The sequence below is a fragment of the Ylistrum balloti genome, unplaced genomic scaffold, assembly GCF_031769215.1.
Source record: "Ylistrum balloti isolate Yb309-2 unplaced genomic scaffold, AGI_CSIRO_Ybal_v1 Utg369728, whole genome shotgun sequence".
In the NCBI taxonomy this organism is placed as follows: Eukaryota; Metazoa; Mollusca; class Bivalvia; order Pectinida; family Pectinidae; genus Ylistrum; species Ylistrum balloti.
Genome location: NW_026781944.1, coordinates 167,863 through 239,951, shown reverse-complemented (window position 1 = coordinate 239,951; position 72,089 = coordinate 167,863). Strand labels below are relative to the sequence as shown.

Below are 72,089 nucleotides of genomic sequence, written 5' to 3'. Positions count from 1 at the left end.
TACATTGATAACAGTGTAATATGTCAATATTTAACCTGTACAATACATTGATATCAGTGTCAGACATCAATATTTAATCTGTACAATACATTGATATCAGTGTCAGACATCAATATCTAACCCGTACAATACATTGTTATAAGTGTAATATGTCAATATTTAACCTGTACAATACATTGATATCAGTGTAATATGTCAATATCTAACCAGTACAATACATTGATATCAGTGTAATATGTCAATATTTAACCTGTACAATACATTGATATCAGTGTCAGACATCAATATTTAACCTGTACAATACATTGATATCAGTGTCAGACATCAATATTTAATCTGTACAATACATTGATATCAGTGTAATATGTCAATATTTAATCATTTGATATCAGTGTCAGACATCAATATTTAACCGTGTACAATACATTGATATCAGTGTAATATGTCAATATTTAACCTGTACAATACATTGATATCAGTGTCAGACATCAATATTTAACATGTACAATACATTGATATTAGTGTAATATGTCAATATTTAACCTGTACAATACATTGATATCAGTGTCAATATGTACAATATTTATCAGTGTCAGACATCAATATTTAATCTGTACAATACATTGATATTTAATCTGTACAATACATTGATATCAGTGTAATATGTCATTATTTAACCTGTACAATACATTGATATCAGTTTAATATGTCAATATTTAACCTGTACAATACATTGATATCAGTGTCATTATCTAACCCGTACAACATTGATATCAGTGTACAATACATTGATATCAGTGTCAGACATCAATATTTAATCTGTACAATACATTGATATCAGTGTAATATGTCAATATTTAATCTGTACAATACATTGATATCAGTGTCAGACATCAATATCTAACCCGTACAATACATTGATATCAGTGTAATATGTCAATATTTAACCTGTACAATACATTGATATCAGTGTCAGACATCAATATTTAATCTGTACAATACATTGATATCAGTGTAATATGTCAATATTTAACCTGTACAATACATTGATATCAGTGTCAGACATCAATATTTAATCTATACAATACATTGATATCAGTGTAATATGTCAATATTTAACCTGTACAAGATATTGATATCAGTGTAATATGTCAATATTTAATCTGTACAATACATTGATATCAGTGTCAGACATCAATATTTAACCTGTACAATACATTGATATCAGTGTCAGACATCAATATTTAATCTGTACAATACATTGATATCAGTGTAATATGTCAATATTTAATCTGTACAATACATTGATATCAGTGTCAGACATCAATATCTAACCCGTACAATACATTGATATCAGTGTAATATGTCAATATTTAACCTGTACAATACATTGATATTAGTGTCAGACATCAATATCTAAACCGTACAATACATTGATATCAGTGTAATATGTCAATATTTAACCCGTACAATACATTGATATCAGTGTGATATCTAACCCGTCAATATATTGATATCAGTGTACATCAATATTTCATTTGTACAATACATTGATATCAGTGTAATATGTCAATATTTAACCTGTACAATACATTGATATCAGTGTCAGACATCCATATTTAATCTGTACAATACATTGATATCAGTGTAATATGTCAATATTTAATCTGTACAATACATTGATATCAGTGTCAGACATCAATATCTAACCCGTACAATACATTGATATCAGTGTAATATGTCAATATTTAACCTGTACAACACATTGATATTAGTGTCAGACATCAATATTTAACCCGTACAATACATTGATATCAGTGTCAGACATCAATATTTAATCTGTACAATACATTGATATCAGTGTAATATGTCAATATCTTACCCGTACAATACATTGATATCAGTGTCAGACATCAATATTTAATCTGTACAATACATTGATATCAGTGTAATATGTCAATATTTAACCTGTACAATTCATTGATATCAGTGTAATATGTCAATATTTAATCTGTACAATACATTGATATCAGTATGATATGTCAATATTTAATCTGTACAATACATTGATATCAGTGTCAGACATCCATATCTAACCCGTACAATACATTGATATCAGTGTAATATGTCAATATTTAACCTATACAACACATTGATATTAGTGTCAGACATCAATATTTAACCTGTACAATACATTGATATCAGTGTAATATGTCAATATCAGTGTAATATGTCAATATTTAACCTGTACAATACATTGAAATCACTGTCAGACATCAATATTTAACCTGTACAATACATTGATATCAGTGTAATATGTCAATATTTAACCTATACAACACATTGATATTAGTGTCAGACATCAATATTTAACATGTATAATACATTGATATCAGTGTAATATGTCAATATTTAACCTGTACAATACATTGAAATCACTGTCAGACATCAATATTTAACCTGTACAATACATTGATATCAGTGTAATATGTCAATATTTAACCTATACAACACATTGATATTAGTGTCAGACATCAATATTTAACATGTATAATACATTGATATCAGTGTAATATGTCAATATTTAACCTGTACAATACATTGAAATCACTGTCAGACATCAATATTTAACCTGTACAATACATTGATATCAGTGTAATATGTCAATATTTAACCCGTACAATACATTGATATCAGTGTCAGACATCAATATTTAACATGTATAATACATTGATATCAGTGTCAGACATCAATATTTAACCCGTACAATACATTGATTTCTGTGTAATATGTCAATATTTAACCTGTACAATACATTGATATCAGTGTCAGACATCAATATTTAACCCGTACAATACATTGATATCTGTGTAATATGTCAATATTTAACCTGTACAATACATTGATATCAGTGTAATATGTCAATATTTAACCCGTACAATACATTGATATCAGTGTCAGACAACAATATTTAACTTGTAAAATACATTGATATCAGTGTAATATGTCAATATTTAACCTGTACAATACATTGATATCAGTGTCAGACATCAATATTTAACCTGTACAATACATTGATATCAGTGTAATATGTCAATATTTAACCTGTACAATACATTGATATCAGTGTAACACGTCAATATTTAACCTGTACAATACATTGATATCAGTGTCAGACATCAATATTTAACCATACATTAGATACAGTTATATGCCAAGATCTACTTCCGGTCATAGTTATGTACACATGAATTGATGTTATCGACTAGACTTATTGGTACATAGGTAGTATATATAAATGAATTATTTACATATAACTACATTAAGGAATTAAATGTCCCAGATGAAACTCCTTTTTAGACGTACATGTATATTTTGCATCTAATCTAAACACTATGACAGAGGCTTATCTGAACTACTAATATAGCATGGTGATACTACTCGTCCTGACAATTATCCTGTCAGACAGATTTAGATATTTGTCCCATCAGATATGTCCAGATTTTCGTTCTGAGACGTCCAGACATTGTCCTATCACACATGTCCAGATAATCGTAAATTCCTCTACATACACTGCTCCCTGTCAAGACTGGGACACATCAGAGGGGTCAAGGTAATCGTCTACTTTGGTTCCAGTGATACGCTGAAACAATCGGCAATGTTCATCGTGTGGAAGTCTCAGCTTGTAGAAGTCATGGAAGCTATCATAAGATCTCTTATACGATCGAGCGCCTCCCGTTATGGACGAGCACGTGGAGGACGGGACCTCCTGACACAGGGGAAGCATATAGGATATGTACTGAAGATGACTTTTTGTGTCCTTGGTAATTTTTAAGTATTGTTGAAGAACCAGGTCGTTATCGTTCTTCATCATATCCAAATCATTTCTCATTAATTCTAATTTTTTTTCGTCAGATGAATGACGATCCGTTACACACACATAGTCGGATGCAATCCCTGATATATCTCGTTTAACGACATCGAGTTTATTCTCAAATGTTACGTTCATTTTGTCAGTAGTTCATCCTTTCAAACAGTGTTTACTTCAGACAATTCTCAATGAAAAATCAAAGAATGTCGTAAAGTTGTCAAATATATTGTATTTATCGTGATAGTTTGCACTATTTTATCTCCGGGATATTTCACTGCACACAGTCGTCCATTCCACAAACTTTAAATTCTGAGGATATATAGCCAGCCAATCTAACACGATTGATCTCTGAGAAACATAACCACTTGCTTTGTGTTTATAGACACCTGTTCCATATTTCACGATGTCAGACCACCAATCATTGACAAGCTACGCCCCATACCGATGTCTAGTTATCAATACAAACATTTCAGCGTGTTACAGAAGTGGATTTATCCACTCTCTTAAGTCTGCCTTGTCGTTGTCGGTTGTGTTATATAAAAGGACCTGGTTTAAGGACAGGGTTTACGTTACCAACACTAACATAGCGTTAGATTACAAGAATTTATCGCTCGTGGGTTTTGTAATGTACGATTATGTTTACTTACAACCCTAATTAGTTTATGTATCAATGTTTAGTGAAACAAAGTTTTCAAAGGGGCTCCCCACGGGGGAACTTCAGTATAGAATTTCAAAGAAAGTGAATATTATACCAATTCAATAAAAAGTACACCAATAGAAAGCTTTGTGTTACTGTGAACTATTGCTGAATCAGTCACTGTAGGAAAAGAGATAAAATCATAATGCAGCGTTCATCAGGTCTAAATTTGGTTTGGGATATTTTTCCCGACTTACAAATACGACATGGACTTCAATATGCCTCCTCTGATAAGTGTTTAAATTCATTAAACCAGTTTCAGAGTTCTTGAAGTCTATGTTTAAAGTGTTCAGAATATGGGCGCGGAAAAAAATCGTTCACAATAGGTTAAAATTCTAAAACAAAAAAGCAAAAATAGAAGAAAAAAAAATGTTTAACAAAAAGTAAAAAAGGAATACACAAGATAAAAACCAAAGTGAAACCACAGGGACAGACAAGATATATAACACAGTGAAACCATAGGGACAGACAAGATATATAACACAGTGAAACCATAGGGACAGACAAGATATATAACACAGTGAAACCATAGGGACAGACAAGATATATAACACAGTGAAACCACAGGGACAGACAAGATATATAACACAGATAAACAACAGGGACAGACAAGATATATAACACAGTGAAACCACAGGGACAGACAAGATATATAACACAGTGAACACACAGGGACAGACAAGATATATATAAACCACAGGGACAACAAGATATATAACACAGTGAAACCATAGGGACAGACAAGATATATAACACAGTGAAACCATAGGGACAGACAAGATATATAACACAGTGAAACCACAGGGACAGACAAGATATATAACACAGTGAAACCATAGGGACAGACGAAATATATAACACAGTGAAACCATAGGGACAGACAAGATATATAACACAGTGAAACCACAGGGACAGACAAGATATATAACACAGTGAAACCACAGGGACAGACAAGATATATAACACAGTGAAACCACAGGGACAGACAAGATATATAACACAGTGAAACCACAGGGACAGACAAGATATATAACACAGTGAAACCATAGGGACAGACAAGATATATAACACAGTGATATATATATAACACAGTGAAACCATAGGGACAGACAAGATATATAACACAGTGAAACCATAGGGACAGACAAGATATATAACACAGTGAAACCACAGGGACAGACAAGATATATAACACAGTGAAACCATAGGGACAGACAAGATATGTAATACAGTGAAACCATAGGGACAGACAAAATATTGAAAGGAATGAAACTATAGATACAGACAAAACGTAAAACAGAGTGAAACCACAACAACAAACAAAATATAAGGCAGAGTGTAACCATAGAGACAGAAAAAGTTTAATGCAACATATGAAATAGTGACAGACAAAATATAAAACAGCGTTAAACTATAGGGAAAACCAAATTGTAGAAAAGAGTGAAACCACAGACGATTGTAAAACAGTGTGTAACTACAAGAACAGACAAAACAGTAGATAAAATAGGATAAGAATGACACACAAAATGTTAAATAAATTGTGACAATAACGACAGACAGATTATTAAATAAAATATGACAAGAATGACACACAAAATATTAAATAAAATATGACATTGTTATGAATATGTAAAATATGTTGGTTTTTTTTGTGTTTTTGTGTGTGTGGGTGTGTTTGTGTGTGTTTGTGTGTGTGTGTGTGTGTGTGTGTGTGTGTGTGTGTTTGTGTGTGGGTTTGTGTGTTTTTGTGTGTGGATGTGGGTGGTTTTTTTTTCGTTTTTTTTTGTGTGTGGGTGTGTGTGTTTTTTTGTTTTGGTTTTGTTTGTTCGGTGTACACATGACACTATACCTGCAACGTTTATGGTGATTTTTGTTTGTTACATTACAACAGCTTATCCAGTGATGATGGGATCATTTACCAGTGTACATATACAATGTAGTGTGATCACACTGAAAATGCATGATCAGGGCACGGTAATATGATCCCCGATCGCATTATAATGATCTTACCAATATTTGTGTATGCAGCTAAAGGCTAGGCGACACGAAACACAACTTTCATTACTTTTATATGTCATGACAAAGGGCCAGCACTCACAGCCTCCCTCGTTTGAAGAAACACACAACTCGGATGTAAAAACCGTAATTTGTCAGAGAAAGACGGGGAGGGGGGAGGGAAAGAGAGAGAGAGAGGGGGGGAGGAGAGAGCGGAGGGAGGGAGAGAGAGAGAGAGAAAGAGAGAGAGAGAGCGATGTTTGTCAAATGGTACATTGAGCAGACAGAGAAAGAGAGAGAGAGAGAGAGAGAGAGAGATGTTTGTCAAATGATACATTGAGCAGAGGGAGAGATAGGGGAGGGAGAGGGAGAGAAAGGGGAGGGAGAGAGAGCTGGAGGGGGATGGAGAGAGGGGAGGGGAGAAAGAGAGTCCAAATTTAGTCGCCGCTGACGATAATACAACGTGCTATTCAGTACTACCAATTCATTAGTTATAAAAAATACAACTTAAATATAAACTTTATTTATTTTACAACAATTGCGAAACAAGTTATGTCAACTTATACTAATCACTCTTGTTGGCCCGGATGTAAGCGCGCGAGGGGTCTTATAGTGGGAGGAAACCGGAGAACCCGGGGAAAACCCACGTGGTCGGGCAGGTGACCCCTTACCTTTTCACGTCCGTTCCGGGAATCGTACCCCGGTCGGCTAAGTGAAAGGCGAGTGTGTTACCACTGCGCCACCCTACCACCCATTCATTAGTTATATAAGCCAGGACGAAATATCATTTAATAAAACCACTGTTGGATATGAATACAATAGGGTTACTTAAGTCATTTCTTTGATTAAATCAGGCCTCTTCTCAGTCATTATGCCTAATTCACCTAAGAGGCCCCTGAAACTATTGATCCTATGTAATTCACAGGAGCTTCACTAATCTGCTCCCACCCCCGATTACAACTACAGCTTATCAGCAAATCCCTTTACAGGTATATCCATGGTGTTAGTGTTAAGTAAACTTTGGACAGGAGTCTTAAGGAAAGTGTACCCCTAATCTGGGTGAAATAGCGAGACCGCGGACCGAGGTTATCATATTGGTCACTCTAGAAATCAATCAATCACGAAACCAATATCGATAAGATGACATGTTACATCGATGTATTTCTACACACAGACCACTTGTTGAGATGTGTGATTCATTACTATATGTGGTTTACTTGAATATCTGGGTGAAAGTTTGTCTTATTTATCTCGAGTCTACGGAAGAGCATTAGAACCACGCTGAGAAATATTTCATTTCCTGGGTTTTTGTGAGTGTTTTTTTTTAATATTTTTTAACCTAAACTTCTAATTAAAAAGTCTAAATTCGTCGGTTTTTAAAATTTGTTTTTAGTTTTTTAATCTAAAGTTATGATCTTCGAGTGTCGTATATAGTAAGTAGAAAGACTGAGTTGTTATTTCGAGTTATTAACATGAACAAACGAAATTGTTTTTCTCTGAGTGGCCCTAGTGCTCATCCATACCCAGCCTACGGATCTTCAATATGTGCGATATAATAATTACACTAACAAATGGTAGTAATCATACATCAAAATAAATCCTGTAATTATAGTAGTATAATCATGTGTATACTTCTCATATAAAACATCCGATTCTTTTAATCCAGGATTGTTGATAGAGCCCAATGCAACACGTGTCATATTTCTCAGCGCCTCCGCTAAAAATAGAACACGGAGCCTCTTAACAGCTGTATCTTAATCATGTTTTTTTATAAACGGAAGAGAAACGGAGACCATTACATAAGTCCCCCAAACAGTCCCTGCTATCGCAAAGCAATGCTGATTGTTCACTAAAGAAACAAACTTTCTCAATTCCGGTCCAACATTTCCAAGGTCCAGGGCGTAAGTGAACTCAACACTGTTGTAAAGTTGAAAATTAGATGAACTCTTACATTTTTGTAGGTTAATGTTTGTTATCTACTGTAATTATCGATGGAAATCTCATTTCGTGTTAATTAAACGAGTACGTTTGTAATATTCAGGTTAGTTTCGGTTCAAAACAAAACAAACTCTGTCCAACTTAAATTTTTTATTCTCTTGTAGGAATTGACCCTCTCCAGAGGTTTGTGTAGAAATAAACGCTATTACAGCACAATAATACCTGACCTCCAGTGTACATTCCCTGACCCAGAGAGGCAGTCATGCACGACTCGGGTAAACTACTGGCCAGACAGCAGAACCCCATAGACGACACTGGACGATAGCTGATACACCTACAAAGTGATTAGTTTCATCGGCAAGAGCCTTGCCATACACCATAATCAACATTAAAGTTTCAAACATTAAACATTTTTGGCGATCATGCTTGTTGTTCAATAAAACAAAAATGATCACTCCGTTGTGCTCCTTATATCAGATCACCCTATATGTTAATTGTCATCCAGATTTGATAACATTTAAATTTCACTTCCTGTTGCGTCCATCTTGAACTTTGAAAAAAGTCTGAAACAAATCCTGACATGGTTATCAACATTCACATCAAGTTTCATTTCAATTTGACCAATACTTTTTGAGTTATGGCCTGTTAAATTTTAACCAATCAGAGGCTCTGAACGCCATGTTTGATGTCCGATCGGAAAAAGAATAGCCGAAAGCACAACATAGCTATCTACGCTCTTCGCTTCAATCAGACGTACGGTTTTCGAAAAAAAATGTGTTGGGTAAATCGTGATGGAAGTATAAAAATATGAAATAGAAAAGAAACGGGGTAAAAACCATGATTCCCCACTTCGTTTGAGGGACTTAATAATCCACACTCGAGTCGATAGGGCGGGGTATCACACTTCACTTCCAGGTAATTGCTCGTCTTGGAGTTAATATAGGATAACCACGATACTTAAGGCGAAAGGATATGTGGTTTTTATCAATACCTCCCGAAAATTTAATTTGATTTGATTTGAATGCCGATTGTCACAAAACAGATAGAAATAATTAATAATTTTAACAAAATAAGAAAATTCGAACCATAAACTAAATATCAAAATACTTTAACAGTAAGTATACTACCGATGTTATTGATTTTTTAAATACTTTATGAGAAAACGTCAAATTTTTGGAAACAAATGACATTTTGAATTTCTTCCATATTCAGTCTAGTCTATTCAAAATTATTAAACATATAGATAGCTTTATCCCTAACCCTAAACTTGTCCAAAGATCGACACTTCACCATATGTGCAAAGTGCTGATTTTTGACTTAGATGTGTATCACCCAAATGACTTGTTGAACAATAGTGGACATAGGAGACCACCCTGTTACACTCCAAACCTTTATTTACACATGTGCTTTTCCTAATATATAACAACCCCTAGCACGCATACAAATAATGCCGACATGTCCTTGAATGACCTTATCTGTCAATTACAGTTAGGACGTTAAATATATTATATGACCGATAGTTACTAAACATATCGTTCAACAATATGTTATATACCCCAATATCATCAAATGATCTTTTGACACAACTTTCTACATTTTCCACCAAGACGAAAATTTTAAACACCTTGTACAGTACCGTTCTTACACAGAGAAGTAGATGTGTAGGCATTGATACCATCTGCTGTATAAGACTTCGCCAACACAATTGGTTGTTCGATGTTTTAAAAACAGGTGGCAATAACTTTACTGATGATCAAGAGATTGGTAAGTGTGCTAAATGTTTTAAGAATTATCAGAATAGAAAGCCACAACCTGAAGGTAAAAACGTTGGTGTTTATGATACGTGATGAAACATGCCACAATTATCCGTAGAAGATCTATACTCGAGGGATTTAGAAACACAGGGTAAACTTTGAAGATGATTCTCGGCAAGACGTCGAGTATAATGTTTAATATTTTTTATGTAAGAATGAAGTTTAATCCAAACAGAAAAAAACCTGCAAAACCAACGATTTGTATCTGGTAAGTGATTTAGGAGTAATTGAATCCCAAGCCATAGACACTGGTGATGAGCAGCGGTAAGGAACAGACCTACAGACTAGTGACGTGCCCACAAACCAACTTCCCGCAATCGTTTCCTTACAGTTTTCGCATGGATAGGACGGTTATGAGTACCTATTGTTTGAAGGGCAGTAAGGTGCCGATTGCGCAAATGCGCGAGACGAATAAACCTGTCCTGACGTTGTGACGTCACGCGTGGACGCACAGACCTAGGTCTGTCAGGAATTCGCTTAGTGTCCCTAAGACGTCTAACAACATGTTCTTTAGTGCAAATATGACCACCGAAATGTCTGACAACCTGTATATGCCGTTGACTTTGCATAATCATCGCAATGACCTGAACCCTCTGAATTTCTGTCAGCCATATCATTGTTCAATGCTATTAGAAATTAATCAAAATATCGGAAAATTATGTATCTCTACAAAGACTTAATGGTATGAAAAGCAGTGTAACTCAATGTCACAACACTTTTGTGCACGAGATTTTCATGTTTTGTCCTTTTCCCTGAAGACATCGTCACGTAATAAAATAATTCAGCATTCGATACAGGACCATGTGCACTGTAACCTAGCGAGAGGCTTGACCGATTTTCATTGTTTATAAACAACGCGTTCGCAAATTATTGCAGATAATGTCACCTTACGTTTATTTATCGCTCAGGTATATTTTATGGCCATCCTTCCCACACAAAATGCAATCTACTTATGAAGAGTTTCAATCAAAACTCGACCATATTGCCAAAACGCGCAAAACATCAACTTTTCTTTCATAATAAGCTTGGGTGTCCTTGGTCCTCACATATGTGTTTACATCATCTCTTCTTAACCCTAACTTTGATATCCGCACTGACGAAAGAAAAATGTTGACTTCCCAGCTACTTTCCAGATCACTAAAATGGCAGAGCGCAACTACTGTAACTTATGTAACTTATGTAACTATCGTAACTTGTGTAACTTATGTAACTTGTGTAACTATCGTAACTTCTGTAACTTATGTATCTTGTGTAACTCGTGTAACTAGCGTAACTTCTGTAACGAGGGTAACTTGTGTAACTTATGTAACTAGTATAACTAGCGTAACTTTTGTAACTAGCGTAACTCGTGTAACTAGTGTAACTGTATAGGTCTTGGAGGAGGGATAGGTTGATTATATAAGGAAGGTTTTGGATGAAGAGAATATTTCTGTTGACACCAGTAATCATGAACATGAAGATCTGTGTACAAGTAACAACCCGAGACAGGGTCCTGAGCTTGAAACAACAATTATTGTGTCTGTAATGGTATAAAGAGTGAACAAGTAGACGTTATCCCCCCTTGAGGACTAGGAGGATTAAGGTGTGCCCGATACTGAGTACCGATCCAGTGAGTCGTCGAATTCAGTAGATGTTAACCCCTCAACCCCTCCCCCCCCCTTGAGGACTAGGAGGATTAAGGTGTGCCTGATACCGAGAGTACCGATCCAGTGAGTCTTCGAATTCAGTAGATGTTAACCCCCCACCCCCCTTGAGGACTAGGAGGCTTAAGGTGTGCCCGATACTGAGTACCGATCCAGTGAGTCGTCGAATTCAGTAGATGTTAACCCAAAACTGATGATGATGAGGATGACGAACAACATTTTGACCAGTGCAGGTATTTCATATATATATAATGATTTCGAAATCTGCACTCAAACGGATTTTGTCTGTATGTAGAACATATGAAGGACATTGGCAATATGTGATAAAGATGAACCATGTACGTATGTTTGTATAGCACCAGTGTGTGTTCAGGGTCCTTCAGTCGAATGGAGAAGTGGGACAAATCAACATTCAATGTCAGGGAGTAATGTCCTGGTGTTGGCTGCTGTTTATTCATTGTAGAAAATTGAAAAAAAAAAAACATTTAAATGTTTAACCCTATGAACCAAATATATTTTGCATGGAACTTTCATGAACATTCAGTCTTGGATGGGAGATGAATCAGGCTGAAAAGGTTGAGAAATGGGAATTCCTATTTGAATTAAGAATTACTACAACATATGGCCATTATTTCAGTTATCAGCGACTCGGTATTGTTGTTGTTTCTACTTTATATCATTATTCTGATTCTGGTGATTCTTAAGCTGCTCCTTGTATAATTCCGATTTTGAAACTCGAAAAGTTTGGATATCTATTAATTTACAAAGATTTGGTATAGAAACAATGGAATACACATCCTTCAATCCATTTATTTAAATGACATCTTAAATGGACCGGTACAATCGATGAATCTTTGATTTCTCCAAGTCGTCTCCATCATACGACTGAAACACAGATTTGTGGCTTATGAACAGATGCCACAGTGTTTTGGACACAATGCCTTGGCTGCTTGTGGGTTATCACAGATTCTCAAAGAGTCCAGTTCGGCACAGTTATAGTTTTTCTTATCCTCGCACGGCCCTGTACTCGCTGAAGCAAAAGAGCGAAAAGTTAGGATATTTCACTACCATAGAGATCGGCAATATCAAATCCATGTTTTCTACTGTTATGTTAAATACTTTGCATTTTACATTAAAATTCTAGATTATACAGATACACAAAGAAAATCACAGAGGAAGTTCGTTGCTATGGTGATTACTGTGTAACTTTTGTTACTATAGTTGCAATGACAATCCGAAGGTACATGTATAATAGGGAAACAAAAAGACGTAATTTGGTTCTTTAAAAACTTGAACACTGTCTAAAATTCGCTTTCCATGGGTCAGGATTGTAACACATTAACACTCATTGTGTGTGTGATGTCTGTCAGGATTGTAACACATTAACACTCATTGTGTGTGTGATGTCTGTCAGGATTGTAACACATTAACACTAATTCTGTGTGTGATGTCTGTCAGGATTGTAACACATTAACACTCATTCTGTTGGTGATGTCTGTCAGGATTATAACACATTAACCCTCATTCTGTAGGTGATGTCTGTCAGGATTGTAACACATTAACACTCATTGTGTGTGTGATGTCACTCAGGATTGTAACACATTAACACTCATTGTGTGTGTGATGTCTGTCAGGATTGTAACACATTAACATTCATTCTGTGTGTGATGTCTGTCAGGATTGTAACACATTAACATTCATTCTGTGTGTGATGTCTGTCAGGATTGTAACACACTAACACTCATTCTGTGTGTGATGTCTGTCAGGATTGTAACACATTAACACTCATTGTGTGTGTGATGTCTGTCAGGATTGTAACACATTAACATTCATTCTGTGTGTGATGTCAGGATTGTAACACATTAACACTCATTCTGTGTGTGATGTCTGTCAGGATTGTAACACATTAACACTCATTCTGTGTGTGATGTCACTCAGGATTGTAATACATTAACACTCATTGTGTGTGTGATGTCACTCAGGATTGTAACACATTAACACTCATTGTGTGTGTGATGTCTGTCAGGATTGTAACACATTAACACTCATTGTGTGTGTGATGTCTGTCAGGATTGTAACACATTAACACTCATTCTGTGTGTGATGTCTGTCAGGATTGTAACACACTAACACTCATTCTGTGTGTGATGTCTGTCAGGATTGTAACACATTAACACTCATTCTGTTGGTGATGTCTGTCAGAATTGTAACACATTAACACTCATTCTGTTGGTGATGTCTGTCAGGATTGTAACACATTAACACTCATTCTGTGTGTGATGTCTGTCAGGATTGTAACACATTAACACTCATTGTGTGTGTGATGTCTGTCAGGATTGTAACACATTAACACTCATTCTGTGTGTGATGTCTGTCAGGATTGTAACACATTAACACTCATTGTGTGTGTGATGTCTGTCAGGATTGTAACACATTAACACTAATTCTGTGTGTGATGTCTGTCAGGATTGTAACACATTAACACTCATTCTGTTGGTGATGTCACCCAGGATTATAACACATTAACCCTCATTCTGTAGGTGATGTCTGTCAGGATTGTAACACATTAACCCTTATTCTGTGTGTGATGTCTGTCAGGATTGTAACACATTAACCCTCATTCTGTAGGTGATGTCTGTCAGGATTGTAACACATTAACCCTTATTCTGTGTGTGATGTCTGTCAGGATTGTAACACATTAACACTCATTCTGTTGGTGATGTCTGTCAGGATTATAACACATTAACCCTTATTCTGTGTGTGATGTCTGTCAGGATTGTAACACATTAACCCTCATTCTGTAGGTGATGTCTGTCAGGATTGTAACACATTAACATTCATTCTGTGTGTGATGTCTGTCAGGATTGTAACACACTAACACTCATTCTGTGTGTGATGTCAGGATTGTAACACATTAACACTCATTGTGTGTGTGATGTCTGTCAGGATTGTAACACATTAACACTCATTCTGTGTGTGATGTCTGTCAGGATTGTAACACATTAACACTCATTGTGTGTGTGATGTCTGTCAGGATTGTAACAGATTAACACTCATTCTGTGTGTGATGTCTGTCAGGATTGTAACACATTAACACTCATTCTGTGTGTGATATCTGTCAGGATTGTAGCACATTAACACTCATTCTGTGTGTGATGTCAGGATTGTAACACATTAACACTCATTCTGTGTGTGATGTCTGTCAGGATTGTAACACATTAACACTCATTCTGTTGGTGATGTCACCCAGGATTGTAATACATTAACACTCATTGTGTGTGTGATGTCACTCAGGATTGTAACACATTAACACTCATTGTGTGTGTGATGTCTGTCAGGATTGTAACACATTAACACTCATTCTGTGTGTGATGTCTGTCAGGATTGTAACACATTAACATTCATTCTGTGTGTGATGTCTGTCAGGATTGTAACACATTAACACTCATTCTGTTGGTGATGTCTGTCAGAATTGTAACACATTAACACTCATTCTGTTGGTGATGTCTGTCAGGATTGTAACACATTAACACTCATTCTGTGTGTGATGTCTGTCAGGATTGTAACACATTAACACTCATTGTGTGTGTGATGTCTGTCAGGATTGTAACACATTAACACTCATTCTGTGTGTGATGTCTGTCAGGATTGTAACACATTAACACTCATTGTGTGTGTGATGTCTGTCAGGATTGTAACACATTAACACTAATTCTGTGTGTGATGTCTGTCAGGATTGTAACACATTAACACTCATTCTGTTGGTGATGTCACCCAGGATTATAACACATTAACCCTCATTCTGTGGTGATGTCTGTCAGGATTGTAACACATTAACCCTTATTCTGTGTGTGATGTCTGTCAGGATTGTAACACATTAACCCTCATTCTGTAGGTGATGTCTGTCAGGATTGTAACACATTAACCCTTATTCTGTGTGTGATGTCTGTCAGGATTGTAACACATTAACACTCATTCTGTTGGTGATGTCTGTCAGGATTATAACACATTAACCCTTATTCTGTGTGTGATGTCTGTCAGGATTGTAACACATTAACCCTCATTCTGTAGGTGATGTCTGTCAGGATTGTAACACATTAACATTCATTCTGTGTGTGATGTCTGTCAGGATTGTAACACACTAACACTCATTCTGTGTGTGATGTCAGGATTGTAACACATTAACACTCATTGTGTGTGTGATGTCTGTCAGGATTGTAACACATTAACACTCATTCTGTGTGTGATGTCTGTCAGGATTGTAACACATTAACACTCATTGTGTGTGTGATGTCTGTCAGGATTGTAACAGATTAACACTCATTCTGTGTGTGATGTCTGTCAGGATTGTAACACATTAACACTCATTCTGTGTGTGATATCTGTCAGGATTGTAGCACATTAACACTCATTCTGTGTGTGATGTCAGGATTGTAACACATTAACACTCATTCTGTGTGTGATGTCTGTCAGGATTGTAACACATTAACACTCATTCTGTTGGTGATGTCACCCAGGATTGTAATACATTAACACTCATTGTGTGTGTGATGTCACTCAGGATTGTAACACATTAACACTCATTGTGTGTGTGATGTCTGTCAGGATTGTAACACATTAACACTCATTCTGTGTGTGATGTCTGTCAGGATTGTAACACATTAACATTCATTCTGTGTGTGATGTCTGTCAGGATTGTAACACATTAACACTCATTCTGTGTGTAATGTCTGTCAGGATTGTAACACACTAACACTCATTCTGTGTGTGATGTCTGTCAGGATTGTAACACATTAACACTCATTCTGTTGGTGATGTCTGTCAGAATTGTAACACATTAACACTCATTCTGTTGGTGATGTCTGTCAGGATTGTAACACATTAACACTCATTGTGTGTGTGATGTCTGTCAGGATTGTAACACATTAACACTCATTGTGTGTGTGATGTCTGTCAGGATTGTAACACATTAACACTCATTCTGTGTGTGATGTCTGTCAGGATTGTAACACATTAACACTCATTGTGTGTGTGATGTCTGTCAGGATTGTAACACATTAACACTCATTGTGTGTGTGATGTCTGTCAGGATTGTAACACATTAACACTCATTGTGTGTGTGATGTCTGTGTGTGATGTCAGGATTGTAACACATTAACACTCATTCTGTGTGTGATGTCTGTCAGGATTGTAACACATTAACACTCATTGTGTGTGTGATGTCTGTCAGGATTATAACACATTAACACTCATTGTGTGTGTGATGTCTGTCAGGATTGTAACACATTAACACTCATTCTGTGTGTGATGTCTGTCAGGATTGTAACACATTAACACTCATTGTGTGTGTGATGTCTGTCAGGATTGTAACACATTAACACTCATTCTGTGTGTGATGTCTGTCAGGATTGTAACACATTAACACTCATTCTGTGTGTGATGTCTGTCAGGATTGTAACACATTAACACTCATTCTGTGTGTGATGTCAGTCAGGATTGTAACACATTAACACTCATTCTGTGTGTGATGTCTGTCAGGATTGTAACACATTAACACTCATTCTGTGTGTGATGTCCGTCAGGATTGTAACACATTAACACTCATTGTGTGTGTGATGTCTGTCAGGATTGTAACACATTAACACTCATTCTGTGTGTGATGTCTGTCAGGATTGTAACACATTAACACTCATTGTGTGTGTGATGTCTGTCAGGATTATAACACATTAACACTCATTGTGTGTGTGATGTCTGTCAGGAATGTAACACATTAACACTCATTCTGTGTGTGATGTCTGTCAGGATTGTAACACATTAACACTCATTGTGTGTGTGATGTCTGTCAGGATTGAAACACATTAACACTCATTCTGTGTGTGATGTCTGTCAGGATTGTAACACATTAACACTCATTCTGTGTGTGATGTCTGTCAGGATTGTAACACATTAACACTCATTCTGTGTGTGATGGCTGTCAGGATTGTAACACATTAACACTCATTCTGTGTGTGATGTCCGTCAGGATTGTAACACATTAACACTCATTGTGTGTGTGATGTCTGTCAGGATTGTAACACATTAACACTCATTCTGTTGGAATTTGGAATATTAGAAAGTGTTACCAACGACTCTCTAGAAGTCCAAGATTTGGCGGCAAATTGATATTAGAACGAGCTCTACAAAGTCGTTGTATAAATAGCAGAGGGTTACTTTCTAGATCTGGGACTTATAGAGAAAAGGAGTTTTGGAAGAAGATTACTAGACGTGTTAGGATTGTCGATATAAGATTAGACAGATGTTTTCTTACGAGACATGTAAGGATTGTCGATATAAGGAGGTTAGAATGAGGATTACTTCCTAGACGTGCGAGTATTGTCGATATAAGGAAGTTAGAATGAGGATTACTTCCTAGACGTGTGAGTATTGTCGATATAAGGAGGTTAGAATGAGGATTACTTCCTAGACGTGCTAGTATTGTCGATATAAGGAGGTTAGAAAGAGGATTGCTAGACGTGTGAGGATTATCAATATAAGGAGGTTAGAAAGAGGATTACTTCCTCGAAGTGTGAGTATTGTCAATAGAAGGAGGTTAGAAAGAGGATAACTTCCTAGACGTGTGAGGATTGTCGATATAAGGAGGTCAGAAAAAGGATTGCTAGACGTGAGAGGATTGTCGATATAAGGAGGTTAGAAAGAGCATTACTTACTAGACGTGTGAGGATTGTCGATGGTTATGATATCCCTATTACAAAGAGGTGTTGTACAACATTTCACTTGTGTGGCTTGTCCACTAGCCTGTCTTGTTGACCGTCGTCCGATAGCTGATGTTCCGTAAGTTAAAGCGTTGCAAACCTGCCATACAAAATCGTTCCATTTTGGTTAGAATGCTTTTCATTGTTTCATATACGATTAGTATAGTCCACAGCTCTACAAAAAGAAACAGACGTGACAGCCCCTTAACAACAAAACAGTCGCATCAGCTCTATCAAACGAAATAGCCGCACCAGCTCTATCACAAGAAATCGCCGCACCAGCTCTATCACACGAAACAGCCGCACCAGCTCTATCAAATGAAACAGCCGCACTAGCGCTATCAAACAAAACAGCCGCATCAGCTCTATCACAAGAAATAGCCGCATCAGCTCTATCAAATGAAACAGCCGCATCAGCTCTATCACAAGAAATAGCCGCACTAGCTTTATCAAATGAAACAGCCGCATCAGCTCTATCACAAGAAATAGCCGCACGAGCTTTATCAAATGAAACAGCCGCATCAGCTCTATCACAAGAAATAGCCGCACCAGCTCTATCACAAGAAATAGCCGCATCAGCTCTATCACAAGAAATAGCCGCATCAGCTCTATCACAAGAAATAGCCGCACCAGCTCTATCACAAGAAATAGCCGCATCAGCTCTATCACAAGAAATAACCGCACTAGCTCTATCACAAGAAATAGCCGCACCAGCTTTATCAAATGAAACAGCCGCATCAGCTCTATCACAGGAAACAACCGCACCAGCTCTATCACAAGAAATAACCGCACTAGCTCTATCACAGAAAACAGCCGTACAAGCTCTATCAAACGAAATAGCCGCATCAGCTCTATCACAAGAAATCGCCGCACCAGCTCTATCAAAAGAAACAGCCGCATCAGCTCTATCACAGGAAATAACCGCACCAGCTCTATCACAAGAAATAGCCGCACCAGCTTTATCAAATGAAACAGCCGCACTAGCGCTATCAAACAAAACAGCCGCATCAGCTCTATCACAAGAAATAGCCGCATCAAATGAAACTCAGCTCTATCAAAGAAACAGCCGCATCAGCTCTATCACAAGAAATAGCCGCATCAGCTCTATCACAGGAAATAACCGCACCAGCTCTATCACAAGAAATAGCCGCACCAGCTTTATCAAATGAAACAGCCGCATCAGCTCTATCACAGGAAATAACCGCACCAGCTCTATCACAAGAAATAGCCGCATCAGCTCTATCAAATGAAATAGCAGCACCAGCTCTATCACAAGAAATAGCCCCACCAGCTCTATCAAACGAAATAGCCGCATCAGCTCTATCACAAGAAATCGCCGCACCAGCTCTATCAAAAGAAACAGCCGCATCAGCTCTATCACAGGAAATAACCGCACCAGCTCTATCACAAGAAATAGCCGCACCAGCTTTATCAAATGAAACAGCAGCACCAGCTCTATCACAAGAAACAGCCGCATCAACTCTATCAAATGAAATAGCCGCACCAGCTCTATCACAAGAAACAGCCGCATCAACTCTATCACAAGAAATAGCCGTACCAGCTCTATCAAATGAAACAGCCGCATCAGCTCTATCAAATGAAATAGCCGCACCAGCTCTATCACAAGAAACAGCCGCATCAACTCTATCAAAAGAAATAGCCGCATCAGCTCTATCACAAGAAATAGCCGCACCAGCTCTATCAAAAGAAATAGCCGCACCAGCTCTATCAAATGAAACAGCCGCATCAGCTCTATCAAATGAAACAGCCGCATCAGCTCTATCAAATGAAACAGCCGCACCAGCTCTATCACAAGAAATAGCAGCACCAGCTCCATCAAAAGAAATAGTCGCATCAGCTCTATCACAAGAAATAGCCGCACCAGCTCTATGTCATGAAACAGCAGCACCAGCTCTATCACAAGAAATAGCAGCACCAGCTCTATCAAAAGAAATAGTCGCATCAGCTCTATCACAAGAAATAGCCGCACTAGCTCTATCACAGAAAACAGCCGTACAAGCTCTATCAAAAGAAATAGCCGCATCAGCTCTATCACAAGAAATAGCCGCATCAGCTCTATCAAATGAAACAGCCGCATCAGCTCTATCAAATGAAACAGCCGCATCAGCTCTATCAAATGAAACAGCCCCATTAGCTCTATCAAAAGAAATAGCCGCACCAGCTCTATCAAATGAAACAGCCGCATCAGCTCTATCAAATGAAACAGCCGCATCAGCTCTATCACAAGAAATAGCCGCATCAGCTCTATCAAATGAAACAGCCGCATCAGCTCTATCACAAGCCGCATCAGCATCAGCTCTATCACAAGAAACAGCCGCATCAGCTCTATGACAAGAAATCGCCGCACCAGCTCTATCACAAGAAATAGCCGCATCAGCTCTATCACAAGAAACAGCCGCATCAGCTCTATCACAAGAAATCGCCGCACCAGCTCTATCACAAGAAATAGCCGCATCAGCTCTATCACAAGAAACAGCCGCATCAGCTCTATGACAAGAAATCGCCGCATCAGCTCTATCACAAGAAATAGCCGTACCAGCTCTATCACAAGAAATAGCCGCATCAGCTCTATCACAAGAAATAGCCGCACCAGCTCTATCACAAGAAACAGCCGCATCAACTCTATCAAAAGAAATAGCCGCACCAGCTCTATCACAAGAAATAGCCGCATCAGCTCTATCACAAGAAACAGCCGCATCAGCTCTATCACAAGAAATAGCCGCATCAGCTCTATCACAAGAAATAGCCGCATCAGCTCTATCACAAGAAACAGCCGCATCAGCTCTATCACAAGAAATAGCCGTACCAGCTCTATCACAGGAAACAGCCGCATCAGCTCTATCACAAGAAACAGCCGCATCAGCTCTATCACAAGAAATCGCCGCACCAGCTCTATCACAAGAAATAGCCGCATCAGCTCTATCACAAGAAATAGCCGCATCAGCTCTATCACAAGAAACAGCCGCATCAGCTCTATCACAAGAAATAGCCGCAAGCCGCATCAATCACAAGAAATAGCCGCACCAGCTCTATCACAAGAAATAGCCGCATCAGCTCTATCACAAGAAACAGCCGCATCAGCTCTATCACAAGAAATAGCAGCACCAGCTCTATCACAGGAAACAGCCGCATCAGCTCTATCACAAGAAATAGCAGCACCAGCTCTATCACAAGAAACAGCCGCATCAGCTCTATCAAATGAAATAGCCGCACCAGCTCTATCACAAGAAACAGCCGCATCAACTCTATCAAAAGAAATAGCCGCATCAGCTCTATCACAAGAAACAGCCGCATCAGCTCTATGACAAGAAATCGCCGCACCAGCTCTATCACAAGAAATAGCCGCATCAGCTCTATCACAAGAAATAGCCGCATCAGCTCTATCACAAGAAACAGCCACATCAGCTCTATGACAAGAAATCGCCGCATCAGCTCTATCACAAGAGATAGCCGCATCAGCTCTATCACAAGAAACAGCCGCATCAGCTCTATCACAAGAAATCGCATCAGCTCTATCACAAGAAATAGCAGCACCAGCTCTATCACAAGAAATAGCCGCATAAGCTCTATCAAAAGAAATAGCCGCATCAGCTCTATCACAAGAAATAGCAGCACCAGCTCTATCACAAGAAATAGCCGCATCAGCTCTATCAAAAGAAATAACCGCATCAGCTCTATCACAAGAAATAGCCGCATCAGCTCTATCAAACGAAATAGCCTTACTAGCTCTATCAAATGAAATAGACGTACTAGCTCTATCAAATGAAACAGCCCCATTAGCTCTATCAAAAGAAATAGCCGCACCAGCTCTATCAAACGCAATAGCCGTACTAGCTCTATCAAACGCAATAGCCTTACTAGCTCTATCAAATGAAACAACCTCATCAGCTCTATCACAAGAAATAGCAACAGCACCACTTAATAAAAAGGTCACACCAAGTGCGTTGAAATCATGCCATGTTTGAACAAATTAGATCATGACATTAACATTAGGATAATATATTTTTACGATCAACATTTATTCTCTAAATGACATTGACAAAAGAGTGGAAGCACCTAAATCAGGGTCGATTTTAGTAACGCACAGCAACACTTCTTAAAGTAATATGAGATTATGCACCTACACATACAAGCAGAGCTAGCTTACCACATGGAAAATATTATATACCATTGACCATGATATCTAGTTTTCGTCGACCAAGATATCTAATCATCATTGACCTAGATATCTGATTATCAATGACCTAGATATATAATCATCATTGACCTAGATATTTGATTATCATTGACCTAGATATTCAATTATCATTGACCTATATATCTAATCATCATTAACCTATATATCTAAATATCATTGACCTATATATCTAATCATCATTGACCTATATATCTACTCATCATTGACCTAGATATCTGATTATCATTGACCTAGATATTCAATTATCATTGACCTAGATATCTAATTATCATTGACCTAAATATTCAATTATCCTTGACCTAGATATGTAATTATCATTGACCTAAATATTCAGTATTTTTACTTACGAGAAGGCTCTGACAAGCCATGGATACTCTTGTTTCACCATCGATGATATAGGAAGCTTCTTCGCATGCCTAAAATATGGAAGACATAACATACAACTGGACAGAAATCGTGTTTATCAAAACGAAAATGTGGATTAAGGTCACATAAAGACATTGTTCGGGGGTCAATCATAGGTGTTTCAGATGGAAACCGTGTACAATCGGCCCATAAATATGTTGATGAACTATATTTATCAGAGAATTGAAATGTGATTCAACAGACAATATTCGTTCTACATGTATATGTGTTTGGACAGTTTCTATTCTCTACATGTATATGTGTTTGGACAGTTTCTATTCTCTACATGTAGATGTGTTTGGACAGTTTCTATTCTCTACATGTAGATGTGTTGGACAGTTTCTATTCTCTACATGTAGATGTGTTTGGACAGTATCCGTTCTCTACATGTAGATGTGTTTGGACAGTTTCTATTCTCTACATGTAGATGTGTTTGGACAGTTTCTATTCTCTACATGTAGATGTGTTTGGACAGTTTCTATTCTCTACATGTAGATGTGTTTGGACAGTTTCTATTCTCTACATGTAGATGTGTTTGGACAGTTTCTATTCTCTACATGTAGATGTGTTTGGACAGTTTCTATTCTCTACATGTAGATGTGTTTGGACAGTTTCTATTCTCTACATGTAGATGTGTTTGGACAGTTTCTATTCTCTACATGTAGATGTGTTTGGACAGTTTCTATTCTCTACATGTAGATGTGTTTGGACAGTTTCTATTCTCTACATGTAGATGTGTTTGGACAGTTTCTATTCTCTACATGTAGATGTGTTTGGACAGTTTCTATTCTCTACATGTAGATGTGTTTGGACAGTTTCTATTCTCTACATGTAGATGTGTTTGGACAGTTTCTATTCTCTACATGTAGATGTGTTTGGACAGTTTCTATTCTCTACATGTAGATGTGTTTGGACAGTTTCTATTCTCTACATGTACATGTGTTTGATGTGTTTAGATGTGTTTGGACAGTTTCTATTCTCTACATGTAGATGTGTTTGGACAGTTTCTATTCTCTACATGTAGATGTGTTTGGACAGTTTCTATTCTCTACATGTAGATGTGTTTGGACAGTTTCTATTCTCTACATGTAGATGTGTTTGGACAGTTTCTATTCTCTACATGTAGATGTGTTTGGACAGTTTCTATTCTCTACATGTAGATGTGTTTGGACAGTTTCTATTCTCTACATGTAGATGTGTTTGGACAGTTTCTATTCTCTACATGTAGATGTGTTTGGACAGTTTCTATTCTCTACATGTAGATGTGTTTGGACAGTTTCTATTCTCTACATGTAGATGTGTTTGGACAGTTTCTATTCTCTACATGTAGATGTGTTTGGACAGTTTCTATTCTCTACATGTAGATGTGTTTGGACAGTTTCTATTCTCTACATGTAGATGTGTTTGGACAGTTTCTATTCTCTACATGTAGATGTGTTTGGACAGTTTCTATTCTCTACATGTAGATGTGTTTGGACAGTTTCTATTCTCTACATGTAGATGTGTTTGGACAGTTTCTATTCTCTACATGTAGATGTGTTTGGACAGTTTCTATTCTCTACATGTAGATGTGTTTGGACAGTTTCTATTCTCTACATGTAGATGTGTTTGGACAGTTTCTATTCTCTACAAGTAGATGTGTTTGGACAGTACTCATTCTCTACAGGTAGATGTGTTTGGACAGTATTCATTCTCTACAGGTAGATGTGTTTGGACAGTTTCTATTCTCTACATGTAGATGTGTTTGGACAGTTTCTATTCTCTACATGTAGATGTGTTTGGACAGTTTCTATTCTCTACATGTAGATGTGTTTGGACAGTTTCTATTCTCTACATGTAGATGTGTTTGGACAGTTTCTATTCTCTACATGTAGATGTGTTTGGACAGTTTCTATTCTCTACATGTAGATGTGTTTGGACAGTTTCTATTCTCTACATGTAGATGTGTTTGGACAGTTTCTATTCTCTACATGTAGATGTGTTTGGACAGTTTCTATTCTCTACATGTAGATGTGTTTGGACAGTTTCTATTCTCTACATGTAGATGTGTTTGGACAGTTTCTATTCTCTACATGTAGATGTGTTTGGACAGTTTCTATTCTCTACATGTAGATGTGTTTGGACAGTTTCTATTCTCTACATGTAGATGTGTTTGGACAGTTTCTATTCTCTACATGTAGATGTGTTTGGACAGTTTCTATTCTCTACATGTAGATGTGTTTGGACAGTTTCTATTCTCTACATGTAGATGTGTTTGGACAGTTTCTATTCTCTACATGTAGATGTGTTTGGACAGATTCTATTCTCTACATGTAGATGTGTTTGGACAGTTTCTATTCTCTACATGTAGATGTGTTTGGACAGTTTCTATTCTCTACATGTAGATGTGTTTGGACAGTTTCTATTCTCTACATGTAGATGTGTTTGGACAGTATTCATTCTCTACATGTAGATGTGTTTGGACAGTTTCTATTCTCTACATGTAGATGTGTTTGGACAGTTTCTATTCTCTACATGTAGATGTGTTTGGACAGTTTCTATTCTCTACATGTAGATGTGTTTGGACAGTTTCTATTCTCTACATGTAGATGTGTTTGGACAGTTTCTATTCTCTACATGTAGATGTGTTTGGACAGTTTCTATTCTCTACATGTAGATGTGTTTGGACAGTTTCTATTCTCTACATGTAGATGTGTTTGGACAGTTTCTATTCTCTACATGTAGATGTGTTTGGACAGTTTCTATTCTCTACATGTAGATGTGTTTGGACAGTTTCTATTCTCTACATGTAGATGTGTTTGGACAGTTTCTATTCTCTACATGTAGATGTGTTTGGACAGTTTCTATTCTCTACATGTAGATGTGTTTGGACAGTTTCTATTCTCTACATGTAGATGTGTTTGGACAGTTTCTATTCTCTACATGTAGATGTGTTTGGACAGTTTCTATTCTCTATTCTCTACATGTAGATGTGTTTGGACAGTTTCTATTCTCTACATGTAGATGTGTTTGGACAGTTTCTATTCTCTACATGTAGATGTGTTTGGACAGTTTCTATTCTCTACATGTAGATGTGTTTGGACAGTTTCTATTCTCTACATGTAGATGTGTTTGGACAGGTTCTATTCTCTACATGTAGATGTGTTTGGACAGTTTCTATTCTCTACATGTAGATGTGTTTGGACAGTTTCTATTCTCTACATGTAGATGTGTTTGGACAGTGTGTGTTTGGACAGTTTCTATTCTCTACATGTAGATGTGTTTGGACAGTTTCTATTCTCTACATGTAGATGTGTTTGGACAGTTTCTATTCTCTACATGTAGATGTGTTTGGACAGTTTCTATTCTCTACATGTAGATGTGTTTGGACAGTTTCTATTCTCTACATGTAGATGTGTTTGGACAGTTTCTATTCTCTACATGTAGATGTGTTTGGACAGTTTCTATTCTCTACATGTAGATGTGTTTGGACAGTTTCTATTCTCTACATGTAGATGTGTTTGGACAGTTTCTATTCTCTACATGTAGATGTGTTTGGACAGTTTCTATTCTCTACATGTAGATGTGTTTGGACAGTTTCTATTCTCTACATGTAGATGTGTTTGGACAGTTTATTTGTGTTTGGACAGTTTCTATTCTCTACATGTAGATGTGTTTGGACAGTTTCTATTCTCTACATGTAGATGTGTTTGGACAGTTTCTATTCTCTACATGTAGATGTGTTTGGACAGTTTCTATTCTCTACATGTAGATGTGTTTGGACAGTTTCTATTCTCTACATGTAGATGTGTTTGGACAGTTTCTATTCTCTACATGTAGATGTGTTTGGACAGTTTCTATTCTCTACATGTAGATGTGTTTGGACAGTTTCTATTCTCTACATGTAGATGTGTTTGGACAGTTTCTATTCTCTACATGTAGATGTGTTTGGACAGTTTCTATTCTCTACATGTAGATGTGTTTGGACAGTTTCTATTCTCTACATGTAGATGTGTTTGGACAGTTTCTATTCTCTACATGTAGATGTGTTTGGACAGTTTCTATTCTCTACATGTAGATGTGTTTGGACAGTATTCATTCTCTACATGTAGATGTGTTTGGACAGTTTCTATTCTCTACATGTAGATGTGTTTGGACAGTTTCTATTCTCTACATGTAGATGTGTTTGGACAGTTTCTATTCTCTACATGTAGATGTGTTTGGACAGTTTCTATTCTCTACATGTAGATGTGTTTGGACAGTTTCTATTCTCTACATGTAGATGTGTTTGGACAGTTTCTATTCTCTACATGTAGATGTGTTTGGACAGTTTCTATTCTCTACATGTAGATGTGTTTGGACAGTTTCTATTCTCTACATGTAGATGTGTTTGGACAGTTTCTATTCTCTACATGTAGATGTGTTTGGACAGTTTCTATTCTCTACATGTAGATGTGTTTGGACAGTTTCTATTCTCTACATGTAGATGTGTTTGGACAGTTTCTATTCTCTACATGTAGATGTGTTTGGACAGTACTCATTCTCTACATGTAGATGTGTTTGGACCGTTTCTATTCTCTACATGTAGATGTGTTTGGACAGTTTCTATTCTCTACATGTAGATGTGTTTGGACAGTTTCTATTCTCTACATGTAGATGTGTTTGGACAGTTCTATTCTCTACATGTAGATGTGTTTGGACAGTTTCTATTCTAGTAGATGTGTTTGGACTATTCTCTACATGTAGATGTGTTTGGACAGTTTCTATTCTCTACATGTAGATGTGTTTGGACAGTTTCTATTCTCTACATGTAGATGTGTTTGGACAGTTTCTATTCTCTACATGTAGATGTGTTTGGACAGTTTCTATTCTCTACATGTAGATGTGTTTGGACAGTTTCTATTCTCTACATGTAGATGTGTTTGGACAGTTTCTATTCTCTACATGTAGATGTGTTTGGACAGTTTCTATTCTCTACATGTAGATGTGTTTGGACAGTTTCTATTCTCTACATGTAGATGTGTTTGGACAGTTTCTATTCTCTACATGTAGATGTGTTTGGACAGTTTCTATTCTCTACATGTAGATGTGTTTGGACAGTTTCTATTCTCTACATGTAGATGTGTTTGGACAGTATCCGTTCTACATGTAGATGTGTTTGGACAGTTTCTATTCTCTACATGTAGATGTGTTTGGACAGTTTCTATTCTCTACATGTAGATGTGTTTGGACAGTTTCTATTCTCTACATGTAGATGTGTTTGGACAGTATCTATTCTCTACATGTAGATGTGTTGGACAGGTTCTATTCTCTACATGTAGATGTGTTTGGACAGTTTCTATTCTCTACATGTAGATGTGTTTGGACAGTTTCTATTCTCTACATGTAGATGTGTTTGGACAGTTTCTATTCTCTACATGTAGATGTGTTTGGACAGTTTCTATTCTCTACATGTAGATGTGTTTGGACAGTTTCTATTCTCTACATGTAGATGTGTTTGGACAGTTTCTATTCTCTACATGTAGATGTGTTTGGACAGTTTCTATTCTCTACATGTAGATGTGTTTGGACAGTTTCTATTCTCTACATGTAGATGTGTTTGGACAGTACATGTAGATGTGTTTGGACAGTTTCTATTCTCTACATGTAGATGTGTTTGGACAGTTTCTATTCTCTACATGTAGATGTGTTTGGACAGTTTCTATTCTCTACATGTAGATGTGTTTGGACAGTTTCTATTCTCTACATGTAGATGTGTTTGGACAGTTTCTATTCTCTACATGTAGATGTGTTTGGACAGTTTCTATTCTCTACATGTAGATGTGTTTGGACAGTTTCTATTCTCTACATGTAGATGTGTTTGGACAGTTTCTATTAGATGTGTTTGGACAGTTTCTATTCTCTACATGTAGATGTGTTTGGACAGTTTCTATTCTCTACATGTAGATGTGTTTGGACAGTTTCTATTCTCTACAAGAAGATGTGTTTGGACAGTTTCTATTCTTTACATTTAGATGTGTTTGGACAGTTTCTATTCTCTACAGGTAGATGTGTTTGGACAGTTTCTATTCTCTACATGTAGATGTGTTTGGACAGTTTCTATTCTCTACATGTAGATGTGTTTGGACAGTTTCTATTCTCTACATGTAGATGTGTTTGGACAGTTTCTATTCTCTACATGTAGATGTGTTTGGACAGTTTCTATTCTCTACATGTAGATGTGTTTGGACAGATTCTATTCTCTACATGTAGATGTGTTGGACAGTTTCTATTCTCTACATGTAGATGTGTTTGGACAGGTTCTATTATCTACAGGTAGATGTGTTTGGACAGTTTCTATTCTCTACATGTAGATGTGTTTGGACAGTTTCTATTCTCTACATGTAGATGTGTTAAATGGTCTTTTTTATTCACTACAATTGATTATATAAAATATTACTGTTTACCACCTACAGTCGCTTTACTGTGATCGACACCATTATGTGTTATCGAAGAATTTATATTTCAATAGCTATTGTTAAACATTATGTTTTGATTCGCAAACGAGCCCCGCCCTTCTCCTCCTCCACCTTTATTACCTCGCCCACAGCGCACTGCTGAGTTTCCTTACAAGTACTTGGATCAGTGAGTCCGTCACAGTGGTAGCACTCGAGGCCATGATCTACAACAATGTTTATTTTTAAACACAATTCTCAGAAAAAATATTTATCAATTAAACACGAGTTTGATGAAATAACAGATATTCTGTGCAGTGAAGATGTACTAGACAAACTTTTCCATTAATACATGCTGAAGCGAAAGTGAAATAATGCTATTTCCGGAACTCTTTTGTGTGCCCAAATAGGCGTCCCTGTCATAAGTAAATTTTTTTTCTAGAGGAGCTACTCGTTGGAAACAGGTCAATATTTACACTCTGACATTTTTTCACATTATCATTTCCATGTTGATATTTCGAAACGTAGTAAATAGGAAAATTAATTGGTTTGTTAAAATATGTTGTTTGGACTGTAGATACATTTCATGAATAACCAAACATTCCACCGTGAGTTGTTGGATATTCTGAAGTGTAATAGCGTACACTGATATTTACTTGTTTATCGCTGTCGTAATCGTGCAATGGATGGGACTTTTCAAGATGGCGGACCAACGTAACACCGGAACGTAAGCTCTGCTTTCAAACGGTAGTATCCATAATTTATATACTCACTATGATGATCATGACACATATTGTATCTGATTCGCAAATAGAGCTAATATTGTTGTACGTATCTATCTGGATGACGATAGACTTAAAATGTAGTGCAATCTGCGTGTAAACCTCGCCAACATGCCGATCTGTCGGATCCAAGCGGGTGTGGGCTTAACTTTTGGCCCTAGCTAAAAAAAAATAGTCGGAGTCAGAGTTTTAATGTTAAATTGAAGATTAGATAAGCCTCTTATCGAATGACAATCTTTTGTGACGGAATCGGAAGCTTAACTGGAGAATAAAACACAGGAAATTTTGACCATGCGATGGCTCAGTCCTTAGTAACATGATCACAAAATGCACCGAGACCGAGCCTTCGCATAGTCGAAACTTCCTTCGTTTTTTTTTTCTTAAATCACGCTTCCCATTCCTTCACAGAAGATTGTCGTTCGATCAGAGGCTTATCAAATCTTCAGCTTGAAATTAAAAGTCTGACTGGATTTATTCAGTTTTTTTAGCTACCGCACACCCGCTTGGATCCAACAGATCGGCATGTTGACGAGTTTTAACTGCAGATTGCACTACATTTTAAGTCTATCATCATCCAGATAGATACGTACAACAATATTAGCTCTATTTGCGAATCAGATACAATATGTGTCATGATCAAAGTGAGTATATAAATTATGGATGTTACCGTTTGAAAGCAGAGCTTACGTTCCGGTGTCACGTTGGTCCGCCATCTTGAAAAGTTCTCTCCATTGCACGATCACGACAGTGTTTATGCTTACTTCTACACACGATGGCTACATCTTTCTCGTGTGTGCACGAGTTAGATCCCCATTGTCCGTGAATGCAGAGGTCCAGTGATGGTTCACTTCCGTTACAATTCACATTACTTAGCCAGATATCTCCAGTTCCGGGACCAAAGGCGGGTGATCCTTGGACCACTGGCGAGTCACTGGAAAATATTAATATAAATAAACTTACGTATATTGTCGTTTATCACCTGGATATTCTTTGTTTGTTATGGTTTATCTCCCTTGTATTCTATCACACCCGGCGATAGTGTATCTCCCTTGTATTCTATCACGCCAGTCGATAGTTTATCTCCTTTGTATTCTATCACACCAGGCGATAGCTTATCTCCCTTGTATTCTATCACACCCGGCGATAGTTTATCTCCCTTGTATTCTATCACGCCAGTCGATAGTTTATCTCCTTTGTATTCTATCACACCAGGCGATAGTTTATCTCCCTTGTATTCTATCACACCCGGCGATAGTGTATCTTCCATGTTTTCTATCACACTCGGCGATAGTTTATCTCCCTTGTTTTCTATCAAGTCAGGCGATAGTTTATCTCCCTTGTATTCTATCACACCAGGCGATAGTTTATCTCCCTTGTATTCTATCACACTCGGCGATAGTTTATCTCCCTTGTTTTCTATCAAGCCAGGCGATAGTTTATCTCCCTTGTATTCTATCACACCCGGCGATAGTTTATCTCCCTTGTATTCTATCACACTTGGCGATAGTTTATCTCCCTTGTATTCTATCACACCCGGCGATAGTTTATCTCCCTTGTATTCTATCACACCAGGCAATAGTTTATCGCCCTTGTATTCTATCACACCAGGCGATAGTTTATCTCCCTTGTATTCTATCACACCCGGCGATAGTTTATCTCCCTTGTATTCTATCACACCCGGCGATAGTTTATCTCCCTTGTATTCTATCACACCCGGCGATAGTTTATCTCCCTTGTATTCTATCACACTAGGCGATCGTTTATCTCCCTTGTATTCTATCACACTTGGCGATAGTTTATCTCCCTTGTATTCTATCACACCCGGCGATAGTTTATCTCCCTTGTATTCTATCACACCAGGCGATAGTTTATCTCCCTTGTATTCTATCACACCAGGCGATAGTTTATCTCCCTTGTATTCTATCACACCCGGCGATAGTTTATCTCCCTTGTATTCTATCACGGCAGTCGATAGTTTATCTACCTTGTATTCTATCACACCCGGCGATAGTTTATCTCCCTTGTATTCTATCACACCCGGCGATAGTTTATCACCCTTGTATTCTATCACACTAGGCGATAGTTTATCTCCCTTTTATTCTATCACACTCGGCGATAGTTTATCTCCCTTGTATTCTATCACACTTGGCGATAGTTTATCTCCCTTGTATTCTATCACACTTGGCGATAGTTTATCTCCCTTGTATTCTATCACACTAGGCGATAGTTTATCTCCCTTGTATTCTATCACACCCGGCGATCGTTTATCTCCCTTGTATTCTATCACACTTGGCGATAGTTTATCTCCCTTGTTTTCTATCAAGCCAGGCGATAGTTTATCTCCCTTGTATTCTATCACACCCGGCGATAGTTTATCTCCCTTGTATTCTATCACACCCGGCGATAGTTTATCTCCCTTGTATTCTATCACACCAGGCGATAGTTTATCTCCCTTGTATTCTATCACACTTGGCGATAGTTTATCTCCCTTGTATTCTATCACACTTGGCGATAGTTTATCTCCCTTGTATTCTATCACACCAGGCGATAGTTTATCTCCCTTGTATTCTATCACACCAGGCGATAGTTTATCTCCCTTGTATTCTATCACACCAGGCGATAGTTTATCTCCCTTGTATTCTATCACACCAGGCGATAGATTATCTCCCTTGTATTCTATCACACCCGGCAATAGTTTATCTCCCTTGTATTCTATCACACCAGGCGATAGTTTATCTCCCTTGTATTCTATCACACCCGGCGATAGTTTATCTCCCTTGTATTCTATCACACCCGGCGATAGTTTATCTCCCTTGTATTCTATCACACCCGGCGATAGTTTATCTCCCTTGTATTCTATCACACCAGGCGATAGATTATCTCCCTTGTATTCTATCACACCCGGCAATAGTTTTTCTCCCTTGTATTCTATCACACCCGGCGATAGTTTATCTCCCTTGTATTCTATCACACCCGGCGATAGTTTATCTACCTTGTATTCTATCACACCAGGCGATAGTTTATCTCCCTTGTATTCTATCACACCCGGCGATAGTTTATCTCCCTTGTATTCTATCACACCCGGCGATAGTTTATCTCCCTTGTATTCTATCACACTTGGCGATAGTTTATCTCCCTTGTATTCTATCACACCCGGCGAAAGTTTATCTCCCTTGTATTCTATCACACTTGGCGATAGTTTATCTCCCTTGTATTCTATCACACCCGGCGATAGTTTATCTCCCTTGTATTCTATCACACCAGGCGATAGTTTATCTCCCTTGTATTCTATCACACCAGCAGTTAATACATATTTATGTGTTTTTATTCTATGGCATCCTACAGTTTATATAAAACACTATTGATATTATTACACTCATTACTCTTAACATGCATTCACGTAGTTTGGGGGTTTACCCTTTTTGTGTCATATACCATTTTGGTTTTACCTTGGAAATCCTAATGCGTTGCACACAACCTTGGCGTCAGTCACACCGAATCCATCGCTGCACACAGAGCCCCATCGATTGTTGTGAAACACTTCCAGACGTCCCTCGAATGGTCCTACTCCACCAACCAATCGTAGCGGGCTTTCATTCGTTCCTAGACATTTTATTGTTAGTATCAAGCATCAAAAAGAATTGCGTCCAAAGATAGGGGTCAATGATAGGTAAGAAAAATATAAACGAAAAAAGCAAAATGTTTCAAGCAAAATCGTTTTTTACACATCATAGAAAAATAGTTCCGAGAAAAGCATAGTTATGTAACCGGTATACCAATAAAATATGTAAATTTGTTGTTTAATGGATTCATGGTGATTTATGTTAATTGTTTTAGTAGGTTAATGTTGACGCATGCTTATTATTTTAATGAATTCATTTGATTCATTCTAATTTATTTCTAATGCATGCATGTGACTAATTCTGATTGGTTTTTAATGTCTTCAAGTGACTCATTATAATTCGTATTTAATGCATGCCTGTGACTCATTCTAAATGGTTTTTATGCATTCCTGGTGACGCATGCTTATTGTGTAAATGCATTTAAGTGACTCATTCTAATTGTATTTTAATACATGTCTGTTGGTCCATGCTTGTTGTATTAACGGGTTCATGGTGACTCCTGTATTTTTTAATGGATTCAACACAATAGAACAGCCGACATTTCCAAGACAGTCCATACGCTGATTCATACAACACATAACTCTATACTACCTTGGTATTAATAGTCTTTATCAAGGAGGGTAAACTCTGCAATCACAACGTGGCGGAATTCATTGAGGATCATTTGTGCTGTTGCACATAACACCTTATTTCTATGACAAAAATTATAATGTAAAAATATACTTATTGTGAACCATCAAATTGAATCAGGACTGTCATTTCCCACATGCTTAATAAATCAGCGTCTAATTGTGACGTCAGTCAACGAATGTTGTGACATCATTTCATATGTATTGTTCCATTACCTCCACATCGTACTCCTACATCTTCAGTATGATCGCAGTTATTGGTGCCATACGGGTTATGGCGACATGCGTCGAGAGTGTTTTCCAATCCAGTGCAGTGCACGTTGTCAAGCCATATTCTACCGATTCCTTCTCCGAAGAATCCTCCATTCACAGACTCGGCTTCACCTCTTTAACAGGAAATCAAACCTCAGGAAAAAGTACCTTCCTGTTTATATATCGTTATCTACAAGGCATTTATACCTGTCCCGACTGGGGCAAGAATGAAGGCAGAGACTAGATGAGACTGGGAGAAATGCTTCACGGAAAATGATCACAATATTAACGACGGCACGGCTAGAATGAGGAATATGACAAAGACAGGATAAGGTATGGGGAGAAAAATGGAATGAGGACAAAGTTAGAATGGGAACAGACCAGAATGGGTACGCTGAAAAGGATTGGATGTGGAAAGTAGAAAGGTTCGAATGGGGACGGTGACAAGGATGGGATGCGGAAAGGAGAAAGGTCCGAATGGGGACGGTGACAAGGATTGGATGTGGAAAGGAGAAAGGTTAGAATGGGGACGGTGACAAGGATGGGATGTGGAAAGGAGAAAGGTCCGAATGGGGACGGTGATAAGGATGGGATGTGGAAAGGAGAAATATCAGAATGGGGACGGTGATAAGGATGGGATGTGGAAAGGAGAAAGGTCAGAATGGGGACGGTGACAGGGATGGGATGTGGAAAGGAGAAAGGTCCGAATGGGGACGGTGACAAGGATGGGATGTGGAAAGTAGAAAGGTCAGAATACGGACGGTGACAAGGATGGGATGTGGAAAGGAGAAAGGTCAGAATGGAGACAGTGACAAAGATGGGATGTAGAAAGTAGAAAGGTCCGAATGGGGACGGTGATAAGGTAGGGATGTGGAAAGGAGAAAGGTCAGAATGGGGACGGTGATAAGGATGGGATGTGGAAAGGAGAAAGGTCTGAATGGGGACGGTGACAAGGATGGGATGTGGAAAGGAGAAAGGTCAGAATGGGGACGGTGATAAGGATGGGATGTGGAAAGGAGAAAGATCAGAATGGGGACGGTGACAAGGATGGGATGTGGAAAGGAGAAAGGTCAGAATGGGGACGGTGACAGGGATGGGATGTGGAAAGGAGAAAGGTCAGAATGGGGACGGTGATAAGGATGGGATGTGGAAAGTAGAAAGGTCAGAATGGGGACGGTGACAAGGATTGGATGTGGAAAGGAGAAAGGCCAGAATGGGGACGGTGACAAGGATGGGATGTGGAAAGGAGAAAGGTCAGAATGATGACGGTGACAAGGTTGGGATGTGGAAAGGAAAAAGGTCAGAATGGGGATGGTGACAAGGATGGGATGTAGAAAGGAGAAAGGCCAGAATGGGGACGGTGACAAGGATTGGATGTGGAAAGAAGAAAGGCCAGAATGCGGACGGTGACAAGGATGGGATGTGGAAAGGAGAAAGGTCAGAATGGGGACGGTGACAAGGATGGGATGTGGAAAGCTAAGAATGGGGACGTTGACTAGAATTGAATGTGGAAAGTAGAAAGGTCAGAATGGGGACGGTGACAAGGATGGGATGTGGAAAGGAGAAAGGTCAGAATGGGGACGGTTACAAGGATTGGGTGTGGAAAGGAGAATGGTCCGAATAGGGACGGTGACAAAGATTGGATGTGGAAAGTAGAAAGGTCCGAATGGGGACGGTGACAAGGATTGGATGTTGAAAGTAGAAAGGCCAGAATGGGGACGGTGACAAGGATTGGATGTGGAAAGGAGAAAGGTCCGAATGGGGAGGTGACAAGGATTGGATGTGGAAAGGAGAAAGGTCCGAATGGGGACGGTGACAAGTATTGGATGTGAAAAGGAGAAAGGTCAGAATGGGGACGCTGAAAAGGATTGGATGTGGAAAGGAGAAAGGTCAGAATGGGGACGGTGACAAGGATTGGATGTGGAAAGGAGAAAGGTCAGAATGGGGACGGTGACAAGGATTGGATGTGGAAAGGAGAAAGGTCAGAATGGGGAGGTGACACAAGGTTAGAATTGGGACAATTAAACGTACGTGACGAGGGCAGGGCAAGGTTCTAATGGAGACAATGACTTGGATATGATGAGGACATTGGCAATGATATAGTTATGACAATGGCAACGTTTGAGTAAGGAAAGTGACAATCTCAGAATATAGACAATGTGGTGAGTTTAAGTGGGTTTAGTACTTACGTAGGGTAGCCTAACATTCTGCATACAGTTTTCGCTTCCTCTGCCCCGAAATAATCGTCGCATACCGTTCCCCACTGATTGTGATAGAAAACTTCCAGACGGCCTTCGGTCGCCGATTTTCCATTCACTAGTCTGACAGTCAGATTCTGGTTACCTGGTGTGATAAATAAGGTTTGTATTTGAGTGGTCAATATGATCACTCTGCATGTAAAAACAGTAATGGTTAAGAAATTATTTTGTACTTGCGTCTCACTTTTGTTCTATTGCTTTATTAAATACTCATTAAATCCTTTACACAAATCCATAAATACTTGACGGCGTATTTTTTGTAATTCTAAAGAAACGAAATTATCATATTAAGAAAGTAAAAACACGCGTTTAATCGCCCGCCGACACTGATATTGACGAAGAATCGACTGTTGTTTCTTTTAACAAAGTTGGCATGATGCCAATATTGATAAATAGAGGATTCACAACGAGCCGTTGTTGCATATGATATGTTTGTCACTCGATTTAGATATTTTTCTTTCAACTCAGTGAGTGTTTTGGTAAAGAAATACCAAATACTACAATCACGATTTTGTGACCAAATTCTACCAAAATGAAAAAAAAAATATTTCGAAGTTGAATATACCCACGTGTTTTGCTGGGATGTAATGCTATAACCTTTAGTGAAATGCAAAACTGTCAGATATACATGGAAAAAGTTTTCATATTCAAAGAAAAGAGTGTGAAATCCAAATAAAAACAAAATGTATTACAAACACAATTGTGAACTGCGATTTCATCACTGGTCATACTATCGGTCATCAAAACAGACTAAAACGTGCAACATGTGATATAACAATGACGTCATCGGACGGAGCGATGACACGTTGAAGGTCTTACAGATAACCATGACGTCAACAAACAGAGTGATGACACGTTAACGGTGTTACAGATAACTATGACGTCATTAAACAGAGTGATGACACGTTAACGGTGTTTCAGATAATACTGACGTCATCAAACACAGAGATGGCAACTTACCGGCGTTACAAACGACACCGGCATCCTCACTGTGATCACAATCGTTGTTTCCGAAGCCGTCAAATCGACAGAGTCCAATATTGTTCTCTCGTCCACTGCAGGCAAGCTCATCCATCTGAATAGTTCCACTTCCCTCACCGAAAAATGCATCCCCTAGGGCAAGGGCTGTTCCACTGTAAAAAATGCAATTAAATACACAATGTGCAAGTTCCACACGTATTTAGATAGGATTGAATGTACCTCTATATAATGGTCAATGATTAAGAAAACAAACCCTATTCACCAACAGCACCCTTACAATAAAGTCATCCAAACCATTATCTTTTACAGAAATGGTCCATAACTCAAGCTATTGTTTTCGCGGCCATTGCTACCTCATTGTAACTACGCAGATCGGGACAATATGAAGTCGAGTTTTTGAAAGTAAGTAAACACAAAAAGAAATTTTAACGTAAATTTCACAATTTCATATTCACAAAACGAATATTACTTTTCAAGAATTACGGTTATAATGTCTGAAATTTCTTTGTTGGTTTTGGATTGACACAGGTGTATGCATTGGATGTCGTCAAAGGGAAGGCAGTACTTACACGTACCAAAAACATCATTATATTTGTACATTTTTCATTTTTATATATTGTAAATATTTTTTTCGTTCATTTCTTGCCCTCATTTAATCGAGTATGAGTTGGAATTCTATAGCGATGTCGTAATTTGGTTTGTTGTTTTTATATTACCTTAATAAAAGGTTATTTTTAAAAAAATCTTACGCCATGTGAGGTTTCACATGGTTTTGTACACCGTCGTATGCTGTTGAATAATTTACTAACTAAACATTGTACAACATGTCACAAATCAGCCTAGAATTCACTCCAAGCTATTGTAAAAATACTGCCAAAGACTTAATGTCTACGAGGTAACTGCCACTAAAGAGATTCTACCAGCAATAGGGTGACAGCTAATCATGGGATTAAAAGTCCACAAGTTTCATGGTTACAGCCATACTCCGGGCTGTAATAATTAGATACAAGATAACAGTCAACCTCGGAAACAGACGGTCCATCAGCTACAAGATAACAGTCAACCTCGGAAACAGATGGTCCATCAGTTACAACGTTACAGTCAACCTCGGAAACAGATGGTCCACCAGCTACAAGGTAACAGTCAACATCGGAAACAGATGGTCCATCAGCTACAAGGTTACAGTCAACATCGGAAACAGATGGTCCATCAGCTACAAGATAACAGTCAACCTCGAAAACAGACAGTCCATCAGTTACAAAGTAACAGTCAACCTCGAAAACAGATGGTCCATCAGTTACAAGGTGACAGTCAACCTCGGATACAGACGGTCCATCAGCTACAAGGTGACAGTCAACCTCGGATACAGACGGTCCATCAGCTACAAGGTTACAGTCAACCTCGGAAACAGACGGTCCATCAGCTACAAGGTTACAGTCAACATCGGAAACAGATGGTCCATCAGCTACAAGATAACAGTCAACCTCGGATACAGACGGTCCATCATCTACAAGGTTACAGTCAACCTCGGAAACAGACGGTCCATCAGCTACAAGGTTACAGTCAACATCGGAAACAGATGGTATATCAGTTACAAGGTAACAGTCAACCTCGGAAATAGATGGTCCATCAGTTACAACGTTACATTCAACCTCGGAAACAGACGGTCCATCATCTACAAGGTTACAGTCAACATCGGGAACAAATGGTCCATCAGCTGCAAGATAACAGTCAACCTCGGAAACAGACGGTCCATCAGCTACAAGGTTACAGTCAACATCGGGAACAAATGGTCCATCAGCTGCAAGATAACAGTCAACCTCGTAAACAGACGGTCCATCAGTTACAACGTTACAGTCAACCTCGGAAACAGATGGTCCATCAGCTACAAGGTAACAGTCAACATCGGAAACAGATGGTCCATCAGTTACAACGTTACAGTCAACATCGGAAACAGATGGTCCATCAGCTACAAGGTTACAGTCAACATCGGAAACAGATGGTCCATCACCTACAAAGTAACAGTCAACCTCGGAAACATATGGTCAATTAGCTACAAGGTAACAGTCAACCTCGAAAACAGACAGTCCATCAGTTACAAAGTAACAGTCAACCTCGAAAACAGATGGTCCATCAATTACAAGGTGACAGTCAACCTCGGATACAGACGGTCCATCAGCTACAAGGTGACAGTCAACCTCGGATACAGACGGTCCATCAGCTACAAGGTTACAGTCAACCTCGGAAACAGACGGTCCATCAGCTACAAGGTTACAGTCAACATCGGAAACAGATGGTCCATCAGCTACAAGATAACAGTCAACCTCGGATACAGACGGTCCATCATCTACAAGGTTACAGTCAACATCGGAAACAGATGGTCTATCAGTTACAAGGTAACAGTCAACCTCGGAAATAGATGGTCCATCAGTTACAAGGTGTCAGTCAACCTCGTAAACAGACGGTCCATCAGTTACACAGTAACAGTCAACATCGGAAACAGACGGTCCATCAGTTACAAGGTAACAGTCAACCTCGGGAACAGATGGTCCATCAGTTACAACGTTACAGTCAACCTCGGAAACAGACGGTCCATTAGTTACAAGGTGACAGTCAACCCCGGAAACAGATGGTCCATCAGTTACAAAGTAACAGTCAACCTCGGAAACAGATGGTCTATTAGTTACAAGGAAACAGTCTACCTCGGAAGCAGATGGTCCATCAGCTACAAAGTAACAGCCAACATCGGAAACAGATGGTCTATCAGTTACAAGGTGACAGTCAACCTCGGAATCCGATGGTCCATCAGCTACAAGGTGACAGTCAACCTCGGAATCCGATGGTCCATCAGCTACAAGGTGACAGTCAACCTCGGAAACAGATGGTCCATCAGCTACAAGGTTACAGTCAACCTCGGAAACAGACGGTCCATCAACTACAAAGTAACAGTCAACCTCGGAAACATATGGTCAATTAGCTACAAGGTAACAGTCAACCTCGGAAACAGGCGGTCCATCAGCTACAAGGTTACAGTCAACCTCGGAAACATATGGTCAATTAGCTACAAGGTAACAGGCAACCTATAGTATATCAAGAGTTTTATTAACCTTGGGTCAGGACAGTCTACTTGTTTCAAAATTAGTGTCAACCTCGGAAACAAATAGCCGGCTCGTCAGAAATATTAAGTCCTTTATCTTGTTAAACAAAATGTGAGGATAGAAGAGACTGCTTGAAACATCATGCTATTGTTCCGAATGTCTCTTTTGATACTATAAAGTTTCCTTTTTTTCCTAGTCCCGCTGCGTTTCGTCAAACATTTACCGAGAAGATCGTCATACGCTATGAAGGTATCCAATTACAATTCTCAGTATACTAACTTGAATCCCAGCATGCGACAGATAACTTTGGCCTCTCGATCGTCGAACTCGTCGTCACAAACAGTACCCCATCTATTGTTGTGAAACACTTCAACGCGCCCCTCTTCGTTGTTGGCGCCGTTCACTAGACGGATCTTTACTTCATTTGATGTATCTATAAATACAATCGTATGTTCATTTCAGCACTTTTACATTTTCAGTCCCATTTACACACATCACACAAAACGGTATCAACAACTACAGGTATCTTTGAGACAGAGATAGATAAGTATTTATACACATTTGATAACAAAGAAAACACGGCTCTCTTTTGAAGAACCTGAAATTACTTGCATTGACCAATGTGAGAATGGCATATGTTGTCTATTCAGCAGAATTTTTTTCTGTTCCAGAACTCATGGTCTTATTATCCTTGCACTTTACTTTCCACGTGTTGACTTTTCATTCGTTCACACTGTTATACTCCTATTAATTTTTCTGATCAACAACACCATCTAGATCTTCCTTCTCATGCAGAGGAAATACATAATACTAACATATTTGCCTCCCAAATCTACCGCGTTTCATGATATCCGTGGTGTCGATTGTTGTTGGCAAAAATAAATCGTGTTTGGAGATATAACGACAATTGGAACGTTTGTTTTCATTCTATAACATTATAAATATTTTGAGAACATAACCTAACTTTGATTTGATAGGTCTTTGGTTATCGAGACAAATGTGAATGGCGTCGAACTCGCAAGAGTATAAAAAAATAAGAAAGTTAAATGGATTATGAAACGATATACAATGTAATTATTTTGCATTTTAAGATCTCAATAAACAAGTAAAAGCATATATTGTTTCATTTGCTTCCCTTGAAAGGTCCTCCTACCTCCATTACAGATGACGCCAGCATCCTCAGAGTGATCACAGTCATGAACACCAAATCCCCCGAACACACACTGGGCGAGGTTCTTTTCTGTTCCTATACATTCCACGTCATCCATAACGATGGAGCCACTACCTTGCCCAAAATAGGCGTTCCCAACGCCTTTAGCTGTCCCACTTCAGGAACAAGAATATGTTCAAGTCATTTCATATAATTATGTATATATTAGAAAATATAGAACAAAATATAAATACCGAAATACACATATTTATAATACTTTCCTCAGAATTTCTTCCAGATTATGTACACTAAGCAAGTATATTAATTTGAAGTATACGTAACAATGAACTGTGATCTAGGTAAAAATTAACAGTCGGATTAATTAGCAAGATCTATTATATAAGGACTTTCAATCAAGTCACGATTTTTGCCATTCCGGAAGTCAAATATGTAATTGAAGAAGTCGAGTATCATTCTCCGCAAAAACCTTAAACCGCAATATTATAGAAAGTAAGTTTCATCTGGTCTTTGGAAATTCAAGACATAATAGCTGTTCTCATTAAATCAAAATCACATACATGTAGTTTGTTTTATTCCATCTCAAGGAATCTTTATTACATTGGAAGGTAAATTATTTTACTCCTTAATGTCGCACTCAATAATGACGTCATCGATATTTGCGTACCCAAACGGTGTAACGTCACAATTGACAATTGGATAATTGATCAGTGTAAAATATTTTAGGAGACCGGTATATATAAATATTATAAGATACGTAGAATACTTATTGCAAACATTTCATTCAACAAAAAGCAAGAATTTTTAACGTACTTGGTAAAACCTAGCATATTGCACACTACTTCTGCGTCGACCTCATCCCAAAGGTCATCACAAACGGTCCCCCATCTGCCATTGAGTTCAATCTCCACACGGCCTTCTTCTGCATTCTGACCATTAACCAGTCGCACGTTGAAAGTTGGTGCTGTGTCTTTAAATACAAAAAATGTACCTCATAAAATTCCTCATACTATGACTATGTAATGTTTTATCATAGATATGCGTTGCCTGTTCCCTCTGGAGTTGGCAAGCATTCCTACCTCTAAACTCAATGCATACATATAAGTATAAAGGGTACCTACTGCTCAGAAGAAAAATCCTGAAACAATCTTACTTATAATGTATATAACTTATGAACCTTTAATTTTATTTTAGGGGATGGATTTATGGCTGGGCTGCAGAGGGTCCTAATCCTTGTGGAGGGTGCTGCAGACACTAGGGATCAAAGGAAGAGATCGAGGGGCAGCCCTCAGACGTTTGGCGGCAACTGCAGAAAAAGCATCGTGTTGGCTATGGCACCGATGTTGAAGTCAACATAGACGAATGATGGATTGGCCAACACTGCTGACACACCAGCTACAATATTACATTCAAAACCAGGATGTTGTTGTAAAGAATCGATACATATGAAGAAGCTGGATACTACCTAATGACGTCGACAGAGGCTTCACAACAGTGACATGCTACACACAAGGGATGTCACAAATATCAGAAGAATATCACCTGATGACGTCGACAGAGGCTTCACAACAGTGACATGCTACACACAAGGGATGTCACAAATATCAGAAGAATATCACCTGATGACGTCGACAGAGGCTTCACAACAGTGACATGCTACACACAAGGGATGTCACAAATATCAGAAGAATATCACCTGATGACGTCGACAGATGCTTCACAACAGTGACATGCTGCACACAAGGGATGTCACAAATATCAGAAGAATATCACCTGATGACGTCGACAGATGCTTCACAACAGTGACATGCTGCACACAAGGGATGTCACAAATATCAGAAGAATATCACCTGATGACGTCGACAGAGGCTTCACAACAGTGACATGCTACACACAAGGGATGTCACAAATATCAGAAGAATATCATCTTTAAGTTATCATAATCGTATCCTACACCATCGTAAAGAGAAATGCATTAGGGTGTGTTTGACAGGATTGAACACGAAAAGAGTAAGACGTCACTCAACCATGCTTATTAAACAAACACACCCAGGCAGTGTGAAGTACAATTAAAATTATACGGAAAACAAGGTGAAATACAATTCAAAATATTTATATGGTAACAAAATAACAATACACGATAATAAATTATCAATTATTGACCTCGCCGTCGGTTGATATTTAGAGATTAGTATATGATCCCTTTGATATTACATCCATTATCAGTCCCAGAGTCCCGATATCAACCAGAGGGCCGACAATATTCTTTAAATTATCCTATATATGTTTACAACGTTGCCCATGTTCTTTGCATTGTGTCCCGATTCAATATAAGCGCCTGTCAACTTCATTTTTACAGATTTCTGTCATCAAACTATATACAAATGTCAGTTATAAGTATACATTTGGCATCGTTGTGTTTCAGGGGCCAAAGGTCAAGGCCAAGATAGTGTCCTTGCTATTTATAGAAAATCATCAACTGATTCAATTAAACACTTAGCAACTTCTTTCTTTTACGGTATTTGGTCAAACTTTGGACACTGTTCTGTTGAATGAATTTTAGTTTAATCATATTTAATTGCCAGGACAAATAGTATTGGGTATACCTTACTACAGCATTATTAACGCCCTCTCCTGTCATACATATTTCAACTATACATACATATTGGCTTAGCTGGGTAAGATGATCAGCGAACTTAATGCAAATAAAAAACTAGGAGACAATTGTGTGTCTGAGATATATATATATATATATACATACTCAACAAAAAAAGAAAGGTTAACATGTTTCCTTGGCGAATACCTGTAAATGAGTGAAAACAATATGACGAAAATGGTAATGTTTTACATTACAAAATCCAAGGGGGTTACCAAAATCATTCAAGCGTGAAAGTCTATATTAGCGAAAGAGCTGCACGAGGTTTTCTGCGACTAACTTGTATCGTCATTTGAATTTCATAAACATTCAAACTGACAACTGATCCTTAGGACTTAGAAATCACCGAATCTTGCTATCTATCAACTTTATCATTATGCCCCGGTTGTCACAAGTACAGAGAGAAAGGGCTGTAGGCATGATCCAGACTGGGGAGTCTCGCCGTCGAGTTGCAAGGCATTTTGGTTGCAGTGTTAAGACAATTTGCCAGTTGGTAAGTCGTTTAAACCAAACTGGGTCAACATCCGATCGTCCTCGAAGCGGCCGACCCCGTAAAACGACCGCCAGGGATGACCGTCGTATACGATTGATATACTTGCGCAATCGATTCGTAACCGCAGTAGAGACTACAAGGACATTGTTTGGGCGTCGTGTGTCTCCCCAAACAGTCCGGAACAGGTTGAGGGCCTACCAATTGAAAGCGCGGCGTCCATACAGTGGACCCAATTTCTTGCGACGTCACCGTAATAATCGGTGTAACTGGACCCGTGTTCACCGTCGTTGGGCTTTACGACAATGGAACAATGTTCTGTTTTCAGATGAGTCCAGGTTTTGTCTGCAACACGGTAACGGAAGGCGCAGGGTGTGGAGGCGACGAGGGGAGCGTTTTGCGAACTGCTATGTCGCAGAACGGGACCGCTTTTGGCGGCGGAAGTGTACTGGTTTTGGGTGGTATTTGTCGGAGGGACTCGTACTAGGCTTGTTGTGTTAAATGGCAATTTAACTGGCATTCGATATCGGGACGAAATTTTAAGACCAGTGGTTCTGCCATTCTTAAGACGCCATGGCGTTGGCGCCATTTTTCAACAGGATAACTCACTAGCGCACACCAGTCGCGTCAGCAGAACTTTCTTGCAGCAGAATAACGTACAGGTGTTAGATAGGCCATCTTAATCACCGGATTTGTCACCGATTGAGCATGTCTGGGACGTTCTTGGGCGACGCGTGAGAGAACGTCAAAATCATACGTCAAACTTGCAGGAGCTGGCCCAAGCCTTGATAGCTGAATGGAACAATATCTCTCCTTGAATTATCCGCCAGTTTACGAGTTCCATGCGACGACGCTGCAATGCTGTTTACTTCGCAAAGGGTGGCCATACCCGTTACTAATGGTGTTACCTTTGAAATTGACCCCAACGTCCTTTACAGTCGAATAAAATCTACTGAACGCAAAGTTTTATAATGAACCAAGACTGCAGTTTTATCATAATTGATCAATTACTTTAATCGTACATGATTGGTAAGGATTTATGAAGGGGGCTAATTAATTAATCACAGAATAAAGTAGTGTTACCTTTCTTTTTTTGTTTAGTGTATATATCAAACCATTTTACCAACGTACAATTAATATGTTTTTTTATTAATCAAACCTTCCCTTGTTTTTCAAAAAAAATGTGAGCATTTCGAAAACACACCAAGGTTGCTTTGTTTTGTCAATTCAGGGATATTTAATGATAGATAACCTGGGTTAATTTCAAGGGTCTATAATCAAACCTTGAAACAACTCTAATCTATCGAGTCTTTATTTCGGACATTCGAAGAAAACATTATAGACAATTTCATATTTCATATTTTCCGCAGACACAGGTAGGGTAATCAAGACCCTTAACTCTAAATAGGTCATGATTAAGTGAACTACAGTTACGAGAGTTGATTGATAAGCTGTGAGCCTTGTATCGAACAAGTTAAGAAGGGGTGTCTTTTTACAGCCATATTATCCCCTCACTATTTAAGGCTGTGTACCCGAAGGTTGGTGTCATTTAGTCTGTTTATGTCGAAGAAGCAGCACTTCAAAGTAAACAAGGCAAGTGATTATTTCAAAATAGACAAAATCGCTGAGTCACGCGGGAATATGTTTGGGTACAATTTGTACATCCAGATAGAGGTAAAACTCATTACTCTCACTGAGTCACGCGGGAATATGTTTGGGTACAATTTGTACATCCAGATAGAGATAAAACTCATGACTCTCACGGAGTCAAGCGGGTATATGTTTGGGTACAATTTGTACATCCAGATAGAGATAAAACTCATGACTCTCAATGAGTCACACGGGAATATGTTTGGGTACAATTTGTACACCCAGATAGAGATAAAACTCATGCCTCTCACTGAGCCACACGCGGGGATATGTTTGGATACAATCTGTACATCCAGATAGAGATAAAACTCATGACTGACTGAGCTACACGCGGGGATATGTTTGGATACAATCTGTACACCCAGATAGAGGTAAAACTCATGACTCTCACTGAGCCACACGCGGGGATATGTTTGGATACAATCTGTACATCCAGATAGAGGTAAAACTCATGACTGACTGAGCCACACGCGGGTATATGTTTGGGTACAATTTGTACATCTAGATAAGAGTCAAGCTCTTTACCCTCACTAAGCCACGCGGGTATATATTATTCTCTATTATTTTTCGCCAGTAACTTATCGCTAGATTGAATAAAACCTGCAAACGAAAGCGGCAGTCGTATCTTACATATACAACACGTAGAATCACGAAGTATGTATGTTATCAATATGTCCAACTACAGTTACTAAAAATATATAGAACAATAGCCACATGTGCACTCAATAATGTCACATACATCTAGACAGTGACATACAATCACGTTTACAATAATACAGTGTAACACGTAAACAGTTCACCCACACGTGAGGTAGTTCCAACAAGTGGTCGCTCGAGAATATACCTACCTGTACATACGACACCAACATCCTCGGTATGGTCACAGTCGTTGTTACCTATCTCGGTCATATTACACGCCAGAAGGGTAGTCTCCGGACCCTGACATATGACGTCATCGTACCATATTGGACCTCTCCCTGAACCAAAATTTGAAGGATACGCGTTCAATCTGTAAAACACAAAACGATGCTGTCCTTTGTTCATTACATTGAATTGAAAAAAAAACAAGACAACGATGCACCTAAAATATTTAATCAAGCGAACGGTGCCACAAGAGTCGATTTTCATATCTAACAAAAAAACAAACAAACAAATCGGTGATTATCATAGCTTTCTCTGTATCGCTGGAAATTCTGAATTGTTTATTTGTCGGACACCTTTCACGGGAACTACATAAGTCAAAAATATAAAAGATGTATACTTAAATTTAAACAGGACTTTCAACATCAATATACCTATATTGTAGATCCGCTTTTCCTTCAAAAATACGCTCCATAACATTCTTCAGTTCTTGTATTTACTTTTGATCAGCCGTTATCAGTAAGACGTGCTTACGAGAAAGAAAAACACTTAATTCCGATATTCATGAGTAAATACAGCGAATATTGTTTGAACTCCCTCATTTTATAATCTTTATTTTATAAAGAGAATCCTCGAGATTGAGTATGTATAACCAAAACAGACGCTATATCGTCTTCTTTTTGTAAGATTTTCTTCGGGCGAGACCACAACATTTTCGTAATATATCGAGTTCTCAAAGTTTGCGCCATCCGTGCTTGAGTGAATAACTTTATGATCGCTACCATTTTATCTTTACCATACAAGAAAAAAATCAGCACTTACGATGGCAATCCGAGCTCCTTGCATGCCACTTTTGCGGTTTTAGATGTGAAGTCATCGTCACACACCGTACCCCATTGGCCGTTTAACTCGACCTCGAGACGGCCTGACATACCATCAGCGGCACCATTCACCAGCCTCATCTTGACGTCCTCTAGAAGAAACAAAAACACTTAAATATAGTAAATGCGAGGCCATATGATCCAGTAGGATGCCTGCTTTTGGATGTTTAAATGTCGACCAAAATCCGTGATAATGGGTCACTGTAGCGAGGACATCGGACTGATGACGTACTTCGACCGACCTGGAGGGACCCTCGAGTTGCTGTGCGACAGTCCGTTACTGAGAGCTGGCCCAACTCTGACAATGTACCGATTGGACAGAGTCATGTGCTTAATATGGTGTGAAAACAAAGAGTAGCTCGAGCAAAATAGCCAAACCTGTGGTCTCGTGATGTACCATTAAGCCTCCAGTGGTGGAGGATTTTTGGACGAAGCCAAATTACTGAAACAACAGTAAAAGTCGGGTTCCTTTTAAAACCGTCAACATTTTGTATATGCATATATCTTTGAGGGTTTAAGGAAATCATGTAAAGATTTTGTTCACCAAGTTGTAAGATTACCTAGTCAAAGGACATCAACACTTCTCTAAAATCTTCAAATGTTGATAACCAATCCAGACATTACAACAAAACACATTAGTAACTAAACAATATCTGTATAACCAACAATTTCCACGTAATAACACAAGACAGAAAACATATCTTGATTTTCCATATAACAAACCCGTAACAAAAAACCCGTCAGAAGCACGTCCCAACACCAACATTTTATAAATAAAAAAAATGATTCTTCAAACAATGTAAATACGGCACCTGCTACAACAGAAACAGTGTGTCATTCACTTAATCTCCTGTGATTATACACTGTACATCCAAGCAAACAGGATTTATCATCTGTAAGTGAAAACTAATCCTTGATCCGGAAGATATTTGTATATTGGAATGTTTATTTAATAAGTATGTGGGTGTGATCAAAGCGTTATCATTTGCAAAAGTGATTTAATTTTCAAATATGTATTTCACTTTTTCTTTCGTCTGTGTCAGTTTTCTGTTTCATGGATGGACTGTAAAATTTTGTCTTTGAAAAAATATACTTAACAGCAATCGATTAAAACATGTTAGATATGTATTAAAATAGAAACCGGACATTCGAACTTACTGGAATCACAAATCACTCCGGCATCTTCTGAATGGAAGCAGTCGTGAAATGAATCCGCCCGACAGTTTTCGAGTGTGGTCTCCAAACCAGTACATTGTAGCTCGTCATAAAATATTTTGCCTGTCCCGTTTCCGAAAACTCCCTCCACAGCAGCCACGGCTACGTCTCTGTAACAAATGATACAGGTCCAATAGTGCACACTGTAACTTCTATATAATTAACGAATCAAGCCAGAAATAATGTGTATGTATATAATATGATAAGTCTTTCTTTTACAGTATATAAATGGACCTTATATTTAAGGACATCGACGAGAACATTACTCTCGGATCGACATTCCTTGTTCACCCTTTTTTCACGAAAACGGACCCAACAAACGTCAAATATATCCTGATATTGAATGACTAGCGGCGTTATATAAAGTTGGTAATATTCGCAGGGATTTAGCTTCGCTTTTTTCGAGTTTTCTAAGTAATCAGCAAATGTTTTACAGCAATGTTAATACAAGATACATGCTTTTGTAGTTACTACCAAGTTGGAGAAACGCGAAATTGAGTCACCGTGAACTAATCACATCCGACTTGAATCGAACTTCCTGAGAAGTAAAATATGAATATCTACCTATTCACTTATTAAAATTGACATAAAATCCCTCTGAATTACCTTTAATTACTAAACGCTTTAATGTCCTGCTTAAGTGACATCCTGGGATGGTGATAAAACCATAAATTTGATAACCAGGAAGTTTCTACATCTGATAAATATTTACTCGTCTATTTTGTAAAAGAATTTGGTAGCAATTTTACATCAGTGCATGTAGTTCGGAAACCTAATAAATGTGTTAATCTTCAGTAATCATTTATCTCATTTTTTCGCATTTTCTTTGAAAATGAGAATATTAGTTTTCAAATATATCAAGAAAACATTAATTTTATTAATAACACAAGACCCCGGGTATATTGTACTTACTCTCACCATGTCAACAATGACACGTTTTACTGTAAAATCCCATGTTTTCGTGACTATTTTGTGGATATTTGATTGCATGGGTTAACATAAATCACGAGAATCCTTCAATATTAAAAAATCAAAATTCTGAACAGTTTACTTATCTTTGGATTCAGGATATCCATAAAATCAACGAAAATGAAAATCCCACGAAAATTAACCAATCTACAGTATGTAACTTTAACCACACCATCCGACTTACCCTTTGGGATAGGCCATTCTGCAAACGACTTTAGCATCATCGTGGTCAAACTGGTCATCACAAATGGTTCCCCAGGATCCGTCTTTCATGAGCTGAACCAGTCCCTGACTAGGGTTCGGACCCACTAGCGTCACATTAGTTACTGAAGAACAAAGTGACCACATGATCGCCATTATGGAGATAGTGCCAAGGTCAAGACTTGCCTATTAAAGTAACGTCGTTCATTTTCACTTCAACTTTTCTTATTGTCAGTTAACAACTCCACAGCCTATCACCTACTATATCAAAGTTTACAAAAACGAAGCGAAATCTTAAAAGGAAGGATATCTCCACTGGTAAGACAGAAACACAAAAATTCCAATTATTGCTAATTTTATAAAGAAAAACGTATTGTGTGAGATTCCAGCTGGACCAGCACACACAACATCCCGAGAAGGGATCACTATATGTAAATTCATACTCATAACGCTTGACATGTATGTAAAGTAATTTTTGTACTTACTTTGCGCATAACTGTAATGGCAGATCAGACCTAAAACAATAAAACATAAATAGAGATTAGTATACGGATATAACATTTCAACTTCAGTCTGTTGGGTATCATCTTGGATATCTCAAATTTCTTATCAATATATTGGGAATTTATTTTAATTACAATTTATGATAATTTACAGCATTTTTCGAGAGAGCAACAGCAATATGATTTGTCAATTCTATATTGAAAAATTGGATGTGAAACTGTGTCTTTTAACATACGGGAATGCGTATATTGGAATCTTGAAAATCACAGCAAAGTTTATGCAGCCTTCCTGGACACACAGAAGGCATTTGATACCGTCTGGTACTCTGCGTTAATGAGGAAAATATATGAATTCGGTATTAGAGGGAATATGTTGAAATTCTTCGTGAATGCCTACAGCAATATATCAAGCGCTATAATGTCCCATGGCACTAGATCACGAAAGGTGCCGCCAGTTCGTTCTGGTATCAGGCAAGGTGGGATCGCGTCCACATTTTTATATCTTACATAAATGATTTGTTGACCGATTTGGAAGACTCAAATGAGGGAGCAATGCTAATGGATATCAAATATTGAAACCCCGCGCTTGCAGATGACTTAGTCCTGCTTACCATTTCCCCGTCGTCTCTTCAAAAAATGCTAGACATCTGTGCCGAATATGCAAAGTCTATGCACTTCTGGTACAATACAGAAAAGAGCACCATAGTTGTATTTGGGAAAAGACGAAACGAAAACGTTAAAACAACATGGACACTTATGGACAATAACTTAAATACATCAAAATCGTGTAAACACGCTGGTATCCTTTTATCAGAAGATTTGAAGTGCTCCGGAGCGATACAGAACGCACGTGCAAAGGGCAGGAATTCTTTTAATCTTATCACTAAATTTGGATCAGATTGCCAGAGCACGAATCCGTTAACCACTAAAAGTTTGTACAAGAAGGTGGTTCTTCCAAGCGTATTGTATGGATTAGAGTTTTGGTGCAATCCTACCAAAAAGGATATACAGCAAAACCGGGTATTTCAACATCAGATAGCTAAGAGAACCCAGTGCCTTCCAATATATACCCGATCAGACATAGCTTTACTGGGTCTTATAAAAATGGAAACTGTAATAGAACAGCGGAAATTGAATTTTTTGTGTTCACTCATTAGCCTACCATCATGTATATTATCTAAAGACATTTTAATCCGTAGACTATACCAGTTTTGTGATAAAAACGGTGAAATACAGACGGGATTTATTCCGGACGTACACAAACCTCTACTAAAATATGAATTAAACAGTGATTTAGTTACATATTTGTGTAACCCTGGTAAAATACTATCCGCAATGTACCACTCGGCTAGAGAGAACTTCTCTTTAGCTCGATTGAAAACGAGGTGGATTCCTAGCGGAGGCATTGAGATGAAAAATGACCTCTGTAATTTGGAATCGTTAAAACACTTCATTCAGAAAATGAACGAATCGAAAGTCGAATGCAGAAAGACATTGATTTCCTTCGATTCAAGGAAATACATGGACGTTATGAACCATGGGTCATGTGGACAATTCCAGTAAAAACTCAGCGTGATAGTTCAGCGATACGATACACCAACAAAGTCTTGACGACTATTCCAAGATGGATTGAAGGTCAGTGTCAGTGATGTGGATCATTATACATTGACTTGATACTACACATAGTGACGACCTGTGACGTCACACAATTTCTCAGGATTGATTATATGATATCGATCATAGAAAATTACGGCAAGGAGTTTGCTGATCACTTGAACACTTTACCCCATGAAGAATTTTTCGGGCGACGTTTAGGTAAAGATTCCAAGACTTACGCACCTTTAATAGACACTAAAGGATTTTATCTGGACAGTGCTAAATATATATCCAATGCCGCCAAACTATACTTCGACAATAAAAATCTTACGCACACATCATAAATGTGTGTACATTTGATAATTTAGTGTTATATTACAAAAAAGGACTGTTGGTGATACTTACGAAGTTATCCCATACACCATAGTTGTAACATATAATTAAATATATAACTTTGTAAATTTTTTGTATCTCTTATTAAGAGGAATAAAATAATTGATTGATTGTGCTCATAAAAAACAAAGGTGGATACTCACATCATGTAACATAGCTATCATTATACATCTACATACCTACAGCTTGTAGTTATAACTATACATCTACCTACCTACAGCTTGTAGTTATAACTATACATCTACCTACAGCTTGTAGATATCACTATACATCGACCTACCTACAGCTTGTAGGTATCACTCTGCATCTACCTACCTACAACTTGTAGTTATCACTATACATCTACCTACCTACAGCTTGTAGTTATCACTATACATCTACCAACAGCTTGTAGATATAACTAAACATCTACCTATCTACAGCAGCTTGTAGTTATCACTATACATCGACCTACCTACAGCTTGTAGTTATCACTATGCATCTACCTATCTACTGCTTGTAGTTATCACTGTACATCAACCTATCTACAGCTTGTAGTTATCACTATACATCTACCTACCTACAGCTTGTAGTTATCACTATACATCTACCTATCTACAGCTTGTAGTTATCACTATACATCTACCTATCTACAGCTTGTAGTTATCACTATACATCTACCTATCTACAGCTTGTAGTTATCACTGTAGTTATCACTAAACATCTACCTACCTACAGGTTGTAGTTGTCACTATACATTTATATACCTACAACTTGTTGTTATCACTATACATTTATCTACCTACAACTTGTTGTTATCACTATACATTTATCTACCTACAACTTGTTGTTATCACTATACATTTATCTACATACAACCTGTTGTTATCACTATACATCTATATACATACAACTTGTAGTTATCACGATACATCTACTTACAGCTTGTAGTTATCACTATACATCTACCTACAACCTGTTGTTATCACTATACATCTATATACATACAACTTGTAGTTATCACGATACATCTATATACATACAGCTTGTAGTTATCACTATACATCTACTTACAGCTTGTAGTTATCACTTTACATCTATATACATACAACTTGTTGTTATCACTATACATCTATATACATACAGCTTGTAGTTATCACTATACATCTACCAACAGCTTGTAGTTATCACTATACATCGACCTACCTACAGCTTGTAGTTATCACTATACATCTACCTATCTACAACTTATAGTTATCACTATACATCTACCTACCTACAGGTTGTAGTTATCACTATACATCTACCTATCTACTGCTTGTAGTTATCACTATACATCTACCAACAGCTTGTAGTTATCACTATACATCTACCTATTTACAACTTATAGTTATCACTATACATCTACCTACCTACAGGTTGTAGTTATCACTATACATCTACCTATCTACAGCTTGTAGTTATCACTATACATCTACCTACCTACAGGTTGTAGTTGTCACTATACATCTACATACATACAACTTGAAGTTATCACTATACATCTACCTTAAGCTTGTAGTTATCACTATACATCTACTTACGTACAGCTTGTAGTTATCACTATACATCTACCTTAAGCTTGTAGTTATCACTATACATCTACCTATCTACAGCTTGTAGTATCACTATACATCTGCATACAGCTTGTAGTTATCACTATACATCTACCTACATACAGCTTGTAGTTATCACTACACATTTACCTACCTACAGCTTGTAGTTATCACTATACATCTACCTATATACAGCTTGTAGTTATCACTACACATCTACCTACATACAGCTTCTAGTTATCACTACACATCTACCTTAAGCTTGTAGTTATCACTATACATCTACCTATCTACAGCTTGTAATTATCACTATACATCTACCTATCTACAGCTTGTAGTTATCACTACATATTTACCTACATACAGCTTGTAGTTATCACTATACATCTACATACATATAACTTGTAGTTATCAGTATACATCTACCCAACTACAACTTGTCTATCCTTCCAAATGTAATACGAACATTAATATTATTTTACATTACGTCATGAATCACCTCCTTAGTTTCAAACATTTTTGTCCTTGACATCACTGAGGAGATGTAAAAGGCTGAAACAGTTATATGATGCAGTTCTTTGACTCTATTGTATTCAATTTTATGATATTCATTGTCTTATTACAATCTTAAGCTTTTCTTCTTATAACTGTTCTTGCCGGGTCTGACATTTTACTAATTTTTGCCATAATGCTTCTACAGTTAATCCTTAGTACGCCTATGTCTACAGTTCATCCTTAGTACACCTATGTCTACTGTTCATCCTTAGTACCTATGTTTACAGTTCATCCCTTAAAAGCCTCTTTCTACAGTTCCTCATTTATATGCCTAGGTATAATGTTCATCCTTAGTACGCCTATGTTTACAGTTCATCCTTTAAAAGCCTCTTTCTACAGTTCCTCATTTATATGCATAGGTATAATGTTCATCCTTAGTACGCCTATGTCTACATTTCATCCTTTATCAGACTATGTCTGCAGTTCATCATTTAGACGCCTATGTCTACAGTTCATCATTTAGACGACTATATCTACAGTCCATCCTTAGTACGCCTATTTCAACATTTCATTCTGGGGACGCCTATGTCTACTGTTCACCCTTAGTACGCGTACGTCTACAGTTCATCCTTTATCAGACTATGTCTACAGTTCATCCTTTAGACGCCTATTTCTTCAGTTCGTCCTTAGTACCCCAATGTCTACAGTTCATCCTTAGAACGCCTATGTCTACTATTCATCCTTATAACGTCTATGTCTGCAGGTCGTCCTTTAAACGTCTATGTCTACATTTCATCCTTTATCAGACTATTTCTTCAGTTCATCCTTAGTACGCCTACGTCTACAGTTCATCCTAGTAAACCTATGTCTACAGTTCATCCTTAGTACGCCTTTGCCTATAATTCATCCTTAGCACGCCTATTTCAACTGTTCATCCTTATTAAGCTTATGTCTACAGTTCATCCTTAGTACGTCAACGTCTACAATTCATCCTTATTACGCCTGTCTACAGTTCGTTTTAAGTACGCCTATGTCTACAGTTCATCCTAAGTACGCCTACGTCTACAGTTCATCCTTTCTAAGCCTATGTCTACAGTTTATCCTTAGTACGCCAATGTCTACAGTTCATCCTTAGTACGCCTACGTCTACATTTCATCCTTTCTAAGCCTCTTTCTACAGTTCATCATTTATATGCCTGTGTCTACTGTTCATCCTTAGTGCGCTTATTTCTACAGTTCATCCTTAGTGCGCTTATTTCTACAGTTCATCCTTTTTACTCGTATGTCTACAGTTCATCTTTTTTAGCTTATGATGAAATTTGATTTCTTGTTATTATAATTAGCAGTTGAGTCTCTCTGCAGTTTATCCAAGTCTTGTCTACACAATGTTTCCATTTCTTAGATAGGTATAACCACCATCACCACACCGGTTTGTCTTTATTCAGCACCACCACGTGAATATACTGTAAGCTCTGTTCGTTCATAAAATGTGGGATTAAAGTAAAACAACCGAACAAGGATATGGCGAAAATCTGGCTCTCTCTTTTATAATTAATAAATATCATTTTTTCCAATTTTTAAATTTGAACACATTTTTTGCAAACTATTCACACACAAATGTTTGAAAAAATTGTCCTTAAATATATTTTTTGATTAAATGTCCGCCCTTACAAAAACGCCACAAAATCTGTGTATGGTGCCAACAATTCACCACTACCTGCCACCACTGTTCCCTTTAGCCGTCAGTTGTGGAATGTATTCAAGACACACAGTTGCTCTATTTTTTATAAATACATGTCTACTTTATAGCTCTTCATTTGCAGATAATTCTTTAAACTGAAAAGAATATCAGTATTATTTAATGTTGAAACTGAAACACTTACCGATCAATACGGCAAAAAATTTACCCAGAACCATTCTGTCTGGTCAGCTCGAAACAGGTATTGGTGAGGTATGGGACCGTGCGGGCTGTGACCACAGATAAGGCTGCCCTGTCGATATGTAAATGATAAGGCAGTGATGACCAGCCTAAGACGTGGATATAGGGCAATATGGCCTAGATATACCAAGGACACGATTTTATCTCTACACGTCATCGTCACAGTAGTGAAAAAAATGGGAAAATTTGTAGTGGATATTTTGACTTCGAATGGAGACACATTGTGTTAGAATTGGCTCTTCTGATAATTTTGCTGATAATTCTGGGTCCGAGTTTTGAACCGTTATACCGGCAGGCATCGCTCGCAGACGATGTGTAATTCACTGAAATTAAATCATTGTGTCCTTTTCTTCAAGGTCAAAGGTCATTGAAGTGCTGAATGCCCAGCACGTTTATGCATGAGCCATGAGTTTTGATTTCGTTTTGAAACATGAAACATTACTTAAACCACTGTGACTATCATCTGAAGGTCAACGGTCAAATACATAAGTGAAATTGTTGCAATAATTCCTGTCCAGGCAATAATTTGCGATTTTCAAAGATATCTGGGAACAACTATTTTATTGACAGGTGGTGGTGCATTGAGAAATGTCAAAAATGTAGATGTATCACCGAGCCTCATTTTACATAATTATGTATTGTTAACTATAAAGACAAGTACAGTAATAGCTAGTTGAGAATGACAGTTGATTCATACATAGTGTATATACCTAATTGATTATTGAATCTTATAAAATTTTTCTTCATATATCAATCGTTAAAAGTTGGCCGTGCTTTTTCGGCACAAGGACTTTAAGGCAATACCTGTTGATGACAGTATAATTAGATGTATAAAGTATATTATAAAAATGTTGCATTTGTTTTAATGTATGTATGAGAGTTATCTCCCTTTATTTCCTGTATTTCTGTATTAATTGTTTTGTATTGTTTTCATATCATTCTTTTGGAAATACAAAGAGTAAATTAATTGATTCTCCTCTTGCCACTATGCGGAGAAAAATTACATAGGCCTTGCCTGGTTTTTAATCCACATTGACATTAACATACTTAAATACTTAAATGAAAAAAGGTCAAAGGTTACAGAGGTACGTAATTTTAATATACTTCTACAGCTTTTGAACCCTATGTAAAATGACCATTCTAAAATTATAAGAAATGTTTTTTTCATAGTGGAAGACTAAATACTATGTTTAAAATTCAGAAGTGTACAAGATAATATAGATCAAATAGAACGGTATTTTATCTTAGGAACCTTATACAAAAGTAGTAACTATTAATGGTCTAGGAAATGGAACCACAAACCTATTTACTTGGCACGTAACAAGACGTCCCAGTTGTCTATAGAAAATGTTATCATGACGATCAAAAAATAGAACATTGTCTGTCATTAGTTAGGATATCTCGTGACTCAACCTGGTGTTATGCAAGGAGGCGCATTACGACTATCAGTAGTTATAATCACTTAATGATGTATACAGTTTATTTTAATGTATCTAGATAGGATGAAAAGGCAAAAGAAATCGACGTGTGGGCCAAACTAACCCTTAACATCTGATTTTATTGAACTCGTTGCGCTTGCTGTAAGGCAGTTTCTATCTTATACTAAACCGTGAGATAATAAAGAATCGTTTTGTACTGAAGTTTCCGTCACATCATCGTCCGTCCACCAAGAAAAGGTAACTGTCTGTAGTAATATAATTTAAACGGCAAATCGACAAAAGTTTTGTTTACATACCATTCTTCCAAACACCTCAGAGCTAAAAGTTGGTAATTATATTGAAACTTGTTTGCAAATAATTCCTTCCTCGATACCAATTCGGTGAGGTCACCAAAACCATAAATGCACATTCCTCTTACATATTTGCCGTGACGAGGTCCTCCCCAATTTGCATATGTTGCTAGAAAATTTATCTCGTTAGGAACACCTAAGAAAACAGAAAGAAATATCAAAACAGATGCAGTTTACTAAGATTATCACCTCGAAACTAATATCAAAATCCTTTCAATGGATCTGGACGATTCATGTAAAATTGCGTGAGTAAAAGTATCATGCCTGTCGTTAGATGTGACAAATGCGTCCCCTCTCTTCACTGTTTCTTAGGAGAATGAAAATGAAAACAATATACAATATATATTAAAGGTATTTGTCCATTGACTCCCGCACGCGCAACGTCGTACCAAACGAGACTGGTGAAAACAAAACCACTGTGAATGCTCCTATTTTAGCGGTAATTATATTTTCGCGCTGCAAATATTGCTATAAAGTTTGATTACACATGTGAGGTTTCTGAATATTGTTTATATAGCAATAAGTGTGAATATGCTACTTCACCATTGTGTCATTTTCTAAAATATTATATTGTGCTTAAATTAAATGAAGTAATTTTGTAAAGATACGGAACACTTTGCAGCTGTTTGCTGTCAATATGATACTGTCATAATATACACAATCAACTACCATATCGTGACCACCACCCTAACCAACTGTACTACTCATGCTGGTTATCTAGTGACCCATACATGCTTTAGTCATTACACTATTCTCATTAGAAAAAAATCTTTGTATAAGAAACTGGAATCGAGATTAAAAAGGCAATACAAGCATCGAGAAGGTGACATGATTGATTATCTAAGAAAGCCTTATCCAAAAACATTTTATAAATATTTTTCAAAGGGTCGAAGCAGCGTACCGAAGTCAAATCTAAATTTGAAAGATTTTGTAGAACATTTCAAAAACTTGGGAGATGGTAATATGAATAATATTGACAATCCAAGTATGTTATCGGTAAACGTTGATTCTGCTGTATTCGAAGAACTAGATAAGCCATTCACAGAAGACGAAGTACGTATTGCCATTCGTAAGCTGAAACGAGATAAAAGTTGTAGCGAAGATTGTATTTTTAATGAACTTTTCATAGACTTTGAGGAAATTTTGCTTCCTTGCATTACAAGACTCTTTGGAAAATTATTTGATTCTGGATTTTTCCCAGAAATGTGGTCACGTGGTTGTGTAATACCAATCTACAAAAATGGCGACGTTAACGACACAGGTAATTATAGAGGCATACCTTTGTTTAGTTGCATGGGTAAATTGTTTACATCTGTTCTTAATAGAAGACTTCTGAATTGGGACAAAGACAATAACATTATTTCTGACGCTCAATTTGGTTTCAAGGAGGGTATTTCAACTGTAGATGCAATATTTGCACTCCAGGCATTGATCAATAAAACTTTAAAAAATAAACGAAGATTATATTGCTGTTTTGTAGACTATAAAAAAGCCTTTGACCTCATCAATAGAAGTAGTTTATGGAGTAAGCTAATAAAACAAGGAATTCAAGGGAAGTTATTAAATATCATAAAATCATTGTACGACAATGTCAAATCTTGTGTCAGATATAAAGGTCATATTTCAGAATATCATCCTAACAGAACCGGTCTCTTTCAAGGGGAAATTTTATCGCCAATTTTGTATAGTCTTTATGTAAACGATTGTGAAATCAATTTCATTAACCAAAGTTGTCCATCTATTGAATTAGGTATGATATCTATATTTTTACTGATGTACGCTGATGACTCGGTTCTCATAGCTGAATCACCAAGCGGGTTGCAATCAATGCTCGATGCACTGCTTATTTATAATGATAAATGGAAACTTAAACTTAATGTACTTAAAACAAAAATAGTATTTTTTTTGAAATGGCAGGCGCATTAAAGATGATGAAAAATGGTAATACAACGATGTTGAAATTGAAGTTGTGAACAAATTTAATTATCTGGGTATGCTTTTCAATTTTAATGGTAAATTTAAGAATACGCAGCAACATGCCGCAGAAAAGGGGAGAAAGTCGTATTTTAGACTGATAAACAAAACGAAAAATCATAACTTTAATGTTGAAACGTTATGCTCAGTTTTTGATACTTATGTTAGTAGTGTATTAACATATGCAAGTGAATTGTGGGGATTCCATAAAGCTACTGATGTTGAAAAAGTACATTCACATTTTTGTAAAAAGATTTTAGGTGTTGCGAAAAGTACATATCATGATTTAGTTTATTTTGAGTTAGGAAGATTACCAATGTATATCGTCAGAAAATTGAAAATAATGAAATACTGGACTAAAATCAAAGATACAGATAATTGTGTGTTGAAAGCATGAACAAAGATTATTAGATAATGATGAGTGGATTGTAAATATTAAGATAGAATTAGATAAATTATAATTAGTGTACTTATGGAACAGCAGTCTTGACAGAAAACTAGTATACAAGTTAATTGAGTGTAAGTTTCAAGAAATTCATATTCAAGAATTGTTGAGCAATATTCGAAATTCTCCAAAAGGATATTTATATCAGCATTTGATAGACAATTCTGGGCTGCAGTTTCATTTAAGGAAACCTATCGACTATCGATTCAAGAAATGTATATCAAAAATAAGATTATCATCACATCAGCTCAGTATTGAAAGTTGTAGATATAGGAACGTAGCCAGAGAAAATAGGATCTGCACACTATGTAATAATAGAGATATTGAAGACGAATTCCATTTTATTTTGAAATGTTCCTTTTATGTAGATCTCCGATCTAAATATTTGAAATCATATTATTTTCGCAGACCTAGTGTGTTCAAATTAATTCAGCTTTTAAGTATAAGCAATGTGAAGGAATTAAATAACCTCGGAAAATTTATTCATTATGCATTTAAACGGCGATCTGAAGTATTATAAGCATATTATAAGCAAAACCATTATTTAGATTTGATTTGTAAGGAGTTCAGTTTTTCATACACAACGTTGTTTACTCCGTTGATTGACTTAGTTGATAATTCTGTAAGATAAGGGGTATGTGCGGATTCGCACGTAAGCGAGTGAGTCCTGGAGTGTTTTCACATGTGTGCTTACATGTATATGAACATGTGAGGGTGTGTGTGATTATTGTTATTAGGGATTAACGACCATAATAGAGGACGTTGGTCCCAAACAATAATTTGGGGGGCGGGGGGGTTGGATGTGGTCATGCGTATGAGTGCATGCTACACGGATGTATCATATATGTTTATGTATATGTTCTTCTTTTGTGCCTATAAGTCGTAAGGCTCGGGACTAATAAAGAAAGAAAGAAAAATTTAGTCCTGCTAATGACCTCGGTGTTCAGCGGTACCCTTGAGTCACTACTCATGATATGAGGCCTGGCTACGAGCAAGACTTACTCAGCCGCTTCAATCTTTCTGTGCCAATACCCACCAAATCATGCAAACTTCGGAATAGTGATGTTTTTGTCGTCTGCTACCAACCAAGGAGGGAAACAATAACCTCCACTGGAGAAAAATTAAACTAGTCACTAAAACCCTTCCATAACCAATTAAGCGTCTAACTGACCTCAACAATAGTTACACACCAGGCCCCACTTGTATAACATATCTCAATTTCAGATTTCCTCAAGCCCAGATTTTCCTCAGCTATTATCTCCTTGAAAATATCTTGTATGAAAATTCCGCAAGGAATTTCAGGACATCCTAGCCGATGCCTTCCTCCTGTTCCTTGAGAAAATTTTATACAAGCCGTTTTTGAGGAGATATCAGCTTAGGAAAATCTCGACTTGAGGAAATCTCAAGTTGAGATGTTTTATACAAGTGGGGCCTGGCTCATCTTCCTGTAAGTTTAGGCCTTAAAAAGTACAAAAAAACCGCAAGCAATTAGCCTGGAAGGATGCGTAATGGAATGGTAGATTGACCTGAAAGCAATGCTGCCTACAGCCTGCAGAAATGCAGCTTTTACTTCAAACTCATTAATATCATTCACCTGTTTACCTTTTCTCGCGCTTGTTACTGATGTTGATGACATTGAACGTAAAGCCGTGCAACTTAATATAGACACACAAACACTTGAGTTCACAGCCTTTAGCTGTGTATAAAAACTATTCCGAATTTAGTACCCACTAATGATCGTAAATCCCTACAATTAATGTGCTATCAAACTAGACAAATTTCGTCTATACGAATCGTCAATTACAATAAGTTAAATACTGAGAAATAGAAATATTTCTGTTTAATCCCTGTTAGTGGCATTGTACAGTCACTATCAGCCCGCACTTACACGTGTTTTCCTTAACGCCACATTTGACCCATTCCCTCACCTCGCATACACACTTAGGTCGTCGTTAAGTGACCTTAGATGTTTACAGGATATTCAGGGTGTTTAATAGACCTATTACGTTTAATCTCATTACAAGAATGGAACGACATCATTTGATAAATCCAGGTCTGTATATAATATCATCTGTGTTTATACTCACTCGTTTCTTCATTTTACATAGGCGTCAGTACCTTAATCAAATTTATAGTTCCTGGTCTTTATCATTTAATTCCAGTCACAATATCCAATCCTGTGGACGAATCCTTGGATATTCTGCGCTTTCAGTTTCTGTTTCATTCCCAGATATGTAAAGATTTCACCTAATAAGTAGCTAAGTACACATAGATGTCAGTATTTTCCTGCCATTATAATGAGAATGCTAAAACAAATTACCACAGGTAACAAATGCATTATATTTAATACAGTAGTGTCAGCAAAATTACAAAATGAAAACGAATATTGTCATGGTCGAAATATGATACTGAGAAAGATATGTACATGTGTATAAAACTTCAGGTCAAACTTGACATTTTAAAATCTTACTCACATGATGGGTTTTAACGTTATTAATAAATATGTTAAAAATCCTTGTATTTGAATGTAATATGCATATCGTGTGTATAAGTAAGAAATATATAAAACGACAAAGATTGCTATTAGCGTCCCATTTCCTAATTAACGGCAGAAAATTAAACGGATCGATGACAATCACATTGATTCCAAATAGCCATGATAAACACATATCGGGAAAAGTGTCCACTTAAAATTAAACCGTGTATTTTTCAACCAATACTGATCACTCTTGTTGGTCCGTAGGGAAGCGCGCGAACACGTGTATTGTCTGTGATATTGGTCGTTCAGGAGATACAGTTTATATAAGAAAGCACAAGTATAAGATCGACTGTTTCCCATACCATGTGATCTTTAGGGGACCATATTATATCACCTGTAGAACTGAGTGTCTTGGTAATGGTCAATCTCTTTTCTCATTTATCTTTCTTTCAATCGTTTTGCTGTCGACGCTGTATAAATGTCGGCCGTAATAGCGGGCACGGTCTTGGGCTCGAAACAAATTGAAGTCAACATCGGTTATTGTTTTATTCTGTTTTATTTTTTTTATTCTGTCAAGCGTGAGCGTGAGCAGTAAGCGACACAGGAAGTTTTAGTCCGGGAGCCAGGTGAAGTTTAATTAAGAATTTAGGTCCAAAATATTTGAGGTGTGGAATAGTTAGATTGACTGCCACAAAATAAGGAATGACCAGTATTAAGTTGCGCGCACTTGCCCTGGGGTGCCGGTGCACCTCCCGGATATTTTCAAAAAATGAATTTAATTAAGGATTCCGCTCCAAGCCTAATTTTAATTTCCTTTTATGGATTATTTGAGGCTGTGATGAATTTCACAACTTAAGACGCGATATTCCTTGACGAACCTTCCTTAAGACGTACCCTAATTAAGCCTAATTAGCACTTTTAATTAAAGATTTTGGTCCAAATATTTTCTTTTCATAAAACCGAAGCGAACTGTGTCCCGTTTCGTGAAATATAACTTAGACCACAAATTCCTTGTCTAAAACTACTTAAGACAACTCCGAATATACATCGCACGTGGCATTTAGTTAATAATAAGCATACTAAATAGAAAATAGCCAAGCCGTATAAATGGCAAATCATCTCTAGATTAATTATGGGCCAATGAATTTGTGACTTTATACGTTTATAGGGTTTCGTAGACTGTGATTAGATGTCACAGGTAGATGTACCTACACAAATAATGGTACGGCCCAAGCTGAATGTGCTGAAGACAACTGCATTCTCTGCCATAGTCTTCATAATCGTTCCTAGTTTGTTAACGCCAACTGGATGAGACTTATACCACTTGCTTGATTTGTCAGAGTTTGCATTAGTTGCGATATAGTAGGGGGCTTCAGGGTTACAGTACGTAAGCGGGCGATGTACTTGGTTGGTTTTATAAGTGGCGACAGCGCATCGTTATGGCTTTTAGGGGGAAGCCCAGGCACGCGGAGGAACTTCCCTAACATTTTCGGGATTGGAACCCGGTCTAGTTTTGGTCTGACGCTCTCGGAACACAAGATATTCATTACTTTCATAATCTTTACATAATTTCACATCTCGGTGTTCGGTAACGTTGCGCATTCCAAAATGTACCGTATTGTTCAACCAAATTGTTCTAAGCAAACTTTCGGCATTACTACAGCATAGCTGTCCAGATTCTTATAATTTGTTATTATATATAGCATCAGCCCTGTTTTCACGATTCCCTTTGTCCTCACGTTTCAGTTTTTTTGTTTTTTTTTTTCGTTTAGACCGGATAACATCCATAACTTTAGAAAACTCAGGGCTTATTAAAATTTGTTTCCCCTAATCTTTCGACTACAGGTATCGATCTAAACTACAGGCTATACTTCTGGTAGAAGCTGGTTCATATTCCTGGCCATTTAGATTCCGTACATTCACGAAAAATATACACAGCAATTTGTTTAAATGCGCAGGGGGTATAATTTCAATTGGCCGCACTTCTCTAAAGACGTTTTTTAAGTAATTCATGGACTTTCTTGACATCAGCGTCAGTTTTTTTTCTTTGTGTTCTTGTTTACCTCCGACGCAATAAATCCATCTATATCAAACTCGTCAAGGGAATCATCAGACAAACCGTTCTGAGTATCGATATTTTGGGATATAGTAACGGTTTCAGACAATGTATGAAACAAAGTCATGTCGCGGCCCGGACAAGCCGGTATCACGTCGAAACGATACCTGGCTTCTGTAACAGTCTTTCCCGAATTAAGCTCTATTTGGGAACGATCAAACCCAACGTTATTATCTGCTTTCGAAATAGTCCGGATTACACCCTTCTCCCCATCACATAGCCCTACTTTATCACCTACATTCACCTCAAGCCTATCCAGTTCAGCCATGTTGACAGCAGACGATATTAAACAAATCGCACGTGGAACAAATCACGCGAGTGAAAAAAATGTAGTTCGGGTCAAAGTTCACCAATCATGTATTCGGAAGGCCATATACCACTAGTGGAATATCACTTAAATTTATCCAACACCCGCCATATTTAAACAATGGCCTGAGAGTGGAATACATTAAAGTAAAATGGTAGAAATAAAAAATAACCTACAACCGCATAAATGATTAGTCATTATAACTACTTATAGTAATACTGGACCCCCTTGCATAACACCAGGTTGAGTGATAAAGGTACCCTAACATAATGACAAATACTTGCTACATGATAATTTTAAATGAAAATATTTACAAACCAGCCTAAAGTACATAACATGTCCGTTATTTGGAAACCACATATATCATATTGGCATAAAATGTAAGCATATTGATAACTTTGATTTAAAAAATGCGGAATATATCAAAGTTTGTCAAGTTCATTTTGTATAGTTGCAATCTCAGCCTATATTTCATACTTATTTAAACAACTTTCTGCGTATATATACTGTATATTGCATAAATTTAAAGTGATTTCAAAACCGGTAAAATATATTTTTAGCAATTTAAACATGCTTATTGCATAGTTTGCCATAATCATGAAGATTTCATTTTCGTTGTTTTTTGTGCCAAATACTACTATGTTTTCCAGTTTTGTGTAGTAACAAAGCATAATAAGTATTTTAAATTTGTTTTAAAATTGAATTCAGTAGGTATCCTCTAAAAACAACTGACAATTTAGTTTGTATTATAAAAACTTAACAATGATTAAATAATCAATATTACTGTTCACATGTTATCGTCATTCAACTTTTCTTCATTCATCTTTAAATATAACAATAATGGATATAAATTAACTAGATATTCTAATTAATAATTAATAAATGAGGCCAGAAATGATAATCTTGTCTGACATCTGAATGTGCAAGTATGTTTATTTCCTGAAACATAGTAAGATATTACTATAAAGTATTCATACCATTTCTGCTAAGTATCCATAGACAATTCCATAGACAAAGTTACACTTATGTCAAATATTCTGAATTAAATTAAAATTATTGTAAATGTAACATCAAGTTTACTAATAATCATGTCAGACGTGTGCATAGGTCGTGGTTGCAAAACCAGGTTGAAAGATCTATCTCAAGGAGCCCGGGCTCAATTAAGACATGTATATTTACCCAAGTATAACTGGCTGCACAAGCTGCTGACTTCTGATGAGATCATTAGCATAAAAGAAGAAAGCATATTATGTAGAAAATGCTACAAGCGGTACCTTAAGTAAAGGCCTTTTGGTATGAGCACCCCAGATGACCTGGCGAAAGATGCAGATGATGCTTACACTGATTTCATGTCATCCAAACCAACTACCACTAATCGTTGTTGAGAAATTATTTGATGGTGGCACTTCACATAAAAGATGTGTCACATGTAGAAAAGAGGGCACTGGGCTATGCACTATACTCCAGAGTGCCACGACAAACTTTATATTTTTCCATTTTCTATGGTGTCCCTCTGATGCTCGTGTTTGCGATGACCATGTAATTGGTGACTTTCTGAATCTTTCTTTGCCACTAGATCTGCAAATAAGTTAACCGTTAGCTCTTCATCTTCAAGAAAGAGCTAATCAGGATATCAATGACCTTTTTGAACTAAGCCATTTCCTTTCTGCTGGTACTCCAAACAACACAGGCATAGATGTAGACCATCTCAGAAATGAAGAATTCAACGCATGGACTGGTTACACACTTGAACAAATGCAGCAAATCCATAGCATTTGCTCCTCAGACATCAATAGAGGATCATACTGTGTTTCTTTTCTGGGTTAAACTGAAGACCAGTATTTCATGGTCTAAACTTGGTGTCTTATGTGGTCTGACAAAAACAGTATGTGTCTCACACATTTCATAGTGTCTTAAAGGATGGCTATGTACTAGACACTACTGGGCCTTTTTATGGCAATAAAAATGATGCAAATATCTTGACAAAAAATCTTGGAACAGGTGAGAACCTGAACCTGTGGCTCAGTGAAGATGACAGTTTGATTGTTGACCGGGGGGGTTAAGCATGCGTTTGGCTGCTGCGAGGTTCAGGGTTTTTTACGTCCTATCTTCTGTCAGGTCAGACAAAGCATGATACACTTACTGCCAACGAGGACCGCCAGTGTACTACGTCAAGATGGCTTGTGGCTACTGCTTCCTTGAATGCTGTATATGGACCAATTTATGTGTCTACACCAGAGAGGGACTTGAGGAACCGTTGCCTTGGTGAGCGAATGCAATCCCGTTTGACTCTGCTCAACACCTCGGGCAAGATCAAAGTAACCCAGTCCATGCAACACTCAAGTTCAAACAAGCAATCACTTGAGCAGTTCTTATATACTAAAGCGCAGTGTAATGTGCTGCAAACTGCAACTGTTCTATCTCTTATTAACTTCTCAAAGTGCCACAAATTATGGATCGGAACTGACAAAGGCAAAACCCATCACTATTACTGTATATAATCTATCTAATAAGGTCACTTCATTGACCTTCATCAAAAGATTTGTATAAAGCTGCTAACTAAATCTTCAAATTGCACTTGCACAAAAATGTCTTTATTTTATCAAATTTCATTTGTGTGACCTTGAACAGAGGTCAAGTTCAGCAATGTTAACCAAACTGATACAAACTGATATGAACAGCTACCTTGCCAAATAGTAAGACCTACAGACTTTTGGTTATTAAGCTGTCATTATTTAACGAAAATAAAAACAAAATCAGTGTTTCTATTATTATAAAATAATGTGTCTTTTTACACATCACTTACGGATGCAACAGAAATAAAAAAAAAAAAAAAAAAAACAGATTTCGAATTTTACAGGAGTTCAAATATAACACATATAATGACTGTATTCTATTTAAGGACGAGTTCCAGATCATAAGTTTGTATTTTTCATGCTATATAATGCAGATAATGTTGATGTTTTAGACACGTTAGTATATATTGTCGTTCCCTTGTTATTGCCAGGGTACGGTAACTTGAAATTACCGGGATCAACAATAAACAGATGATGCTTAACCTTTCTAAGAGCACGGTAGTGTTCTTCTTGTACGTTCGTTTCCTCGTGCTTTTGCCTCATTTCATGGATCATGAGTAATTAGAATGAACAAGCGTTGTCTTCATGTTTATACATGTATTTTTCTAGATCTAAATGTAGGGATGATATTTTGTCTTTAGATTCGACAACTGGATATATTTGACAAAGCTATCACACCTATTGTATTTTATGGATGTGAAGTATTGGGTTCCTATAATTACATTCTTATCGAAAGTTTACAATAAAGTTCAAACGAATACCCAGAATTTCAAGATTAACAAAGAATTTGGTATCAATGTTAAAGAAAGAATTGTAGGATTTTGGGCTAAAATGGCAAAAAACAACCAGAATTAATTAAGTAGCAATCGGTTAGTTATTTTATCCCAATATTAACTTTCTTGGGTAAATTATGTCAAACATATGTTTGATGAACGCATTTTGTTAAATATATTCAAAGGTCAAATTCATGTAATTAAGTCGAAATTGGCGACGAATAGCATTATCTGTTAAATTTTACTGAGAACAGTCAATATTTTATTGTAGATACCATCAAAATGAATTTAAGTTACATACATTAATCAATTCTATAAAACGTGAGTTGGTATCATTGCTAACTTCATTACTGATGTCAATGAGATAATTAATTCATAATGCTAATGTCCACTTTGTCCAACTTTTTATCGTTTTTTTTATTGTCTTCCCTACACTGTAATGTTTATGATAATAAAACATTGCCACGTCGTTGTTAGTAGATCCAACTGTCTAGTACACGACCGTGATGGCAAGAACCTATTCTATTTTTTCGTTAATCTTAGAGGCGACTGAGAAATGATATTGATCATAAGAAATGTCAAAATGTAGACAGGGAGGGGTATAATTCAATACTTTTCATAATTGTCATATATCTGATTATTTCAAAGAGCGTACATTTTGATATCGAATCGGTGACATTAGAAAGGTAAACATCCCAGTACCCAATAATTGAGCTGCATTACACCAATGTTTTAATTTTTAAAGATATTACCAAATACACAATTTGGATATATTATCATCAACAAAACATTAATTTCTTGTTCTGGAATATTTGATAAGCTACAGACAACAAAATTAAATTATTTGTTGATATAATTATTAATTATTATGTATTTTCATTATCACTTTTGAGTCCTAACGTTATACTTAGATATATTAATATTTACGAAATTAATACTTTTTAACTTTTTTTCTTTTTGTTTTCCAAATTTTTATACATATAGATAAAAGGATGACATAACATAAACGTACAAAACTGAAAACATAAAGACACTAGTTTACATAAACAAACATTACATCCTAGCAGCATTCATTCACCATGCACACCAAGTATTGAGTATAGGAGATGAGAGGGGAAATGGGTATTTGTATGAAAATAAGTAAATAAGAAGACATATGATTAAATGTGGCTGGCTAAGTAAAAGGCAAAAGAGGTAGTATTAGTAATATTAATATAGGGGTTTATATCAGAGATCAAGCAGAATCAAATTTTCCCATTTTTTTCAACAGTTTTAGAAATTCGCTTTCTGAGAATCACTTTTATTTGCGATATATTTTTGGATGTTATAATATCCTTTTATATTTTTTTTTACCAAAGCAGCCATATTCAAAGTTTTACAAAGACATCTGGATCTGTAAATGTACTGTTTTATTATTAAAATAATAATATTGTCAGTGATATAGTAGACATTCTATCGTTAATAAGGCCAAATAAAAAGGATTGATTATTGATTGCAAATGATATGTATAGTGGATTTAGAAGTGTCTCAAAATTTTGTAAAAAGTCTTGTACCTCATGGCATTCCCACATCAGATGAACAATGGTTTCTCTATTTCATTTACAAAAAATACATATTGGACTGATAACTAGACCTGATTTAAACAATTTTGAATAAGTGGTTAGAATGT

The 72,089-nt window shown here is 37.2% G+C and overlaps 2 protein-coding genes across 2 annotated transcripts in view; one reads left to right on the top strand and one right to left on the bottom strand.

Moving 5' to 3' along the window:
• Positions 1-12,863: 12,863 nt before the first annotated feature.
• On the bottom strand, positions 12,864-52,022 carry LOC132565619 (deleted in malignant brain tumors 1 protein-like). Its single transcript, XM_060230263.1, has 17 exons — positions 51,947-52,022; positions 51,445-51,586; positions 50,235-50,401; positions 49,018-49,168; positions 48,183-48,343; positions 43,352-43,508; positions 42,524-42,696; positions 41,650-41,803; positions 38,252-38,424; positions 37,223-37,376; positions 34,998-35,167; positions 33,979-34,132; positions 31,291-31,460; positions 29,892-29,974; positions 23,277-23,345; positions 18,666-18,810; positions 12,864-12,988 (listed from the first exon to the last, which is right to left on the bottom strand). The coding sequence occupies exons 1-17, from the start codon at positions 52,020-52,022 to the stop codon at positions 12,864-12,866; spliced, it is 2,424 nt and encodes an 807-aa protein (XP_060086246.1).
• Positions 52,023-68,366: 16,344 nt separating this feature from the next.
• The window catches only part of LOC132565618 (collagen alpha-2(I) chain-like), a 13,592-nt gene continuing 9,869 nt past the window's right edge, over positions 68,367-72,089 (top strand). The window contains exons 1-2 of the mRNA XM_060230262.1: positions 68,367-68,448; positions 69,190-69,389. Of these exons, the coding sequence (XP_060086245.1) occupies positions 68,367-68,448; positions 69,190-69,389 (282 nt within the window). The remainder of the gene's footprint in view (positions 68,449-69,189; positions 69,390-72,089) is intronic.

Coding starts and splice junctions, on each gene's coding strand:
- LOC132565619 (XM_060230263.1), bottom strand. CDS start 52,022: ATGTTATATCCGTATACTAATCTCTATTTATGTTTTATTGTTTTAGGT. Junction 51,587..51,946: donor CCATTACAGTTATGCGCAAA/GTAAGTACAAAA, acceptor TTTGTTCTTCAG/TAACTAATGTGACGCTAGTG. Junction 41,804..42,523: donor TGGCGTCATCTGTAATGGAG/GTAGGAGGACCT, acceptor TTGTATTTATAG/ATACATCAAATGAAGTAAAG.